Source organism: Halichoerus grypus, chromosome 10 (assembly GCF_964656455.1).
Source record: "Halichoerus grypus chromosome 10, mHalGry1.hap1.1, whole genome shotgun sequence".
NCBI classification, from domain to species: Eukaryota; Metazoa; Chordata; class Mammalia; order Carnivora; family Phocidae; genus Halichoerus; species Halichoerus grypus.
This window is the reverse complement of record NC_135721.1, coordinates 46,609,660-46,681,748: the sequence shown is the minus strand read 5'-3', so window position 1 is coordinate 46,681,748 and position 72,089 is coordinate 46,609,660. Positions and strand designations below refer to the sequence as shown.

The following is a 72,089-nucleotide window of genomic DNA, read 5'->3' as shown; positions in this document are numbered from 1 at the left end:
AAACAGGATGGTGTGCTACATTGTGTTGGGGGTGGGCAGCGATGTATATAATTTAAACTTGATTTCAAAAATAGTAATAACATTACTAGAACCTAAATATGCTATTTAAAGGAATGTATGTATGGGACGGGAAGAACGAAATCAAAGGGCCAGAGCATGTTTGTCCAAGGGAAAATTTCACTTTCTGACACTAGCATTTATCTTGAAACTCCGAGGTTTCTTTCTTTTTAATGGATTCTATGGGGAAACCCAGTGGCAACTTTAGCAAAACAACAGCTTGAGTCTGCAGTTTTGTAATGATGGGAGAATCTCCTCATGGGAGAGGGCAAACTCTACAGCGGATCCTTGTCTCTCTTGGGAAATTTCTTTCCCTGATGTCGATTTCAGGGGGATGCGTATTTCCCTTTCCCTGTTCTGCAAAGTGTGGGCATAAATAATTCCCTTAATTCCTATTTAAACAGCAGGGAAGATCATGGCTTAATATTTATAGCAGTCTTTACTTACGGTGGGGGAATGATGAAACAAGAGATTCAACATGGATAGCAACATGCAATAAGAAATTCAGGCTGTCTCCTGAGTTTTTCTCACCACATCCCTGAAAGGGCTGCTGTCCTGCTTGGCTATGAGGTGCCCCTCCCCTTGGCTCCCAGACCTCCTCTGTGGGTTAGCAGTAGCTCTTTCTTGCATGCCTTCTGGGTGTACCTTCAAACCTGCCCGACTTCGAGAAGTGCTGGGCTTAGACAGCAACAGCAAGACACATGGAGAAATAGAAGTCCCATCTCTTTCTGTCCCAAATGTGCTTCACAGATTCTGGTTTCCTCTCCCAGGCTTTGTCCTTTCCTAGACTGACACTCCCTGAAGGGAAACTCCACCACCTCCCCAACCACCTGCAGCAGTGTTGTCATATGTGGTTAAAAAAAAATCATATGCGAGTTACCACAATTTAACATTTTCCCAAGATACGAAGAGTAACAAGGATTTGCTTGTAACCATGCCTGAAAAGTACTGTAGACACTCAATTATTATTTTATTTTTTTAAACAGAGATATAGTTAATATACCATAAAACCCACTCTTTTAAAGTGTATGATTCAGTATTTTTTAGTATATTCAAATTGTTGCACAATCATCACTGCCATCTAATTCCAGAGCATTTTCTTCACCCTAGAAAGGAACTCATTAATATATGCATTCAGTCACGCTCCCTGTCCCCCACCCCCGCAACCACTAGTCTACCTTCTGTCTTCGCAGATTTACCTATCCTGCACATTTCATATAAATGGATTTTGGAGGAGGTCACTGAGAGGGCGTGACCGCCGGTTGACCCTGGAGCTGAACCCGGGCAAGGGGAGGCTCCTAACCCCTCCCGGGCCCTTGGAATATACGTTCCGCCTACTCTTCCTGCCCTGGAGCCCACTCACCTTGATAGAGTGAAGTGCTGTTGAGAGGGGCTTCTGGACTGCCAGTTGACTAGGGAGCAGGACCGGGCAATGGGGGGCTTCTCACCCCTTCCTTTGTCCTTGGAATGGGCACTCTGCTTGGCTTCCGCACAGAAGAAGCTGCCCCAAGGATACAGCCCTGGGATAGTAGAGTATTGTTGCGACCCTGTCAAGGGTATACAGGGCTTCATCCTGTTGAGGCCCCTCTGTAACCTTTAAAGATTCTCCTGGGCACATGGACAGATCTACTCATCTTGCGGCCGCTCAAGACAAGCTTTGAAAGTAAGTTCCCTTGCTTGGGAAATGGCCACCTTCCAATCAGGAGTGGCTTGTTCTTTCTTTGGTCTCTCCTTGCCCTGTGTCAGTGTTCTGGGGCTGGTTTGAGATTTCACCGCTTCTGTGGATGGAATCATACAATCAGTATGTGTCCTTTTGTGTCTGGCTTCTTTCATGTGGCATAATATTTTCATCCATGATATAGTGTGTTTCAGGGTTTTTTTTTTCTGAATAATATTCCATTGTATGGCTGTACATTTGTGTATACATTTTGAAAAATCCGTTCATCCCCTGATGGACATTTGGGTTGTTTACACTTGTTTGCTATTATGGATAATGTTGCCGTGAGCATGCATGTGTCAGTTTTTGTGTGCACATTCGTTTTCAATTCTCTTGAGTGTGTATCTGTTCTGATGAGTGGAATTCTTGGGTCATATCCTAACTCTATGCACAACTTTTTGAGGAACTGCTAAATTGTTTTCCAATGTGGCTGTACCATTTGACGTTCCTACCAGCAGCATCTGAGGGTTCTGATTTCTCTACATTCTTACCAACTCTTGTTATTGTCCATCTTTTTGATTATAGGCATGCTAGTGGATATGAAGTGGCATCTTATTGTAGTTTTGATTTGCATTTGCAAGTAACGGGATGTTGAGCTTCTTTTCATATGTTTATTGGCCATTTTTATACCTTCTTTGGAGAGATGTCTATTCAGATCCTTTGCCAATTTTTAAATTGGGTTATTTGTTTTTAAATTTCTGAGTTGTAATAATTCTTTATATATTCTGGTTACTAGACCTTTATCAGATACATGACTGGCAAATATTTCTCTCGTTCTGTGCGTTGTCATTTCACTTTCTTGATAGTGCCTTTTGAAGCACAAGATCTTAATTTTGATGAAGTCCCATTTCTCTACTTTTTTTCCTTTGGTTGCTTGTGTTTTAGGTGTCATATGTAAGAAACTACTGCCTAATCCCAGGTCACAAAGATTTACATTTATGTTTCCTTCTAAGAGTTTTTAAAAACTAAGGAATGGTTTCTCTTGGACAAAGAAAGAGAGGAAGAAATTTCCATACAGAGGAATGGCAGGTAAAAGTCACAGAATTGTGAGTGGCTTTGATGATTTTTATTAGGCTGAGGTAGCTGGGGCATAGCATACAATTTTCTCACGTAGTGTTTAATTTTTGTACAAACTGGCATTTTTACCTACTTTCAGCAATATGTGTTTTTTATTTTATAATGTGTTTTAAGAGGCCTGGACAGACTGCTTTTCTTGAACACAAAGTGTTAATATATTAGCTTAATGTTGCCTGCACCCCGGTTAGTTTTACCACATACGTTGCCAATAATAATGAGGGAGAAAAAACCCAGAGGAAGAGTTCATTTAATTTTTATTGATCGTCTTATATCTCAAGAATTTCATCAAGCAAAGTGACAACATACATAGAAAGTCTGTGCTGAGAGTCTTAGCTGAGTGAACAAGAATGAATCAGCATAGTAAATAAAACGTTCTTTTTTTTTCTTCTTCTTCTTGGCCTGCTACCTCAAGGTCATTGTTAAAAAACACAAGTACTCTGGAGTCGTGGTTTTTAAACCTGGCTGCACAGTAGAAACATCTGGGGAGATTTTTGAAGATACAGATCCTTAAGCCCCATTCCAGGTCTAGTGAATCAGAATGTCAAGTTTTTTGTTTTTTGTTTTTTTAAAAACATATCTGGTGGTTCTCATACTCAGCCAGGTTTGGGGGCCATTGATTGCCTTGCTCCACAACTGTCCAGCTTATGTCGATGGTGCTTCAAGCCAAGTCAATCAATCCAAATAAGAATAAATGAATATTATTTTCTAGAAAAATACTACACTGTGTCAGAAATATTTTCTTAATCAATTAGCAAAGGTGCAGGAGAAGGGAATTTAGAGAGTTAATGAAGCAAGTCCATTTCATTCACTTGGCTGCAAAGCAAGGAAGCCACAATCACAATGTTATCTACAGAAATCAGTCTCTCAGAAGTCCATAAATTTATGATGATTGCAGTTAATGATCATAACTCAATAATGAAATCAGCCATAACACTGAGACTCTTTACAAGATTAAGAAAACATGCATTTGTTTGGACTCTGAGCATATTATATTTTATTGAATAGGCTGAAGTCAATGGATGAGTAATCAGGAATCAGTTCTATTTTTCTCCCATTACTGCCTTCAGACATTCTCTGATAAATTTCCCTTCTCTACCCCCTGGACAGAAACTCTGGTAGGAGTCTTAACTTTTCAATCACCATTAAAGGCATGAAAAAGTCCAGTTCACATACAGTTCAGATTCTCTCTTCTCAGCTTGGTCTGACCTGTGATGTAGGGGACTTCGTGGGGTGGAGGCAGGGGGAGTGTAGGGAGGGAAGTTTGGTCAGTTTTATCCTTAATTACCAATGGTTCCTGCTTCTAGCTTCTCTAAGGTAGGGGTAGGGGGTCAGGGAACTCTAGGTAAATTGATAAATGTTTTAATCTTGTAGCTATTTATTATAAAATATTTCAGAAAAAAGGCATGAAGAAAATTTCAGCACCTATGTACCAGCTTAAGAAATAACAACATTACCATCATAGGCCCACACACCCTCTTTTGAAACCCTTGGGGTAAGATGTGTTTTAAAATTCAGATTATTTAAAAAAAAATAAAATTCAGATTATTTCAAATTTTGGAAACACTAATACTGTCTAAATACCACATATAATATAACACTTCCAGTGAGGTCTGGGCTGTACCCCTAGTTAAATATTAATATTTCCACAACCTAAATGTTTGGCCATTTAGCCAAAGTGGGATAACTTCAGACTATAAATTCTCGTGTCAGTTCAGGTCAGGTTTGTGTGTGTGTGTGTGTTTTCTCCAAATGAGTTTGGGGTTTTGCAATTGCAGTAAAGGCTCTGGATCTATAAAATGAAAGCACTCTATGTATTCCTCTCTGATCCCCTTTCCCTTCATTGCAACTGGAGATGTCTCTCACCCTGAACTAGAAGTTTCTAATTCTCCGGCATTCCTTTACAACTTCACTATATATGTTTGTCTCCTACATATTGTTTTGTGTTTCAATAATTGGAGAGGCAAGTTTTCACATGACATGTGTTATTATTATCTGGCACTTGTCCCCTATCATGCGCAGTGTCCAAATGCAGGCTCTTTAGTTTGTTTTGCTTCTCTCCCCCATCCTTCCCAGTGTTATTGAGATATAATTGCTATGTAACATTGCATTAGTTTTAGGTGTACAACATAATGATTTGATATATGTATATATTGAAAAATGATTACTACACTAAGTTTAGTTAGCATCTATCACCTGACATAGTTACACATTTTTTTTTCTTGTGATGAGAACTTTCAAGGTTTACTGTCTTAGCAATTTTCAGATATCAGTGCAGTATTGTTAACTATAGTCACCATGCTGTACATTACATCCTCAGAACTTGTTTATGTTATAACTGAAAGTGTGTACCTTTTGACCACCTTCACTCATTTCCCCCACCCCTCTCCCCTTACGGCTGACAGCCACCAATCTGTTTTCTGTGCCCATGAGTTTGGTTTTTTAGTTTCCACACATGAGATCATACAACATTTGTCTCTCTCTCTCTGACTCATTTCACTTAGCTTCATGCCCTCAAGGTTCTTCAGTTTTGTGGGGCACGTTTGTCGGTGCTCTTCAGGTAACCTCCTTGAGGAATTTACCAATGCGTTCTTCTATTTCAAGGGAGATGCTTTCTCTGATCTCATGCACCCTCACCTTCTTACCCCTGATCTGGATCATTCTAGAGACATGATGTGGTTTTCTTATTTTTAACGATTCCCGGGGGTTAAAATGGCAACGCTCTTCTTCAGCTTATACTGGTAGTGGCTTATTTACTCACCAATATTTACTGAGTGTGACAAGTCAGTTGTTTCCTGGTTGGATGGCTGGAGAAGAGGATAGATATTTGGCTAAACTTAAAATTATCCAGATAATATTCAAAACAACAAATGTATGATCTCATGATTTTTATTATTTTATTTTATTTTTAAAGATTTTATTTATTTATTTGAGAGAAAGCAAAAGTGAGAGAGATCACAAGTGAGAGAGATCACAGAAGGAGAGGGAGAAGCATACTTGCTGCTGAGTGGAGAGTTCCGTGCCGGGCTCGATCCCAGGACCCTGGGATCATGACCTGAGCCAAAGGCAGTCGCTTAACCTACTGAGCCACCCAGGTGCCCCTCTTACATAATTTCTATATCATGTTTATTGATGTTGATTTACATAGAGCAAAATTTATCCTTTAAAAAATGTAGAGTTCTATGAATCTTGGCAGATGAGAATCACGTAACCACCACCATCAAGAAATAGAAATGCCCATCATCTTAAAAAGTTCACTCGTGTCCATGAATAGTTAATCCCTTCCTACACTCCCAGGCTCTGCCAACCACTGATTTTATTTCTGTCCCTGTAGTTTGTCTTTTCTAGAATGTCATATGAAGAAAATTATACGCTATTTAGCCTTTGTGTCTGTCTTTTTTCATTTAGCATAATGCTTTTGAGATTCATCCATGTTGATGATGTATCCTACTTTTTGTTGTTGAGTTGTTGCTGAGTAATAGGATTGTACTGTATTTATTCATTTACCGGGGATGGACATTTGAGTTATATCTGGTTTGGGGCAATTGTGAATAAAGATTCTATAAATAGTGGTGTATATGTCTTTGTGTGAACATATACTTTTTCATTCTTCTTGAGTAGTACTTAGTAGTATTAGAATTCTAATTGCTTCACATCTTCACCAGTACTTGGTGTTATGAATTTAAAAAATTTTAGCCATTCCTGTAGATTTGTAGTGCTATTTCATTGAGGCTTTAATTTACATTTCTCTAATGTCTACTAGTGTGAAAAACTTTCTTTGGTGACATGTTCAATTTTTTTGTATGTTTAAAAAAATTGAGCTTTTTTTACTTTCATATTTTTGGTGGCCACCTCTTTTCCCCATCCTCTGCTAAAAGTGAAATGGTTCTTCTATTGCATCTGTCCTTGGAAGGACCCTTTGGAAGTTAGTTTACTTGGTTGCCTTACAATTTCAGCTTTCTAATAAGCTCAAGAGGAGTTATGACTTTGTAGACTATTGGATTTTTCTCACTCTGAGGGCAGGAGTGTTGTACTGTTGTGGCTTTGTATATCCAAAGTAGGAGTAGCACCCTCTCATGTCATATTTGCTTTAAATAACCAGGTTGGTTCTAAAACCTAACATTATGGTAAGGTACTCCAAAATACATAACAAGATATATATTTTTTTAATTTAGCAGGTGTCTTCAGACTGTCAGTCCGTGTGTTTTAACAGTAAAAAATGGTACCTGTGACACGATGTTTACAAAAGTAATGGTTGATTTTGTCAATGAAAAAGTTTAAGCATACCTCTTTATGTCAAATTCTGTTTTTAAATAGACTCTCAGGGCCACAAACTCAAATATCAACATAAATGAATAAAATGGGCAAGGTGTAAGAGATTAGGGAGTAGTAGAAAGCATGCCAGGTTATAGAGTTCATGTTCCAAGTAAAGGTACTTAAATTATTAAAAAAAAAAATATCGTAGGGCAACAAAACATGCATGTTGGTCAAATGTGCCTTATTTTTTTTTTTTTTAAAGATTTTATTTATTTATTTGACAGAGAGAGACACAGCAAGAGAGGGAACACAAGCAGGGGGAGTGGGAGAGGGAGAAGCAGGCTTCCCGCAGAGCGGGGAGCCTGATGCGGGGTTCGATCCCAGGACCCTGGGATCATGACCTGAGCCGAAGGCAGATGCTTAATGACTGAGCCACCCAGGCGCCCCTCAAATGTGCCTTATTAGCCATCCATCTTCTACTTCAGATCTAGACAATATGTTTTAAAAGGAATTCAAAGTTCTTTTGCCTCTTTGGATTCATTGAACCATTTATTTTTGTTTTCCTATATTAATACAGCACTGAGGTATTTCCAGATTCTACTAATGAGGAGCAATCTCTTTTATTTATTTATGTAGTCATTTAATACATGTTGAGCTGCTAACTACAACATTAAAGCTTAGAAATTAAACTACAAAAATAGGAAAATAATTGAGATGGAAAAGCTGTTGCAGAACTTCTTGTAAGGAAATGGGAGAAAATATCTTGATGGGTCAGGTATGAAAGAGAGAATATTCTCTTGACACCTCTGGGCATATGTAGTTCTCAACCTTGAGCTATCATATATACAGTGTTGTAAGTCTCTTCTATCTTTCAGTAAATAGGACCTCTGATAGATTTCTAATAGACCACTTTATGTCCTCTGATGAGTAAAACTATCTCTTTTCTATATTTTGTCCCCATTAAGGCTTATCCATGAGAAGGGAGCCAGGAATGTGGCACATAGGCCATGGAGAAAGTAGAAAGCCTAAGATTCACTCATTCTGGCTTTGAGGAGGGGGAAATTGGAGGGAGAGAGGCAGCTATAGAATTAAAGTCAATTTTTAATTTTCTGATTAGGGGCTTACAACTTGGCAAAAGACAACTTTAGAAAAGTTCAGAAAGTTATAAAAACATTTCTATTTAGCATAGGTAGAAGCTGTAAGCCTCCATGAAAAGCCGGGCTCACAGACATTTCCACCATGATGCTGGACAGTAATGCATAATCTTTGGTGGGAAGTGGCTGACAGTCTTGGTGGCTCATCAGAGCATGACATTAAGATGAGGAGACCACCATGTGCAGGAGCTTTGAGACTGAAGGCAAATATTCAGTCATAGACTTCCAGCCTGATTACTAGATGGGTCCAGTTGTCTTTCCGTGGTCACTTATAGAAAGAGTGGCAGTCCATGAACCTGGCAGCAGAGATTAGGCTGGAAATAGGACATTCAGTACATCTGAGAGTTCCTTTGTTCACCATTCTTCTCTCTGCCATAAGGGCTTCTTATACTTCCCTCTTTTAGTCAGACACCATCTTGGAGAAGTGAAATGGGAAGGGTAAAATCTGAAGTGCTTAACATTTTCAGAGGTACAAAATAGGACTGAATTTCAGATTATATTAGTAAAGACAAAAATGGGTGTATCTGGGTTGGAGGGAAGAGTGGTGGGGGGAGAGAGAAAAAGAGAGAGAGAGGAAGAGAGAAGGTGGGGGGAAAGGTGTGCATTAAAATCTTCTTTTTTTCCAGGGAAGATAAGTAAAAAGAGATACACTGTTACTTACTTATTTTTTATTAAAATGTACAAATGCTGAAAGCTCACCAGATACAGTTTGGAAAATATAGTGTGGCACAGATTAGCAAGTTATCAGATATTCATCTCTCTACTTCCTAGCTAATGGAAACCTTATTTTGTCTGCTTTTTGTTTTTAGCTTTCAACAACCTAAAGGACTCATATAACACACACACATACACACATGCATGTATATATGCATACATACATACACATTCATGAAAGATTGCAGGTGAAGCATACAAAGCAGCAGGGACAAGAAGGCACAAATTTACATTAGAGAGGTCCAGAATATCCATATACACACAGATTCTAGAATCCTCTCTCAGTCTCAAGGTTGTACTTCATCTCTACCTCACAAACCACTAAAATATTATGATTGCAGGGAAGTCACAGTCTCATTCAAATAGGAATCTTTTATACTCCTCTGGTTACATAGCTGAAACCAGGCTATGTGAACATGTTCAATAGTAGAAACCGAGACGGTATAACAGAAGCCTGGTACAAACCACCCACCTGTACATTTTCTATACAAGATATTGGCAAGCTGTCACAGACTTCTCTCTCATTATGTTTTTTTTTTAAAGATTTTATTTATTTATTTGATATATAGAGAGATAGCAATAGCAGGAACACAAGCAGGGGGAGTGGGAGAGGGAGAAGCAGGCTTCCCGCCAAGCAAGGAGCCCAATGTGAGGCTCGATCCCAGGACCCCGGGATCATGACCTGAGCCGAAGGCAGACGTTTAACGACTGAGCCACCCAGGCACCCCTCTCATTATGTTTTTGAAAAATCCATTAGCACAAAGTTATATTAATCTCTATTCTATTCTATTCTATTCTTTCTATCCCAGCCCATCCATCTTATCTCATCCCATTATCCCATCCATCCTATCCATCCCGTCTATCCCATCCATCCATTCATACCATCTATCCCATCCATACCATCCACCCATCTAGCCCATCCATCCATCCATCTCATCTATCCCATCCATCCATCCCATCTATCCCATCCATCCATCCATCCATCCATCCCATCTATCCCATCCATCCCATCCATTCCATCCATCTATCCATCCCATCCATCCCATCCATCCATCCATCCCATCCATCCCTTCACAGTTTATTCTGGTTTGGCCAGGAATCAGTAGCATGGCTCCAGGCATTACTGGAAATGAACATAGGGTTTTTATAGACCAGTTGAGAGTTACAATGCAACTACACACTGTGGATTAGTATTTTTCATCAGGTTTGGACAATTCGTTATCTCTTCACATGTTGCTTTTTTGCTCAATTTATCTCTTCTCTTTTCTGAGACTTCAGTTCTGCATGTTAGACCTTTTCACCATGTTCCATATATTTCTTTGTTTTCTGTATTTTTTCTTTCTACACTTTAGCCTGGAGATTGTGTGTGTGTGTGTGTGTGTGTGTGTGTATGTATATCATAATATCTTACATATGTAATTATACATATATACATATATATGCTATGAAGTGGCTATTTTCTCATTCACGTTTCCTTTCGTCTTTTTCTCTGGTGGATTTTATCTGCTGTGATACCCATCTATTAAGTTCTCAATTTCTTTTTGTACTTAGAGAACTTTAATTTAATTTTCAGTATAAATACTTGGTCTTGTCAACTTTTCTCCATTATTGAACATATTAATCACAGTTAGTTTTAAATACCTATCTGTTATGCTGATAATTGAGTCATCTATGAATCTGTTTCTATTGTCTATTTTTTCTTTCTGTCCTTGTAATTTTTGGTTGAATGTCATACATTGTGTAGAGGCTCCAGATGATAATATTTTCCTGCAGCAAAGTCACCTTTCCCTCCCAAAGGCAGACAGACAGGGGGCAGATTATACTAATCTAATAAGGCAATGAGCTAACTCAAGGCTGAGTTGCAGTTCTTGCAAGTCTCCATTTATTGCCAGTTTGCTTCTGTTCTTATTCTCTAGTCCTCCAGAAATTTCAGTTGAACTTCTCCTTAGTGGGTTCTGAACTCCAATTTTTATCTCCTCAGCTCTGGGATGTAACTTCTGAAAAATTTTTCTCTGCTCTTCAACAGCTTTCTTCTTACCCTCTTTCCTGTTCATTTTAAGAATTCTGCCAATGTTGGAAGAGAAAACCACCAAGCGTCAGGTTGACTGCTCAGAGATTACTCTTTCATGAAGATCTTGGCCTCTGAAGTCTTGGTCGTCTTGTCAGCCATGACTCTGGTTTTGCTCTTTAGTTCTGTGGAATTAACAAAAAAGTATTGGAAGATTCTATGCCTTATAGCCACAGACCTATTCTTGGATTCTCCTCTCTCTCTTTTTTTTTTTCTACTAAGAATCCGAAAAGCCTAAAGGGGTGGTGGACTCATAGAATGTCCCACATTCTCTATAGTCTTCTTGTTTTGTGTGATTTTTGACTTTTTATGGCCTGATTGTCTCAATAGCTCTTTGATACCTTCAAACAGATTTATTTATTTTTTTACCTTTTAGAATTTTATCTAGCTTTTCTCAAAGGAACATAAGTTTGCCTTAAGGAACTCCATTACAGCCAGAAATAGAAATCAATTCAATATTTTCTTTAATTTTTTTTCTCACTTACCAGCAGGATGTTGGAATTTGGGTGGGAAAAATAAAGAAATTGCTAGGTTGAATTTAGACTAAGTAAAGAAATTCTATGTTTTCCCTGTAGTAAAGTTGTGGTGTTATTTGAACTTACAATGCACTAAACGTAATTGTTATAATGTGGTATGTGCAAATTTCTCATAATAAAGGTGTTACATACTATGCAAGAATTGGACAACACATAAAATTTTAAAGAAGAAAAACATTCCACAGAGCACCTCTATCAGAATTATCTACTGTTACCATGTTAGTGTATATCCCTATATTTTTGCTTTTTTAAAAAAATTTTATTTATTTATTTGACAGAGAGAGAGAGTGAGAGAGCACAAGTAGGGGGAATGGTAGAGGGAGAGGGGGAAGCAGGCTCCCAGTCAGCAGAGAACCTGATGCAGGGCTGGATCACAGGACCAGGATCATGATTTGAGCTGAAGGCAGATGCTTAACGGACTGAGCCCCCCAGGCACCCCTATTCTTTTTGCTTTGTGTGATGGTCTTACATTGTTGAAATTATATCCTATATAATTAGTAGCTTTCAATGAGAAAGGATATGAAATGTTTCTGGGTAAATGTTATTGGTAATTTTCCAGTTAAAAATATCCATAATGAATCAGACACTCATTAACAACTTTTAAATAGGCAGAAATACTTATTCGAATACTTTTATTAAAAAAATAACCCCTGTTCTGCATCTTTTATTTCAATAACTGTTAGCAAGTACTCAGTGATTAAGCACAGCCAGAATGTGCCTCAACTGTGGAGTGATGGCTGAGGCCAGAGAAAACTATTGTCTAATATTTGTAAAGGAGAAAAACACAACTACCTAGGACAGCAATGTAATCATTTCACCCTTGATTAAAAATTAAGTAAGTGAATATGTGCTAAAGAATTATTTAAATAAACAGTCTTCAAATTTAGTTTAGATTTAGAGATGCCAATGATATATATTTTCTAAATAATTAGAGAAAATATAAGCAAAATTAAATAAATGAAAGATAAGAAATAGCAAAAAAGTGTTAAAGATGTCAGAAGTGGGACCAAATATAATGTAACAATAGGTAAAAATAGGAAAAGCTTATCTATTAAAATAAAATCTCTTCACACAAAAAACAAAATCTATCTATATCTTCCTCTTAGAAGAGAATATATTTACAACAAAATGACACAGACTGTTTATAATAAATGCTTGCCAAAAGTAAGTTTGGTAAATGCAAGCAAAAACATTCAAACATGTAAGATAAGTTTTGGAGAAAAAGTGTTAAATGGGATAGTGAATATTATTTTATAATAAAGAGTAAAAATCATAATAAATGAAGTATCATGAGCCTTTATTTCCCAGGTAAGATCACACTGAAACAGAAAAAGCAAAAAATGTGCATACAAGGATAATTTGACAGAAATACAATAACTGGGGATATACTAAAACCTCTCTCTGAGTCATTGCCAAATAAAATAGATAAAAATTAATCTGGATTACAGAATATAAATAACATTGAATGCTAGAACACAATGCAATAATGCCTTTGAATTATTTTTCATATATAATTGTCTACCTATCCAAACTACCAGTCAAATGGTAAAATAAGGTCATTTTCAGGTATTCAAACACTGAACACATTTCCCTTTCAGGCTCTTTTTTTGTTTTTGTTTTTTTTTTCTATTATGAAGATCCTGATGTATGTGCTTCAACAAAATGACAGGGAAATCCCATGGAGTTGACTTCATAAATACATCTAACTATGGACTCTATAAAGAGAAAATATATTTTTTGAGTTCCTATGTCACATGTAGAAAAAAAAAAACCCTATTTTTGAGTCACAAAGTAAGTCTCAGTAAAATTCCCAAATCAGAAATCTTAAAAATCACATTCTCTGAGCATAAAATAATAGAATTACAATAACTATGGAAGTGTCAGCTGAAGAATTTTAACACTTTTGAAATTTAAGATATAAACAAACTTTTCATAAGTAATTCTCAGTCCAAAGAGAAAATCAAAACTTTATTTATAGACTATCTAGAAATAAATGACACAAATAATACATGTAGTCTTAAATGCCTTTATTATTAGAGAGAATATAGACAAATAAACCAGGCTTTTTACTAAAAAAGTTATAAAAATGGCAATAAAATAACTTCAGGTAAAGTAAGGAAAAAACTTGATTTAAACTAAAGATAGCTAGAAAATGGAATAAAACAAACAAAAAATATTTACATGAATTTCATGGAAAACATCTAATAAAAATGTAAACATCTGATAGAGCTAATTAAAGATGGGGGATAAATGTACACTAGAAATATAAAACAGGAATATCATTTACAAAAATAGTGGAATTTCAAAAGCTGTAACACAGGGTGCTATAGTAAGACATTCAAAATTGTTGAAGGAATGAAAGATTTTCAAAGGTAAATATTAATAAAATCAAATCAAAAGCATAAAATCTAAATATAGAAATGAAAGAGTGAAGAAATTGTCAATGTATCTAGCTCCATAAAAGGCATTAACCTAAATGATGTAACAGGCAATTTATAGCAAACATTCAAAGAAAAGTTATTTCTCATGGTATTTAAAAGTGAGTCAGAAATCGGAGGGGGAGACGAACCACGAGAGACGATGGACTCTGAAAAACAAACTGAGGGTTCTAGAGGGGAGGGAAGTGGGAGGATGGGTTAGCCCGGTGATGGGTATTAAAGAAGGCACGTTCTGCATGGAGCACTGGGTGTTATGCACAAACAATGAATCATGGAACACTACATCTAAAACTAATGATGTAATGTATGGTGATTAACATAACAATATAAAAATAAAAAAAAAATAAAAGTGTTCCCAGAGATTTCAGGCTTTTTCTTTCTACTACTCAGTAGGTTTCAACTACTTAATTGAACACATGCGTTTGTGTCTGCTCTCTCTCCAAATTCCAACACAATGATATTAAGGGACAATAATGAAAACAAAAAGAGAAAACCTATGAGGGTAAAGGGAATGGGAGAAAGGACAGTAGTGGAAGGGATGAGAAATGTCAACTTGTATTTAGAAGATGGCTACAGAGGGGAAACTGTCTTGGCAGAGCAGAGGAAAGCTGAAATCTCAAGACTTGGCAAAAACGAATGAAGAGATTTTCCCTGCAGAACATTGGAAAGACGCAGCATCCGGCAAGGCAGTAGAAAGTTTAGTGCTGAATACCCACTGATTGGTTGCAAGTCCATAGAGTAATTACAGTGATTGCATGCCCATATAACAGCCAATAGCGACTCACTTACTATCAGATTACTTCTTCAAGACAATAAATCTTGTTCTAAGAACACATAGATATAGAGGCACTCTGGACTCAGGAACACTGGGGATGGTGAAGAACTGGAGATAGATACTGTACTAAAAACAGGACAGGTGTGCATTGGTGAGTTCTTCCACCTCCCCCTCCTTTGTTCTCATCCTCTTTATCCCTCCCATGTCTCCAGGATATACACAGTCAGGGTCAAAGCTGCTCTTTGCTCTTCACACTGGAGATTGGAGGATTATCCTTTGGAGACACTGCACAGCCCCAGAGAAAAGGCCTGAGAGTTTCTCGGTGAAAAATCTGGAATGTTACCTCATTGTATCATAGTGACCACCACTTAATAAGCCTGCCTGTGCCTACAGAAGCTTCAATCACTGTTATCGGCTCTCTCATAGATGAAGAGACAGCCAAAGAATACCAGGTATCTGGGGAGGGCTTTTAACATTAAAGACAGAGAACAAAATAAACAAACAAACAAAAGCTCAAATAGGCAAAATGACCTTGGAGGAAATAAAGAGCAAATCAAGGAGCAGAAGAAAAATATGCTGCCCTCTCAAAATATAAAACAGTCATTAATATGCACAGAGAGGTAGGAGAAAAAATATTACATGATAAAACATTGTATTCATGAACAAATGGCAGATGTTCTATGAAAGGGACCATGAGAAGGTAGGAGCTTTTAAAAATTCCAAATAGAGTAACCCCATCAATTTATTTGCGTGGTTGAAAGACAAAGCAACGGACTTTCTTAGAAATTAGAACACAAAGACAAAGAGGTTGACAATAGGATGGGAAAGATAAAATTTGTGAATTGATGCATAAAGTCCAACATCCAAATAATAGGTAGTTTAAGAAGAGATAACTGAGAAAACAGAGAAGAGGAAACTATTGAAGAAATAATGTGAGGAAAATTCCCAGAAGTGAAGGATCCAAATCTTCAGATAGTAAGGACCCATATGTCCAGTTCAGTGAATGAAAAAAAGCACATCCTGAGCTACATCATTGTGACATTTTAGAACACCAGTTGTAAAGAGCAAAATCTGAGGCTCCTATGAAAAGAAAAACAATCATCTATAAATACATGGTTATCAGATGACACTGGAATTTTCAAAAATATAACTGGATGCTAGAAGACTGTCTAGAAAAATGATGGGGAAAAAACAAGACAGAAGACACAAGATAAGAAATACTGCACAAGTCACAGGATCCACAGATGACAACCGTTCACCAGGTCTGCAAAGAAATACGTCATGGGTCTGGATTTAAGCATTGGGAAAAATTATTGGTAGATCAATGGGTACATTTTAAAAAAATTAGTGAAAAGCACAGATAAAACTACACAAATGAAAAAATAAAACAGTTATTGCTACCAGGAAAGACTGTAATAGAAAATAAACATGACCATAGACCTCTGTCTCAGTTATAAATCATATACAACCATAAACTATTTATGTAACCAAGTAATTTTCCATAATTATGTTGAGAGTTTAGGGTAAGGGAAAGTTGGAGGGTGTGTAAAGCATAATTCCCATAGCTGGATGTTTATAAATAATGTCCCTATTTGGTAGGTCAAGAAACAACAGGATAAACAATTATATAGAAAGGTGGAGATAAATAGAAAAAATAGCTAAGAAAGTTGAAAGTAGGCATGCGACTAAGGTGTAGCAAAATGGTTGGTTAGAGGACTGCTTTATTTTATTAGAAGACTTTCAGTAGTTTATCTATATTTTAATTACATTCATGCATTATTTTATAAAGATAAAAAAATAACTTGAAAGGGGCTCCTGGGTGGCTCAGTCGGTTAAACGTCTGACTCTTGATTTTGGCTCAGGTCATGATCTCAGGGTCCTGGGACCGAGCCCTGCTTCAGGCTCTGTGCTCATTGAGGAGGGGAGTCTGCTTGAGATTCTCTCCCTCTCTATCCCTCTGCCCCTTCCCCGCTTAAGCTCCCTCCGCCCCCATCTCTCTCTAAAATAAATAAATAAATCTTAAAAAAAAAAAAAACTTAAAAGAGGGAAATGAATATAAACTGTCTTAGAGCATTGAAAATGGTGGAGAACTTCCTAACTCTTTTTATGATGGTAATCTATCAGTTAAAGACTTAAAGATAATACAAAATAAAAACTGCACATAAATCTCAGTTATAGATCTCAGAGTCCTAAGTAAAATATTAAGAAATAAAATTCATAAAGTAATAATAAACAATGACCAAGCTGAGTTTAGTCCAGGAGGCAAAGAAGTACTAGCCTCATGAAAAACAATATACACAGGCTCTTCCTAATAGACACTGGATAAAATTTAACACTATTGTTGATTAAAAGGAAAACCTTGGTATACCAGGAAAAGAATATTGCATTGATATGCCAAGAACATCTGAAATAATCACTCAACGTCATCCTTAACCATGACAACCTAGAAGCAGTACCTAAAATTAGGTAAAGATAACTATAATTATCTTATTGTTCTGGACATTTTGAGCAAAACAAGAAGGCAAAGAAAGACAAAAAAGTATAAATATTGAGAAGATAGCAAATTATTTTATCTGCAAATGATATGTTGGAATACCTGGAAAACACATGAAAATAAATTGTAAGGCTGTTAGAATTTCTAAGAGAGTTTATTAACATGGTTTGTTATAAAACAAATATACAAAGTTAATAACATTTTATACCAATGATAACTAGTTAAAAATGATAATTAATGTAAAAATAATCCTGATTACATAGCAAAATTTAAAGATACTTAAGAATAAACTTAAAATAAACATGGAGGAATTATTTAAAGAGATCTACCAAATTTTTCTGGAGGGTTGGAAATGGTGGTATACTATAACAAAAACAACAAAATAACAGTGACTTAAATCAGCAGTTCTCATACGAGGATTCTGGAGTAGATAAAGGTGAAGCATACTGTCTTACTTTCCTAGGGCTAGTGTAGCAAATTACCACATTTAGGAGTATAACTTACAGAACAGAAATGGAAAGAGATTGAATAATTCATATCTGGACGATTTCCAAATATTCATCTGTTTTACACTTGACTGTTATTATACAGTCATCTTGATTTGTTTCTTTGAAATGATACCTCAATGCAAGTTTTTAATCTCTCCAGTTCAATGCTTTGTTATTATGCTTCCTGAGAATAAGGGTACCTCTACCTGTTGGTCAAATCCAGGGAATGGGTCAAGTCCAAGATTTTCCCTGGGGAAAAGGGAAGCCTCCTCCTGAGGGGAGCCTGAGAGGAGTGTAAATTAGACTTTGTGCCTGTCCTTTCACCTTTTGAGCCCAAACACCTAGAAAGGGTCTCCCTTGACCATTTATCCTTCTTAAAGTTGTGTTTGTTTTCACTTGGGTTTTATTTTATATAAACGTATAGGGTATTGGAGGAGGGCAGGGAGGTGCTGGGGAAGGAAAGCGAAAGGAGCTCTATTGCTTAAGAAGACCCTCTCTTCATTCTTTCGTGCTTGTTCTGCTCCAAAATACACTCCTTCTAGGCAGAATGTGTAGATAAAGGACAATTTTGCTTGATATTCCTAGGTAATGGAGGTTATTGGGACTTCTGGACTAGTTATAGAATATGCATAAAAGCTTCATACTATCTCCGGTATCAGATCTCGGTGCCAAACTTCTCCCTAGCTTTGCCTCCCTGGGTGACTGTCCAGCTGCCCGAGTCTTGAAGCCACTTGATTTTGGCAGGAGTGTGCGATTCCCCCTCAACCCACTCCCCTTCCAAGAAATAAAAATAACACCAGGGCGTTATTTGGCTGTCGCCAGTTCACGGTACCCCAGGGAAGAGCCTGCCTGTGATGTCGCATTCATTTCTGAACACTGGCATTGTACTTTGAAATTCCCAAACAAAATGCACAGAGAAACACTTGATGAATAACAATGAAACCGGCAGCATTTATTTCTGTGCGTGGCAGTCTCAGTTACATTATTTTTAAAAACCTCTTTGCCAAAATCGGTTTAGGTTTCAAGACACGTTTCACCCTTCGTCAAATATAAAGGTCACTCCGTGAACAAAGGGGCGACTGTGTGTTCTTGGTGATCACAGATGAAGCTGGAAAGGCAGCCTCTTTCAAACAAAATGAGGTAGTAAGTGGAAAATGAAGGTGGCAGAATTCTATAGAGCAGCGCTCAGCAACAAGGGATGCTGGCATTTTTTTCTTGACATAAACACAATAACACATGGAGAAAAGCCTATCAGATGAGAGTGACCCAGGTGCTGTATAAACAGATTTTCAGACAGGCAGTTGGAGCCCCTTGGTATCTTTAGTGTTTCCCACTCCCTGCTACTTTATCCTTTGTCAGATTCAATGCAGCCTTCAAGGGCACTGGAGGCAGAAGAAAGAGAAAAATGTCGGGGGAAGGAAAAAGGGGAGGGGGAGAAAACAGTTTCCTCTCCTAGTCTTTGTTACAGAATAAAAGCACACAACATGTAAAAATCATTTACTCTCTATCCAACAGCGCCAACATGTTTGACACTGGTTTGCTGAGAGCTTATAGAGAAACTGTGTTACATTTTATTCACATAAGGGTTTTGAATTATATAAGACTTCTTTGAGATGCGCTGTTGGGGATGATCTCAATAGTCAAGCTTGGGGCAAAAAAAATATACCCACCAACTCTTAAATGTTCATATGAATCCTGAAGTGGAAAGAAGAGAAGAAATGGTAAGAACAAAAATATTTGCTTACTCTCAGGCAGCGATGTAATACACTTATGTCAAAAAGAAAATAAAAGTTAAGCTTTGAAAAGGACATATAAATGTCCAACTTTTTCCCAATGCTCCACCCTCCCACCTGTGCGCACACACACACACACTTTAGGCTAAGGGAAATGGTATCTGACTATAATAACCACACACAGCAGAATTCTAGAGAGTCTGTCCTTCTGCAGATATATTTTGAAATATTTTTTCATGGAAAATACACACATATGTTTTATTTATTTATTTTTAAATTTATTATTATTATTTTAAGTTTTTATTTTAATTTCAGTTAGTGAACATACAGTGTTCTATTCAAGTGTAAAATATAGTACACGCATGTTTTTCTTTATTTTCAGAGAGAACGATAGGGTGCGTGCCTGCTTGAGCAGGGTGGGAGGGGCAGAGAGCGAGGGAGAGAGAGAATCTTAAGCAGGCTCCAGGCCCAGTGCCCAGGCAGAAATGGGGGCTTGATCTCGATCCTGAGATTGTTACCTGAGTCAAAAGAAGAGTCAGAGCTTTAACCGACTGAGCCACGCAGGTGCCCCCACACATGTGTTTTTAATTCACAAATACATATATTTGATTGCAGCAAAATTAGAAAACACAGATGAAAGGAAAAATAAATACAAACATATCTAGCTCTGCTTCTTAAGAGATAAGCATGGTTAAAATGTTTCTGTATTTTTATTATTTTATTCTATGCACATATATATGCATAATACATGTATTCAAATATCGACAATGAAAATAGTTATTTTATTTATGCTATTTTGCAATCTGTTTTATAAACTATGTTGCATCATTTTTAATATTTGCATAGTATTTCAAAATGTGAATGGACCATAATATGTATAAGAAATACTCTATTTTGGATGTTCAATTGGTTTCTAATTTTTTTGTCATCGTTAAATGCAACAAATACCTTTATTTTCTTATGATAAATTCCTAGAAGTTAATTGCTGGGTGAAAAATCATATCTAATTGTTGCTGACCTGTTTACCTATACATTCATAAGATTTAAAAATTTACCTTTATATTGAAAGTTTTATCAGAGTATATATTTGTTATTGACCTCATTTTCTTCTTTTGGAAATCCTAATATGTACACACATATGCACATATATGTATATTAACATATATGAAGTCAGTAGAAGAAAAGCAATAATTATATAAGTATATTTATATTTATAATATAAACATACACATTAACACTGGATATCTTTCTTCCTTCCTCCCTCCCTCCCTCCATTTCCTTCCTTCCCTTCCTTTCCTTCCTTCCTTCCTTTCTTTTCTTTTCTCTTCTTTTCTTTCCTTTTCTTTCTAGAAAAATGTAATTTTATTCAGTGTGCCTATCTCTAGATCTGTTTCTGTCTCTAACTCTATCTCCAATAGGAAAAAAACAATAAGCTGTAAGAAAGACATCTGATAAAAATTGAATTTCAAGGATATATTGAAAAATCCTATGAATGTATAAGTAAAAGAAAACAGGTCACCAGTGATCACATATTTTTTTGCCCATCAAATTAATAAAAATTATTATTGTTGAGTCAGAGAAACAAGTATTTATGTATGTATGTATGTGCATGTGTATATATATATATGTATATCTATATAGTCTTTCTGGATATTTTATAATTTCCGCCATTGTTTTCAGTCTCTAAAATGTCATAATAGCACTTTTCTTCCAAATTCTCAGAGAATTTCTTGCACTTATCTTCTAATTTGCTGAGCCAGTTCCTATAATATTCAATCTTCTGTTCACTGGCTCTTCCAAAATATTAAATTCTGCATTTATGTTATTCATTTCCAAGCAGTCCTAATTGATATCCAATTTTCCGGGCTCCATGGGTGCTTTTCTTGTTCCATAGATAGAAATTTCTTTGGAATGTGTCTGAGAATATGAATGAGACATTTTCTAAAATTTTCTCCTGTTTCTTGCAGCTCTGTTTATGAAGGAAAACATTCTAATTTCTAAAATTGATCATTTTCTTTGGAACTGTTGAATCTTATTGTATATCCAGTAATTTTCTTTTCCTTTTGCTCATTCCGACACAATTTAGTATTTGGTTTTCAGTTTGATTACATCAAGCGTTGTGTGGGATGCACTTTGAGGAGTGCAGGTCCGGGCAAGGGAGACAGGTGATACTTAGAGGTAGCTCAGCTAGCCTTAGCCAGATCACATGACCTGGTTAGGAAGAGGAGAGAGGGTGATTGACATGCAGATGGTGGTGGTGGTGACAGGGAACATCGCCTCTGTGTTGACTGATTACATTTGTGGGTGTCCTGGCCACTGGAATTAAGTTAGCTGATCCAGTGCTCACAATTCTCTAATCAGAATGGCAGTCCATGCTGGTGAGGACTCAGCATTGGTGGCCCTTTTGCATTACCTACTTCTGCTTTCTGGGCAAGTTGTAGTCAGACATATCAAGGATGGATCCTGAACCTCACGTTGTTTTGGGGACCTGTAACTAACTCTTAGATGTTAAAAATACCCTTACAGTTAAAAAATACATACACTTTTAATTTTGGAATATCTTTACATTTACAAAGGTTGTAAAAATGGTAATGAGTTCCTGTATACTCTTCACTTAGCTGCCCTGAGTAACAGTTTACATAACCAAGGTACATTTGTCACAGCCAAGAAATTGACATTGGTATAAAATTCTTTTAATAAAATTACAGATTTTATTTGGATTTCATCAGTTTTCCCACTAATGTCCTTTTTCTCTTGCAGGATCTAATCTAGAATATCACATGGCATTTAGCTATAATTGAGTCTGACTACCTAGCAGAGGCCACCAAACATTTTCTGCCTTTCACTCCCTTATGAGAAATCATCTGAGCTTGATTTCCAAGTAGAAGTCTTCTGAAACGAATTGTGGTTTGATCATCCCTTTTTATCACTTCAGTCCTGCTTCTTTATTTTTGTAGAAATCTTTAAATTTCTTGAGAGTATATGGGCTTTTTTCTAGTTTCCAAGGATAACACAGATTATTTTCTGTTTCTATTTCTCTCTTTTTCTGTTTTATTTCTTTGAGGATGTTAAACTCAGGACCCATACCATCATCTTAAGCCAGAGGCACGAAACATGTCTCTCAAACACCATTTTCATTTGTGAGCACAGAATTAGCAATTTTGTAATATATACAAGGCATCCTGTGCTCTGGAATCTGGAATGGAATCACTAGGTAACTTATTTCTTTTCATATCCAAATGTACTGAGCTCAAATGAAAAATCATTCTAACAGAGCCAGAACTACTGCAAAGTCTATCCTGAAGGAAGAATTCTGAGGCTTCAAACCAAAGCCCACTTTTGTGGGCCCAAATCTTCCAAGGCCCGGTCCTTGAAGGCACACATAGAATTCCTAGTATTTGATCACAGTTCACCTATTCGTTTATCATGTTGTAATATTCATGGCTGCTTCAAATCTGATATCAAATACCTGCCTCCAGCATTCATGTGGCTAAGTCCTGGTATTAAATCCCTCCTGGTGGTTGTGATTCATGGAATTGGAGCAGATGTATGGCCCCACCATATGTTGTTTTCACTATGCTTTTAGATAGGCAGCTAATGTGCTCATTGATTTTCTCATACACTCTCAGTGGATGGAATGTCCATCTTGAAATTTGGTATGCACATTCTATCACATGCATCTGAACAGAAGCCTAGCAGAAACACAGGTACAGAATCATTATGCTTTTTTTGGGTTAGTCCTGCCCTAGGTGGGATTACCTATTAGCTTTCTACTCTGCTGTGGTTACGGGGCTTTGTCCTCATTTTCTGTTTCTTTCTCCTCTCTGGAAATGCATCCTCTGACTTGCTACAACCCTTTAGACAAGTTCTCTTTATATTAAAGTCCATTAAATTGTAAATACATTAGATTCCCCAATCTGTTTTTTTCCTGCAAGAAAGACTAATATGGTTTACAAATGAGAATTAATGTACAAATGAATCCCAGGGTATACCCGGAACAGGGGTGCTGTCAGGCGATCATGAATGAATTTTTAATAAACCTGGCAGTGTCTCAGGATTGATTCAGTTGGTGTTCATGTTCGTGCAGCATCCAGCAAACATCATAGTACAAAATAGCAGTCCATAAAAATAAAAGAAAACCCAGCCTTTCCCCAAAGAACACATAAAGTTTCCAAGGACACAAAGAACCATCCAAAATAGCCTGGAAGAAAATATTAACTTAAGGGAATTGCCAGAATCCTGCTCTCACTCTTCTTTCAGATGGGCCAAGAGTTGTATAAACCATCCTCTCCTTTGGAACCTTGCATTTACATTCTACTGTTTTTTTTTTTTTTCTCTCTCTCTTTGCTGGTGGCATTTCTTACCCTTCTGTCATCTGATGTTCTGTCATTGACCCCATTTCTCCTTTGGAAATATTCTTAGAGAATTTTTGAGCGTTTCCCATTCAATTCTTTTTTTAAGCAAACTGCATTTAGTGGAGCTAAGTGGTTCCTGGACATGGTGTTTTTTTCTGCCCATGTTTTGGGATGAAGCATTATTTTTTTTCTGGGTCTCTGGTCCTTTGAAAAAAAGAAATCCTGTATTTCAGAAACATAGACCAATTTCCTCTTTAGAGGTTTTCAGGAATCAAAATGGTCTGCAAAGAGTAATGCCAGAGACCACCCTGAGGATTCCTTGAAATGATTTCTCTTTGGAATTAGCCAACAGATCAGATGAAAGACAGGAGTTATTGGAGATGCTAAGTGTCTATAGATAAATTACCACCATGACTCCAATTTCTTAGAGGGCTTTGGGGAAATCCCCCCCCCCAAAAACCCATATCTCAATTTAACACTCTTGCAAATACTTTGAAAGATAAAATGGTAAATACTATAAAATGTAACTTTGATAGATTCAAGATGGCTGCAAATTCTTTGCTACCCTTTCCATCTGAGAAGAGGAGTCAGATTCTCTTCTCCTGGAATGTGGGCTGGCCTTAGTGATTTGCTTATCTATAGAACATGACAGAGATGCTATTTTGGGATTTCTGAGGCTGGGTCTTAAGAAGCCTTGCAATTCTGCCCAGGAAGCCAGGTGTCTTCTATGAAATGTCACCCTCCTGAGACCACCAGGCTTTGAGAAACGGGGAGGCCAGGGAAGGATGAGACCCCATGTGGAGACAGAGTGGCTGAGGAGCTCTGAGACTCCAGACATGTGAGTGAAAAAGCCAGCGATTGGGCATGTAACTTCCAGCCCTGGTCACCCCAGTTAATGCCACATGGATAAGATGTGAACGCCCAGATGAACCATTCCTGAATTCCTGAACTGAAAAATTGTCACCAAAATAAAATGGCTTTGTTAAACCATTATCTGCAAGTTTTGTCACAGTTATCTATAGACAATAAACTGAAACAGTAACCAAATCAAATAAAAACCCAAGCAAGCTATGAGTAGATATCTAAGACACTGAACTAAACAGATTAGTTGGACAATTTGTACAAATCCATGTGTTTTTTTTTAATGCTATCACCCAGATCACTAAGGATGCAAAAAGCTGAGCCTGGAAATCTTGTCCTTCAGAGATCACGGGTGCGGCTTCAATGCACACCTGAGGTGGTATGCTGAGCCAACATATCTGTACTCCAGGTCCAAATGCACATTACATTTAGATGTTACCCAAGATTGCAGTGAATAATTCCTAGCCAAGCTTTGCATAATCCCAGAAACATTGGCCAAGGAAAATCAAACACCAAAATTGCGGTCCAGCCATTATTAAACATTTCTTAATCAAATTCATGGCAGTTTCTGTGCACATAGTCATATGGTTAGCGTGCTGTGCTGACATCCTAATGTCTAAGGGATTCTAAGGTAGCTGCATGCTTTCCCTGATAACATGTATTTACTGACAAAAAAATTCTCTGCTTCTTAATGAATATCAACAAGGAAATCCCTTGAAAGGACAAAAAAAAAAAAAAAAAAAAGAGGAATTCTTTAAATATTACCCAGTGTAAAACTCCCAGTTTAATTGCACGATTTCTTCTATTGTTTCATATGTTTCTCTACAACATAGAGCAGTGCCGATTTTAAACAGTCACTAAAAATGTATGTAACAATTAGCCTTCGATTTCCAACATGCAATTTCAGCTTTTATGTGCTTTAAAGGAGCATCCTCCTCCTTCTGGCTTTTTGATAGCATTTAGCTACTGCCTTGACCAGGTAGGAAGGAAACACCCACTTACTGGGCAAACAGGTCAAAGAAAGTAGATTGCTATTTTTTGCTCTATACTAAGCACAGAGAAAATCCCAGGAAATAGGTAGGTCTCAAAGCACCTATTATGCTCTGACAATTTACTTTAGTTATGGCTTTGGGAAATTTAGATTCCTCTTCCTCCCCAATCCCCCCAGTTTAGATCTCTGCTAGGCAACCTCCAGTTCAGCCTTCACACTCTTGCTCTTGCAGTTCAGGGATTTATGTCACTTGAGGATTTGTTTGATCCTCTTTTGACATTTGCAAGAAGGCTTTTTTTCTTTTTTTCTTTGTCCTTTTGGGTAGGTGAAGGAAAGATCACTTATAACAAATGATGATTATGGATTAAATTGTAGACATTTGAAAGTCTACTGATGCCATACTATCTTTTGGAGGAAATGTGTATTGGGACTAATAGAACAAGGGGTGTTCTGAATGCCAGTTAAGGACATGCCTTGCTTCATGGCTCATGTGTGTGTGTGTGTGTGTGTGTGTGTGTGTTTGTTCTACTTATCTATTGCTGCAAAACAAACTGCTCCCAAAATTTAGTGAAGTAAACCAAGGCATTTTATTATGCTCATTAATTCGTGTGTCAGAAATGTGGGCAGTTCTGAAGGGAGATGGTTTGTCTCTGCTCCATGATGAGCTGGGGAGATGCAAGCAGCTGGAGGTGGCTGAGATAGCTCAGTGGAGGCCACAGACTGGACCTCAGTTTCTACTTCATGTCTGCTAAGACTGGAATGCCCAAGATGGCTTCCTCACCTACATTACTGACACCTGTGCTGGGACAGCTGGACGTCACTCTTTCTTCATATGGCTTCTTCATGTAGTTACATGGACTTCCTTGCACCATGATTGGCCTTCTTATATGATTGCTGGCTTCCCTGAGAGCAAGCAATCAAAAAACCAGATGGAAGCTGCAAAGCTTTTAATGACCTTGGCTTAGAAGGCCCAAAATATCACTCTCATAGCATTCTTTCAGTCAATGAAGTAACTAAGGCCAGTCAGATAAAAGAGAAGGAGAATTAGATTCTATCTCTATGGAAACAATTTGTAGCAAACAATTTGTGCTCTTTAAAAATCTGCCATGATGGGTACATTGTAAAGGCATGCACCAGTTGCTTTGGGAGCTGAGGCATGACAACATGGGTCACTGTAGAGGAGGGGGATGATGAGGATGGCCTCCTCTTCCTTTGGCCCCTAGGCTGGAGTGGGAGGCATTCCTCAGATGCTGCAGTAATTGGACATGGAAGGTATCACAACACCAACCTGATGAGACAGCAGCGTGAACAGTTGAGGATGAACTAGTGGGCAGAGCCAGTCTCTCAGGTTCTCTGGACTTAACACTGTATGGGCAGGGAATCTTGAGGGAGGAAAGAAAAAAAGTTCACATTTTAGTAACTTTGAGGCTAGAGATTGAAAAAGTATTTTACATAGGCACATGAAGTTATTTGATAAACCAAGGTGGTGAGGAAAGATGGATGGTCATCATTATTTGAATCCCTGTGTGGTGGTTATTGGTCACACATCTGTATGACCAGTCATTACGTTACATTAAATAAACAAATATTTATTCTCATGAAGATCCAACTCCTAACAATGTTTTATATTTAAGAAGTCACCAAGTTTTCTTTTTGTTGAATATTTAGCAAAACATAATGGACTCAGAAAAACCCATAGAAAAGAGAACATTAAATGCTATCTATATGTTTGAATGTCTGTGTGTATGTGTGTGCACTATGGTAACATGTACATATTTATTTATTTATTGTGACACATACATGTTTAAAACACTAACGGCAATACCAGTGTGGACACAGAATAAAAATTCTCAGAAGTTTTTATAAATGCTCATTTTTCTTTAACTTTTTTTTTTACAAATAATCTATTTTTATCAAGATTAAAATAATGTAGAAGGATATACATACAAAATGATGTAGAAAGATATATAGTAACTGATTTCCTACTATCTCCTCTATCCTCCTCTATCCTCCTCTATCCCCAAATTCCCAAGTTTGTTATGAACATTTCTAGACATTTTCTGGAAATCATTTCTCTCAATCCCATGCTTCCTTTATCGGTTTAAGGAGACATCAAAGTCCTTACACAAATGAACCGTTGAAATAACCCTGGAGCACAGATTTTTATATTCAGCCAAACACAATCATAAAATTTATTTTTAGTCTTCTTTCAAAGGACAGATTTCTTCACTTGAAAATTTTCTAACCCCATTTTTAAACAGAAAATTATGTGGACATTTAGAGAAAAATTTATATTTGCAAAATTCTTGATATTAACCATTCTCAGAAGATTTAGTTTTCACTCTGTTTGCCTTTCACATAGGTCATGTACAACTTTTTGTAATTTCTTCCTCCTTCAAGTCCAGGGATGCTTCCTTCATAATTTAAAGATAATCCTTAAATCAATCACAAGCAGAGTCAGGATTCTACAGAGAAGTAAAGAGTGCATGGATCTGGTAGAATTTTTTTTTTTGGCCACTTGACTTTGTAAATTGCATGAGTCAAATCAAATTTCTAAATTGGATACTGCCTTTTTTATGTGGTGTCATTTAATTTTACAGTAATCAACTCATCATTTCTCTGTGGTTAATCCCTTATGTTAAACCACCATCTTTATGAGGAAATAGGTCTCAGTGGTAACTCACAAGATCCCACTGAAGGAGTAGTATCTGTCTCACTCATTATGACCAAAGGGATCATTTCTTTCCATTTGGCTTCATGAAATTTGCTGGTATAATTCTCTTCATCCGTTTGTCTGTGTCTTGATCCTCTCACTCACCGCGAGCCTCCCACCCTGGAGCCCTCACTGGGACTTACATTTCCTTTCTCTAAAGACATAAAGAAAAGCATTACCCAGTCTGAGAGCCATTTCAGTGTTTTTTAGCTCTGTTGTTTCCAGATTTGAAGTCTGTGCTCTTCTATCACCAATTCTAGGTCAAGTGGGCTGAATTTGAGTACTTTCTCAGGAATCAGTCTCCTAAGGGATGGGTTTCAGGGTACTCCCATTGTGTTGTGATGCCAAGTTGCTAGTTCTGATTTAGAAGTGGCACTTGAACTCAGAATTAGTAAAATATAGCTCAGAGGAGAAATCATTTTACTCAACTGTAAGTCTACATTGATCCTGATGATGTCCCTAAGACTCTGATTCCCATAATGCTTACAGACTTCCTTGACTTTATCACATCCATTACATATTATTTGTTCATCGAGCATGGAAGATCATCTTAAGCCTGCTTGTTGCATAATAGCTTAGTAGAGAATTTCCTTGACTTAAATCTATGGTCCTGGAGCAAAAATGCAACCATTCTTCCACTACCTGCTCTTGGGGTTAGCAGTTGCCCAAAGTGTCATTGTCAACCTACAAACTCAAGCTCATATAAGAATATTAGTAAATAGAATTGACTGATTCTATAATAATTTTCCTATTGGCCTAATGGATGCCAGGAACTATTATAGCTTATAGATTACTGTAAGGATAGTCTAAGAATGCTGCATCCTTATGGGCCAGTTGGGGAGATTTTTAAGGAGTTAAATACATGTAATGGGCAAAGATGAGAGCCTGGAACATAATAAGAACTCAAGAAATATTAACTATTATTGATGCTACCATCATATTCTCGGATTGGTGCCAAAGGTGGATGCTAATTATCTTCTTCCTTTTTTGTAGCCATCCAAATTTGATTTCCTATGCAAATACTGAAATATAGTTCTCAACAGGAGCAAACCCCAGCAAGCAGAACCAGACTCCAAGTCAAATTTGAACTCTGTTCTTTGTTAACACTGGCTGTATGAGAATACATAAAAATCCTGGCAGAATACACAGTGGTCTGGGTAAATGATTAATTATGAAATAATATTTCTGTGTGGAAATGATACACAAGAAATACTAAAGAAAAAAATTAAATGTCAGTCAGTCTGAAGACCTTAAAAACTTCCTCCTACTCTGAATATCTTTATGTATTTGACAAAAACAGAGATTGAGTATTCACAGAATTGAAGAAAAATATTAGAGCTGCCAAATGGAATTTCATGACATATTTGTGAATACAGTTGAGTTAGCAAACTGTGATTCAAAAATATTTTATGGATATGTTATTAAGAGAAGACTTTGAGGGTTAGAAGTTGAAATTTTACTTAAAATTTAGATAATTGGATATGGACATTTATTGCCCCCTCCTCCAATAATGTGTTAGAATATACACAATATTGTACCAAAAAATAATATGTACATAAAGTACATGCACATCATCTAATTTCACTTCTTGAAGATCTTTCAAAGACTTTGTGTTTATCAGGCAAAACCATGGATCTGTTACCCAACATGGCCTGGACAAGCTCTCAGCTGCTTATGTCAATAAACACTGCTATAAATGACATCTCTAAAGCAATTCTGAATCCTGGGGCTCAAAGGGCAGAGAGCTTTGGAACATTTTCCAAACTGGAAGCTGGGTATTGCTTCACAAGGTATGCCTTCTTAATGAGAGTGTTCAACCTAGGCTTTTATGAAAATTGTTCCAATTAATAGTCTTATATGATGGATATGGGATTGTGGTTATGAATTTCCATTCCAGTTCACTTTGTGCAAGAGCAATCATCCTTAAAGGCTCATAATTTCTTTTAATCGGTTATTTCATTACCAGGCAAGGGTACAGAGAGCAAAACTAATTTTCCTCTCTTTTATTTAACCCTCTTGATTTGGGAGTAAGTGCTTATGATGTAGGCCTAAAAAGCAATCATTATTCCTGCTTCTAAAATTAATTTGCTGAACAATGGAGAACAAATGATTTCTTCTTCGGTACCTCAGTTTCCCTTTTGGAAAAATGGGTTGCTGACAACTACATTTCAAAAATAAAAAAAAAATTGAGACATTAAATTGAACAGGCTCTTCCCCTATAGGTTCACTTTTCTACTCACCAAGGAGTATCTATCTCCTCAAACTTTTAACACCTATTTCCTACTCTCACATTCAGCTGAAAACCTTGCCTCGAACTTTATGGAGAAAGTAGGAGTCATAAGAAACAAACTCTTGTGTCTTCCCACCAGGAACCCTACAAATCTTCCTAAGTTTACTTCCATCTTCTCTTTGCCCCCTACTCTTACTGAAAGCAAATTCTTCATCTTTTTCTGTACTGGATCATTTAATTTGCAACTTCCAAACTGCTAAATTCAACTGATATGTTTTTATCCTCATCTTGCTCCATCTCTCCAGGAATAGAATAGAATTAACCATGCTCTTCATCTTAACACACACTCTTCTCTTGTCTTCTATGACACCTTTGCCTTCTGGTTTCTTTCTACTTCATTGACATTCCTTTTCAGGCTCCATTATTAGCTCCTCTTTCTCCACCTGACCATAGGTGGGAGTATTTGGAAGTTCCATCCTGGTTTTAATTCCTTAGTTATATTTCCTCATCAGGTGATCTTTTTCTTTTCCTTGCATTTATTAGCAGTATTTATGTTGAGAAATTAAGTCATCAGCAGGAATTCTAAGTTTACACATTCAATTTCCTGCTTTTCATCTTAACTTGGATGTCTTAGAGGTATCCTTAAGTGACTAGGAACATTAAACTCTAAATATTAACCAGGAAAATTAAACTCTTGCCTCCCATCTCAATGAATCCTATAATTTTGTAACTTCCCCTCTTCTCTCTATTGTTCAAACCCAAACCTAGGTATCTTACTTGAATGTAAGCCTTCAGTAAATCCATACCACTCTCTTGCTGAAAGTTTTTCATTGACTTCCATTGCAGCTAAATTAAACCCAAACTTTTTAAAGTGCTCTCCATGGGTCAACATGATTTAGCTCTTCAGCTGAATCTCAGCTTCCCAGAAACCAAAGTTCTCTTCCCAGCTCCAGTCATGCTGGTCTATTTTCACTTCCTGGATCGTGCTAAATTCTTTCCTACCTCAGGACTCTGGCATGTTCTCTTCTGTTGGTTTAGAATCCCTTCCATCATTCCTAGTGTAATTAGTTTTTTTTCTCTTACTTTGGATCTCAGCTTAAATCTCCTCAATAGGGTGTTTATAGCCACCATATCTGAAGTAAAATGTACTCCCTGTCCTCACTCCATTATTCTCCAACTCAGCATTTCCTTTTTTCTTCATGGGAGTTACGATGACTTTTATAATTATTTATTGGTCCCTTAACCTATTTTGGGTATCGTTTCCCCTCTAGTATCTCTGTCCCTGAAGCAGGAACACATTTTTCTTCTTGCTGTTTCCCAAGTGCCTGGCTTATTTCCTGAGCATAGTAGTCACTCTATAAATATTCATTAATGAATGAATTAAATAATGAATGAGGAAAGAGGCCTACATAAAGTTAATATAAGGGTCAAATGAAATTATGTAGGCCAAATCACCTTTAAATATATGAAAGTGTTAAAGCAAGGCATTTTTAATTCCATTTTTTTTCTGTGGTGAGTGATAGGCCTAGGGTGATTTCCATCCTCCTATCTTCCACGCCACCTTTTTGCCCTCATTCATAAATCTCCACAAATTCTATCCCAGGCAGGAAGCCTGAACAGACCAGGTGGGTTGGGAGAAAATTCTCACCTCCCTCACATATTTATGCCTAGCAACTGTCTTTCCCATATGTCCAATTATGTCTACAAGACAAGAAAAGTGAAAATTATGTGGAAAGAACCCAAGAACCTTAATTAACTCTGAAGGATGAATGTTAATTCTTTTCATTTGTGTAGGGATGTCAGTGCGTGTGCTGTACGTTGGTTTGCAGCATGGGGTTGGGGTAGGGTTGAGCTTCATGACTTTTAAGTCTCCAACCACCCTATGATCTTGGTTCTTTTAGCATTATGTGGGATGTAGTCTTAGCCACAGGACAGGCTTAAATGTTTAATAACGAAGGGCTTTTCTTCCTTGTTCAATAGGATTATTTAAACTGAGGTATCTTGCTTGTGGGGTCCCTTCAGTTCACCGACGGGTTAAAATCCTTGCATCAATGTTCCTTGCTCCTACAAGGTAAAGCCTATACCCTTGGCATATCACACACAAGGTCCCTTGTGAACTTGAACCTCACTTTCTATCTATAATCTATTTCTTTTTTTAAGCCTCTTTTCTGTCCATCTCAAACTCCTCTGGATACTTTGCAAAACTTACAGTTTATTGGCTATAAACCTCATGCTCTCTCATGCCTCCTCCACTTTGTTTATTCCGTGCCTTCTTCCTGAGAGCTTTTAGCCTTTTTGCCCCTCCACTTTGGAAAGCATCTATTTATCCTCAAGAATCAGTGAAAATTTTACTTCCTCTATCAAGCTTTATTTAACCTCACTAGAAAGAGTTGGGCACTCTTTCTTCTGAGGTGTCATATCTTCAGAATATTCCTTTGGAATATCCGTATCCATATTCATATTCACAACCCCCAGGGTACCACTCACATCTTATTCTATGTGAATTATACTGTTTAGAGTACACAGTACATAGTCTTGGCCAGATGTGATGAATCTCCATATGATATTTTAATGTTTTTCTATACATGTTATATGTATCTCTTCACATCACAGCTGTCAGCCCTAATTCTTTTTCTTACACCCTCTATATTTACCAGTTTTTCTTATCATTGTAAGAGGAAGTATTGTTTCCTTTGCCTCATGTTTTAAAAAATTTTTTATTTAAATTCAATTTAATCAACATATACTGTATTATTAGTTTCAGATGTAGAATTTAGCGATTCATTCATCACATAGAACACCCAGTGCTCATTACTTCAAGTGCTCTCCTTAATGACCATCACCCAGTTACCCCATCCCGCCACCCACCTCCCCTCTAGCAACCCTCAGTTTGTTTCCTAGGGTTAAGAGTCTCTTATCATTTGCCTTCCTTTCTGTTTTCATCTTATCCTTTGCCTCATGTTTAAACATGGTGGAATTTCTAGAGCAACATACCTGGCCTCTCTACTCATTCCCACTTACATCTCTCAATTGGTTATAAATTTGGTGGTAGAAGACAACTGCTGCTTATAGGTCTTCACTCAAATCTCAAGACTAATCCACAGATTAGTTTTTCTCTGAAACACAAACATTGCTTTATTGGATAAAGCCTCATGGATAAGATTTAAGACAGTCAGAGTTAAAATGTGGTAATTTGGCTAATAAAAATGTTTCAGTTTTGTATATTGGAAACTTTTAAACCTTTTTAGTGAAGCTTATTCCGCAGTGGTCCAATTCTGTTGCTTTTTCTCACTGAAATGTCATCTATAATTTTAAGCAGTGAGCCAAGATTTAAAATAGAGTAAAGCAAGTCTAAGTCTTGTGATCAAGGTTTGGAGTGCATTTGTACTTTATTGGAAATCATGTCACTTCTAATAAAAAGCAGAGTCCCCTTATAAACTCAGAAATCAATAGTTCTTTTTGGTTTCTGCTTATTTGAAAATCCTATCTATTTATTTTTTATTTTTTAAAGATTTTATTTATTTGATAGAGAGAGACAGCGAGAGAGGGAACACAAGCAGGAGGAGTGGGAGAGGGAGAAGCAGGCTTCCTACGGAGCAGGGAGCCTGACGTGGGGCTCGATCCCAGGACCCCGGGATCATGACCTGAGCCGAAGGCAGATGCTCAACGACTGAACCACGCAGGCGCCCCGAAAATCCTATCTATTAACAATTGTTCTTCTGCTAGGTTTTGAATATTAAAAAGCTAAAGAGGACAGATACTTCCCTTACATAATTTGTTTGAGTTTAGTATTGCCAGTGGCTAGAGGGCAGTGATAATGAAGCCAAAATCACAGGTTTGATGTGAAAATCCACCAGTAACTTTGCTCTGGTATATGGCCTCAATTACACTGTTAACCCTGGTTGACTTATGATTGTGAACCAATTATCCCAATAAACATTAGAGGGAATAAGAATACATGGATGCTAAATCCACTACCACTAACGTGAAAACAACTCATGGCTTGGCTTAACATAATTTACTCCATTTGTCAACAGATTAGGTGAACTTTACCAATTTTATGGCATTAAGTGTAATTTTTATGTTGATAATGCTCCAATTTATGTTTCCTCTTTTGACTCCAATTCTGAGTCATATGCTTGTTGATATCTTCATTTAGTATCTCTTTAGCATCTCAAATTTATAATGACCAACAAATCAAAACAAATAAAACCATCAAAAAACCTCCAAAAAAGCAACAAACCCTGTTGCTTTCGTTTCCTGCCCAACCTATTTTTTTTTCTCAAGTCTTCTTGATCCCAGTTAATGTCTTTACCACCTACCCACTTGCTCAAGCTCTCAACCTAGAAGTCATTCTCAATTTCTCTCTCAATATCATCCCTCAAACCCATCCATCAACTGGTTCTATCATCATATTCCCAGTTATACCAACCCACTTCTGCCTCTCCGTTGCTATCAGCCTAGCCTAAACTACCTATGGAGCAGGGAGCCTGACGTGGGGCTGGATCCCAGGACCCCGGGATCATGACCTGAGCCGAAGGCGGATGCTCAACGACTGAACCACCCAGGCGCCCCGAAAATCCTATCTATTAACAGTTGTTCTCCTGGTAAACTTCCAACTAGCTGTCTGCTTCCACTTTGTCTCTATTTAATTTATTCACTTCAAGCCAGTCAGTTACCTTTAAAAATGGAAACCTAATTACAGAACTCTCTAGTCACTTCCCTTTGCACTTAGGATAAAATTCAAACTCCTCTGCATTGCCAATAAATGCCTAACTAAGGTGGTCTTTGCCTACTTTTGCAACCTCACCTCAATTTATCATTCTCTCTTCCTTGCTCAACCCATTCTAGACACATTGACCTCTTTCTTTTCCTCAAACTCACCGAGTCTTCTCCATCACAGGCCGTGCATCTGCTGCTTCTTTTTCTTTAACTGCTCTTTTCCCAGATTTGATTTCCCCATGTTTGTTTTCTCATCCTTCAGGGCCAAATTCAATGTCACTTCCTATCTGAGATGTTCCTTTGAAGATCAGATCCATAGTAGCTCTCCTATTTCTCAGTCACTTGCGATTACATCACTGTTTTGTGGTCTTTGCTAAGACTTATTCTGATCTGAGTTTATTTTGTTTATTTCTTTTTTTTTTTTAAGATTTTATTTATTTGTTCAACAGAGAGAGAGAAAGCGCACAAGCAGAGGGGAGAGGCAGAGGGAGAGGGAGAAGCAGGCTCCTTGCTGAGCAGGGAGCCCACCATGGAGCTCAGCTCGATCCCAGGACCCCTGAGGGGAAGTCAGACACTTAACTGACTGAGCCATCCAGGTCCCCCCCTTTTTTTAAATTTCTTTACTTGTTTATTTTCTAACTCTTTTAATGAGAGGGGGAACTCTATGAGAATACAGACTTTATCTGCCCTGGTCATGCCTCTGTTATATATCCAGTATGCAGAGTAATGTCTTAAAGCTAATGGGCCTTCAATGAATATTTTTTGAAAAAATGAAAGTTGGTTTGCTGTAGGAAGATTATGGATCATCAGTGACAAATATTGTTCCCCATTTGACAGTCTGGTACATTCCTTAATTAATAGTTCTCTTTACATCTTCAACTGTTTAAAAATTTGAGGCTTCAGATTGAGTCTTCTGAATAAGAATGATGAAAAAATTAATATTTTTGAGAAGGTAGAAGGTCCAAAGTGAGCTAAAAGTAGCTCATGATGAATTCCATGAGAAATATAAGATGAAGCAAATATAATTGGAAATCAGTAATAATAAATATTGTCATAAAATTGTAAGGGACACGCAGAAGATAGGAGATCAGAAAAAAAATTGGAAAAGCTTAAAGAGAGATGCTGTGAGTTTGAGTTAGGTGAGATTGAATAGGAAAAGGATGAGTTACTTGTAGATTATGTTCACTTGTCAGTTTTGTGTGGTGGAGAAAAAAGTTTGTGGTTATTCTCCTTTGCAGAGGGCTATAAAAAGCAGATAAAAGTGTCACTTCCTCTGGGAAACCACTGCCTTTGGTGGTGTTTCCTTTCTCTAATTTCTTTGGAATATTTGTCTAAAGCATGTATTTTCCTATTCTCATTATCTGTTTGGTGCTTTATAATCCCCAGAGAACCCTGAGGGCAGAAACTATAACTTATACTTATCCGCAAGTTCAATGTTAAGCACGTGGTAGATGCTCAGGCCGTACACATTTTCTGTGGTGGTTACAAGCATAGGCTTGGTATCAGGACATCTGTGTTCTACTCGTGGTCCTGCCCCAATCAGTAATGCAGTCCTTCTAAGATTTCTATTGTGTCAATTTTTACATACAAGTTTGGACTACTTGGTTAGTTATAGAATCCCCCTTTGTTCCAGTGAATTCGTAAGCAGAGGCTTGCATCTAAAACAGAAATTGGCCGAGTTTGGCTGCAGAAGCTCCCAGTGTGCCACAGAGCACTATGAAATTGAAGGTCTTCAAATTTCTTCATGGTCTGAAAATAAGAATTCTATGGGTAGCAGGACATCAAGTGAACTTTTCCCATTATCTGAAAATTACAGCTAAGGCATTGTGTGGTCAGGGATTAACCTTGCCCGAAGAAAGATTTGGCCTTTCTCCCCAGCTCCTTGGAAGTAACCTCTAAGCCCTTGGTGTATCCTGCCTGAAAAGAGTGTCTTTATTTACCTGAGAGCGGTGAGCCATGTCAGATAGTCAATGCTAACAATCTGATTTATAATGGAAGCTTGACCTCTGGAAGGGTTGGAGACTAAGATCAGCTATGTGTATATAATCAACCTTAATAAAATCTTTGGACACCAAGGCTCAGGTAAGCTTCCCTGGGTGGTACTACTCTGTGCATGTTGCCACACATCATTCCTGGGAGAAGTAAGCATTCCAGAAATTGGAAGCTCATGCTTAGAACTCCCCTAGACCCTGCTCTAGGCACCTTTTCCCATTGTTGATCTTAACGTATATCCTTTTGCTATAACAAGCCATAAACATGACTATAACAGGTTTGTTCAGTTCTGTGAGTCCTTCTAGTGAATTATTAAACCTGAAGTTTGGGGACCTCTTCTACTCTAGGCACAAAGCCCCCAGTAAAAGGCGCTAGTACTGCCCTACCAAGCTGCCAGACTCTTCCTCTGTGGGACTTACTTAGAGGTGAGATATAAGTTCAGCACCATTAAGTACCATCCCGCCACCCCTCCCCAGTCCACATAAGAAGTCTGAGAAGCAGGTGGTGTGGGGGTGTGGGAGTGAGCAGACATTGGCCTTACATAGAGTGCGGTGTCATGGTGAGAGACTTTTCCACCCCTTGAAGCAAGCAAAGAGAGTTCTAAGAAAATCAATCATAAAGGTTGAGGGTGCTGCCAGATACAGAGATTGGCAACTGCTCCCAACCAGATGCTTTTGTATGGATGGTTTATAGCCCGCTCAGTGCTGTCTTGGCCATAGTAGGTGGGAAGGCTCTTGAGAGAGCCTGACATGAGTCTCCTGAAAACCTGGGGATACATGTGATCATAAAGATTGATGCTGATGTCTACTTCTGACCTAAATGTCTTGGAAGGAAAGATCTCTGAGTATCTCAAAGAGCGGGACTTGAACAGATGGTTGTGCACTGTGCCCAGCCCCTGTGGCTCTCAGAGGGTGGTGTAGAGGATCTCAGCACTTCCAGTGGGTCATGTGAAAGAAGCTGGAACTTAGAGAAGGGGCTTGACACACGGGACGGTCTGCATGGCTGCTCAGGGGAGCACTGGTAGTCTCAATCCCAGCGCAGATTTGTGGGTGAGTACCTCTGGCAGGATTGGGGGATGATGTAACTGTCCTCCTCTAAAAACATCCCCAAGGAAGGAGGAAACTGGGTGATACTGGATGTCATTCACAAGAAAAACATCCACATCCATTCGGGGCCCCCACATCACCTTGGGTTACCAGCAGTAGATGTGACGAGAGGGAAGCCAGCACCATCCTGCACTGTCCTATGTGACACAAGACCAGTCCGTTCTCTCCTATTTCTTTCTGCTCACTTCCCCTTTCTGTTTCTTAGCAAGGGAGTGAAAGGGTGCCATGAACAGTCACATCCTCCTCCCCACCTCAGCCACATGCCTACCCTGCACTAGAGGACAGGAAGCATTTTGGAACAAATAGGAGGCTAAAGTTTTAAAATGAATTGAACATGTTCAATAACTGAATATAATTGGAAATGTATGGAATCCAAGACATCATAAAAAAATAGAAAAGGGGATCTAGCATAGAGTCAGAGAAATTTATGACTTAAATAAAATTTATATTTATATCCCCCCAAATGGAGACTTCTAACCAAATCAGGAGTATTTTCCCTTCCCTCCTTTTCACCTCCCTCCCACCCTCCCTCCCCCTACCTCTCTCTCTCTTTTATCTATCTTTAGTTATCTATTTATCTATCTTCTATCTATCATCTCTCTCTCATCTCTCGTCTGTCTGTCTCATGGCATCCCTGCTTCTGAAAACTGATAGTCAGAGGTGGCAAACCACATACCATACAAGAATTTCCATTTCCACTAGTGATTGAATGACAGAAACTTTGCTTTCCATTTATGATTTTTTCTGTAGACATTTGTTGAAGAACAAAAGGAAAAATGACCATATACTATTCTCATTATATCGCTTTTTAAAAGACATCCTTAAAGTTCAAGGCAACACATGATTCTTCGGCTGTGTTAGCCTCCAGTAGCCCCATTGTTAGGTTTGCAAGGTAGCTCTGACTTCAGGATGGCTGTTTTTCAGCATTGCTTCAACATGGCGTTCAGTATGAAAGCTTTCCAAGTGTGTCCTCTTAATGAGACAGCCCAGACAGGCGGCCAAGGCCATGGGTAAAGAACTCTTTGTCTGGATGAAAATGGTATCTGTGAGGTGTTGTGTAATGTCATGATCCACATGGAATTAAGGCCATGAAAGATTACACACACCTTAGGAGGTACTTTTCCTGCTACCTTAAAATATTACACTTTATGTAAGAAAGATCCTGAACTTTTTAACAAGCTTCACTCATTAATGACTCAGGTTGCATTGATATCCCAGGTCTCTTTAACCCCTAAATTACATTTGTCAAATAGAAACAACTTAGCCTTTTAGGGTCTCAGTTTCCTAATTTTTTAAAAAAATAAATGCTGGGATTAGGTCAGATGATCTATCAGAACTTTCAAATTCTAAAGTCTGTGATTATTTGAAACAGCTAGTTATGGGAGCAGCAGGGACGCTTCACTTCGGGACCAGCTGCATGATGAGCCTGTTATACCAATAGGACACCAGCGTAGCAGCAACAGAGTCCAAAAGACTCACAGGCTGGGTGGTTTCCTTGTAGATTTTGGTCATCAATTCTCAAACAAGAAATCACAGAAAACTCGTCTCATCGTCTTCACAGTTGGAGAGAATTATTGTACTACCCAAATTAGGCCAAGGACTGAGCCACAGTGGGGACTGAACTGCCTCCTTAAAAGCTGCAGTCTCTCCAAGTCAGGGTAAAGGGCATCATCAAGGGAAACCTGCGTCAAGGCTAATGAGGACCTTACTGAAAGCAGCCATGGGAATACTTCAGAAAAACTGCCTTCCTGCCAGTGCCCGAATCTAAACTCCACCGTTCTCCAGGAAAATAGACTTTACTTGTGCCTCCTCCCTGCTGCCAGCCCACTAACTTAATTCAGAGGGAAGCAGAGCTGGTGCTGGCTGTGCCTGTCCCACCCACCTGTCCCCTTTCACCTTCAGGGCAGCATGGCGGGACTCGCTGCAGACCAATAGAGAGAAGCACGGAACTCCGTGCGTGCCCTGAACAGCTCCTTGCTGACCACTGACTTCAGGCGCAGGTCGCTGTTGTTTGGTTGGTTGTGTTTCCTCAGTGATTCCACACTAGACTGGAAACTCCATGATGGTAGCCAGTGTATTACATTTTTGTCCCCCCCCCCCGCCACTATATACACTTAGTGTCTAGCACTGCCCCTGAATCATCACTGAAACCTAAGAAGTATTTGTTGGGTGAATGAATGGTCTTCTCTAGATTCTCAGGAAGTATTTTATTAACCTGGGAGGTCTTCTCCGTATCATTTTTTTTTTTCATTGAACGAGTATTGATTGAGCACTCTTGCAGGCCCGGCACTGGTTTGCATGTTGTGTACATAGCAATAAACAAAACTGACAAATCCATGTCCTGCTCGTATTCTAGTGGTGAGAAAGTTCTTTTTCAACAGATAAAAATTGGATACGGTTAAGGCATAAACGGGATGTTTTTGATATGGTGAAATGATTGCCACAGTCAAGCTAATTAACATATCTGCTACCTCACATGGTTGCCGTGTGTGTGTTTGTGGTGAGAACATTTGAGATTGACTCTCAGCGAATTTCAAGTGTGTAACACCTGTGGAAATGGGGCAGAAGGGCATTCTAGTCATGAGCTAAGAGAAGAATGTGGGGGAAAGGTTAAATACCATTGCAGTGCATTGGGTAATCTGTTAGTTACTTGAGAATATGCATGATGGGGAGTTGTGGGCATCAGGACTTTGAGAGTTAGGGTGGGAGCAGACCACGGGGACTCTCTGCCAGGCTAAGGAGCACAACCTTTATACTGTGGGTGGTCAGTAGTAGCACAAAGTCAGTAACAGTGTAGGCAGAAGAGGGGCCCTCATCAGTAGTGTATTGAAAAAGATTTACTTTGGGATATTGCACAGGATGGACCAAGGTTGGAGAATTTGAGGGCAGGAAATATATCAAAGAGGACACTGCAGACACTTGATGTGACAGTGACCGAGAACTAACCCAAGGCAATGGGACTGCAAAGGAGAAGATAGACAGGAGAGCTATTATGAAGAAAGCTGGCTGCATTGGGTGATGGAGAAGGAGACATTCTAGGTGGAAGGCAATTTGGATTCAGCATGAAGTGCTGGTTAAAGGGACTGGCTGATAAGCCAGGATTAGGAATTCCTGAGATAAGATTAGATAAACCTAAATTCAGGTTTAGAGATGTTGAGTTTGATGTGCCATAGACATCCAAAAATATTGATAGCTAGGAGGTAGTTAAAAATGTAGATCTGGAGGTAAAAAAAAAAAAAGAGGCTACATACATGGTTAAAAGGGTCAGGGAAGTGACATAAATAAATGATAAAGGATGGAAATATATAACATAGAAATGCATGAACTAGAGATTTTTTTAATACAGAAAATGAAAACTACAAATAGAACAACATAATTATTTATGATCTTTCATAATTTGTTACTTCTTTGATTTGGAACTCAAACCCTTATAGCTTATTTTAACTGAACGAAGATATGAATGTTAGCCTTGCATTTAAAAAAAATTTTTTTTTTATTTGAAAGAGAGAGAATGAGAGAGAGAGAGCACATGAGAGGGGAGAGGGTCAGAGGGAGAAGCAGACTCCCTGCTGAGCAGGGAGCCCGATGCAGGACTCGATCCTGGGACTCCAGGATCATGACCTGAGCCGAAGGCAGTCGCTTAACCAACTGAGCCACCCAGGTGCCCCTACTCTTGCATTTTAAAAATAAACATTTATTTATTTATCTGAGAGAGAGAGAGAGAGCAGGAGTGAGCGAGGGGAGGGGCAGTGGGAGAGAATCTTCAAGCAGACTCCCCACTGAGTGCAGAGCCTGACTTGGGGCTGGATCTCACGACCCGAGATCACGACCTGACCCAAAACAAGAGTCTGACTCTCAACCCACTGAGGCACCCAGGTGCCCTTAGTCTTGCATTTTGAATTTCAGTGTTCAATAGTATTCAACCATAATGTTTTTAAGTGGGGGCAGTGTTTACATTTTATTCATTTTCATAATTTGAAAATAACTGATATAGGTAATTCTGAATATGGATAGTATTTTAGCACAGTTGTTTTTGTATTTAGTACAACTTTATCTGAGGTACATGTGGAATTCTTATATTTTAATATCGTCGTATTTGGTTTCTAGTCCTTGGTTGCACTCTACTTTAGTATCTTCTGTTTGGTTCTTCCTTCAAAGAGGAAGGCTAACTGCAAAATGTTTGGTCATTTTTATAAAACGTAAAGTCAGATGATAGTTTTTGGAATTCAGTCCTCAATTCCACAAGTTCAAGAGTGTAGTTGAGGCAATACTTTCATTCCTAGAAACCAGTTTCAGGGTAGGAAGGTGACCTAGTTATTATTCCTTGCCCAAGGCCTTCCCAATGCCACGATTTTTCTAGAAGTGAATGGAATCATACATTTTTGTATAAGTACGTATGAACACCATTCAAAGAAATATTCAGGGTTTAGGTGGGTTGTGAATGTCTACCCAAAAGAGCAAACCTGATCCAGTTTTGACTGGTAAACTAGTCTGGGGGTTTTTCTTGGATAACACAAAGCAAGTAAAGTTTTTTTGAATAGTTTAAAAAATATCCTCAGCTCCGTATCACCACTAACCCAGCTCCTTTCCAACAGACAGTGTCTAATTCATCAAGCCAACTACTGGGTTGTCTGAGATTCACACAGTCTGTGTAGTAATGGCTACTTTGACAATGAATTTCATTTTTAACTTTTAGCACAGAGATCTCTCTGGTGAATGATGCAATGTTCTATAACCTAGGAACATGTTGCTATCTTGAATTAAACTTTATAGCACTGACCATTATAGGCCCACTGTCTGTAGTCTTGACTACTAATTTTGAATTTGTCCAACATGACCATTTTCCTAACATACACAAAAAATCATTTCCTGATGTTATTCCTATCATGGGCATTCTGCCCAAAAGTCCTTTGGTCACATCAAAATTCCTTTTGACATCATGAATAAATATAGCTAACTGTGTGGTGTTATTTATATCTGTGCTTTCATCAGCTGCAATAGAAAATGCCACAAAAGATTTAACTTTTTCATGCACTGTGTCCTATAAATGCTTAGCCAAATCTACAATACATTGAGCTATAATATTTCTGGCTGGACGTATTTTTGCAATTGATTATTTCTGCTTAATGCACATAATTTGAGGCATTCCCTAGACACTTTTTCTTTTTTTTAATAAGCTCACCACCTGCAAGAGGTTTTAAAGCCTGAGGAAATTTTCACTTATTACATAGTGGCATTGTACTATAGCAATGCTTATTTTACTTACCTTGAAAAGTTTAGAAATTTCAGTTCTTTCTTTGAAGTTCATTGATTTTTCATCACTCACCTTTTCTGTATACTGATCATAGTTTGCATTATGGTTTGCCTAATCGTAACATACTAAGTCATATTCTCCTAACACCCACTTTCTTTGCTCAGTGAATACATTATATACCTATTTTTCTTGAAATATTCCCATTGGCTTGTCTCTCCTTGCCCATTTTATTTTATTTATTTATTTATTTTTAAAGATTTTATTTATTTATTTGAGAGAGAGAGAGTGAGAGAGAGAGCCCAAGAGGGGGTAGGGTCAGAGGGAGAAGCAGACTCCCTGCTGAGCAGGGAGCCCGACGTGGGACTCAATCCCAGGACTCCAGGATCATGACCTGAGCTGAAGGCAGTCGCTTAACCAACTGAGCCACCCAGGCACCCTCTCCTTGCCCATTTTAGATAGTGACATGAGTATCAAGAAAAGCTGTTTACTATGCAAACCAACAGAATGGCTAGTAATGATAATGCATCATTGCATAATGATGAATAGCCACTTCATTCTGTCCTGCTTCTGGCTCAATAGGGACTAGTAGGGACTGTGGTAAACTAGATCTGGAATTCCCATATACAGGGGATTCCAAGCTTATATAATATACGTTGTTATCTTTCAGTTATTGATTTCTTCATTATTTGCATTTTGGTTAGAGAATGTCAGCCATGTGATACCAATCCTTTAAAATGTAATGAGACTTACTTTATGTGTGGTGCAAATATTTGGGAAGTTTTTGTAAGTATTCTGTATGTGCTTTAAAATGATATGTGCTTCAAAATATCCTGCAGGTATGGGGGCAGCATTCTATGTAAGCTCATATGTCAAGCTTGCTAATGTACAAGTTTCCATGTGCTACTGATTCTTGTCTGCTTGATCTATTGGTTCCAGAATGATGTGTTAAAATCTCTCATCTCACTGTGAACTTGTCTATTTCTGCTTATGGTTCTGTCAGTTTTTGCTTTATATCTTCTGTTTTGATACTGTGTAATTAGGTGCATATATTTAAAACTAACCAATTAAAAGTCTTATCACAACCTTCCCTTATTTCTTGCAATGCTTTGTACCTAATACTTGCTTTGTTTCTCATTAGTATACCCGTACCAGTTTGTTTTGGGTAGTATTTGCAGACATATCTTTGACTTTCAACATTCCTGTGACTTTATATATTAGATCTATCCCTTGTAAATGGCATATAGTGGGATAAATATAAAACCTGGTGCTTGTTGCTCATACTGGGAATTCACATTGCTATTTTATAATGATGAATTTGAGATTGTGCTCTCTCTCCCTCTCTCTCAATTTTTACTTTTTAATTTGAAGTGATTTCAGAATCATAGAAAAGTTTCAAGAACGTACAACACTGCATACCCTTCACTCAGATTCTACTTTTCTTAACATTTGACCACATTTGCTTTATCATTCTCTCTCTCTGTCTGTCTAGCTTTCTCTGTATTTTCTGTATCATTTAAGAATAAGACACAGATATGATGCCCCATTAACTTTAAATTGTTGAATGTATATTTTTCTAAAACAAGGCTACTCTCGTACATAACAGCAGTAAATTTGTCAGAATCAGGAAATTAACATTGGTACAGTACGACCACCTTACCCTCAACCTCCATTCAAATTTCTTTCCACTATCCCAGTGTTGTCACTTATAGCAACAATCAAAGAAAGAATCAAACAAACATATTTGACCTGCTTCTTTTTTTTCCTCTTTTCTTTCCGGTCCAGCATTGAATCTGGGATCCTGTATGGGATTTAGTTGTCAAGTTGCCTTAGTCTCCTTCACTTTGGAACAATTTCTCAGTCCTTCCTTGGCTTTCATGACTTAATACTTTTAAACTGTAGAGCCCAGTTAATTTCATGACATATTTGTTAAATATTTCCTCATGATCCAATTCAGGTTTTGTGGTTTTGGCAGAAATATCACAGACTTGTTACTCTATTCAAATCCAAGGTTGATTTGTCTCATGGCAGCTGATGTTCATTTTTATCACTTGGCTAAAAGGGTGTCTGCCAGATGTCATCACTGTAAGGTCAATTTAAATTTACTTATTAAGTACCACAATTAATACATATTTCTTGGAGAGCTACTTCCAGATTATGAAAATATCAAACTTCACCCACTGGTTTTAGCATCCATTGATGGGTCTGCTTCTTAATTTGTTATTTTCTTGAAGGCTGAGGAGTAGGAAAAAAATGGAACAATTAGGATCTAAGTGAATTTCTTGTTTTTCTCTTTGATAAATGGATGGGTATAGAGTTTGTTGTTCTCTCGAATATGGTTTCATCCTGTGGACCACCTACCTTTGGAGTCACTTCAGACATTTGTTAACTCTGCCCCACCTGAGATCTACTGAATCAGAATCTGAATGTTGAGAGATGGAGATTGTAATTTTTCACAGGTTCCTAGATGGTTTCTAATTATAGAGAAAACTCTAATAAGAGAGTCAAGTGACCCTTGGTTTAAGAATTTGCCTAATGCTAGCAAATTGTGTACAACAGATATAGAGGTTGCATTTAATGCAGTAGGTTAAAGAATATTGCATCGGATATGCCATTGAGACAGGATGAATTTATTCCATTTAGGATGCTCACGTTCTGTCCCCAAATAGATGAATGTGCAGCAGACCATTTAAGCAGAAAGCTGTTCTTCTCTACATAATCCAACAAATGAAGTGGAAAAAAAAAAAAAGAAAAAAAGAAAGAAAGATACTTTCTCTGTAGTTCTAAGGTCTCCACCCACAGTCTAAACTTTGTATTTTGCTTGGTGACTATCAAAGCACATGGCATTTCAGTCCTATCTGGTTTATTCAAGCCTCCCATCTTCAGCTCCTTATTTCCTCTGCTTTCTAGTAGCAAACACACTATTATCCATCGAGTTGCTAGGTTCTTTGTCTCTTGAAAACCTCAGCTGCTGTGCATCATGAAAGAAAATTCTATTTTTGTGTATAACACCTTTTCAGTGGCTGTTTTACCTTGGAAAATTTATCTGAGCCGCAGTCCCAGACCTGTTACTTCTGGCCACCTTTATTAAGTTGCTGGTATGAATTGGCATCCCATGAACTTTTCACAATTATAGTCCTATTTCAAATCTCCCCCCAAGTGCCATAACTTTGCCCAAGTGGATTTATTAAGTACTCTTTAATCAGCTCAAACCTAAATCTCGTGAGTAAAATGCAGTCTGGGCTTCCTCAGTTAATATTAATACCTTTTTCATGCAAGCTTTTCTGTAATTCAACCATAGGATATTTCTTTGCAAGGAAATTGCCTACCAAAAATGGTCACTCATAGTTATTCCTGGTTTTAAGTGGATTGGAGGGGTTTTCAATTTATTTAATATGACAGACACATAGTTTAGAATTATTTTTCACTTGAAGACTATTCTTCATAATTCTGAATAGAAATGTTGTCATCTTAAATCAAAACATAAAAGATGGAGGTATAAGGGAAACCACCTGCGAATAAGAACTTTGAACACAGGAAAAAAAACCCAACAACCCTGCCATTTCTTGAGTCTTAAAGAACAGAATGATGAAACAGTAAAAGTAGTTTGGTTAAAACATTTGTATGCAGTCCTGAGTATTTATTAATACATTAACAGGTTATCTTTTATTCATTCCTTTACTGCTTACCAAAAACTGATTTTACATACACATCATGTTATTTTGACAAGCTGATTTTTACAGATGTAAACGGGTGCTCTGGAAGGCTAAATAACCTTTGCTAATATTAGAAACAGCCACGCCAGTCTAACTTTAAAATTATGCCTCTCCTTTTCCACCATCTTGTTCATTATGATTCCCATCACATTAGGTACAGAAATTATGGTCCTTGGTGAAGTCAAATATTGGCATAAATCTGAACCCATTAGGTTAAAGTGACAGAAAATTTAAATTTTCTTAATTTCAAACAAAAAAGAGTTATTGCTAGATTTTCCTTTGCCTCAAAAACAAAAGATGATTTTTTGCAAATGAAACATTTTTTTCCCCATTTCTTGCAGAGGAGATTGTGATTAGGAAATTATATTTCTTAGAAGGATTTGTAAGCTTAAAAACTCCATGGGCTTCAAGTTGTACTGACAAACTTAAGTGCTTATTGGTTTTTTCCTACGAATAAGAGCAATGCTAGCAAAACCAAATAAATAAAGTAAAAAGGTTTTCAATGTCCCATTATTTGGAGGCATTGGCAGTTTGTACACCCTGGCGGTATATTTGAGCAGGCATATGTGTGCCTTCCACCTGTGCACCCAGATACCTGTTTTCTCCCCTCCCTTCCTGGCCCCTTCTGTCGCCTTCCCTCCCATTCACTTTTCTTCTGTCTCTCGCTCTGTGTTCTATTTCTAGTTTTTTCACTTGACACTTAGAAATCAATACCCACCTATAGTCAGTGTGCATTGTGCCCACTCCAAATTCCTCCATCTCCTTTCAAGATGCATATATATTTAGTCACTTTGCCAGGCCTTGGCAAATGAAAAATAATCATGTTTCAGTTTCAACAAAAATTCTGATTCACTCGACATTTAATTTACTAATTACGTTGGAACTTTCCAAGATAAACTAAAAAAAAAAAAAAAAAATCACCTTTTCACTTTGAGGATTGAAATCCTCTCAAACAAAATACATTTGTATTATTGAGAAAGAAGCTATAATATGAAAGAAAAACCAGTTTTTAGTTGTTCATTCTTGTATTTTATTTTTGTAATATGTGCTTTGCTTTCTCAATTTGTAAAAGCAATTCAATATATTATTTAAAATTATAAAAAAGTTTATTGAATAAAATAAAAATTTACCTGCCATTCTATGAATGTGAAAATTATACTTTTATTTAAGGTTTATTTCCTTCTAGTTAGTTCCCAGGGACCTCTCAGAGTTGTCATCTAAAAAAATCAAGGGATTCTTCCTTGTTGCCCTTCCTCAACTCAATTGGATTGTGTCTCCTATTATATGGTATCATAATTCTCTGTGCTTCTCATTCATAGCACATAAACACTTTAGGTGTAGTGGATTATTTATTATCCACCTCCACTTGAGGCACAGACTCTGTCTTAGTTCTTTGCTTTGATGGCCCAGCTCTTAGCAAAAGGAACAAATTAATACAAACATACAAAATTTTGAATGATACTGTATTAGTTTTATAACCTGTTTAAAAATTAACATGTGCAATTTCCCTTGTTATTATTTTCTGAAACTATATATATATGTGTGTCTGTGTTTTATGTGTATCTGTATGTATAACTATAGGTAGATATAAATGTAGATATTTTCCATTTTATGTATTCAAACATAGTAACTTTTTCCTTGATAGATTCTACCTACATTGTTACACGTTGTAAAGACTTATATATATGTTTACCAATATTTTCCCCAATATTTTATGGGTTTTTTATTTATATTTAAACATTAACTCTCCTAGAATTGTTTTTTTTTTCTTTTAACTTCTTGTTATGAAAATGTAGAAAATAATGTAAGGAGCTCTTATGTGCATTATAATGAGATTTGCACTTACAAATTTAGGGTCAATCCTGTTTCATTTATATCCCTCCCCACTCCTTTCTTCTTGATTATTTTGAGGTGAATCCCAGATGTCATCTCATTCTTCTGTAAATATTTCTTTAGGTATCTTGAGAAGGCCTCTTCAAAAGGATATAACCACAATACTATTGCGGTAACTAAAACAATGAACATTTATTCCTTAGAGTATTAATTTTTTATGTACTGAATGAAGTAGTGGGTCTCTACCATTTTCCCTCTGGGTTCTTATTGTCTGTCTCATAAGCAATTTTTGAACAATCCATGGTTTTCAGTGTAGTTCTTTCTTCTTGAGGAACCTCGGCAGAGGGGACCGCCTTTCTTTGTCTTTCTGTCTGTCTGGCCCCTGGGGCTCATGTAGTTGGCTATACTAGTTCTCCACCTTCTTCCTGCTGATTCCTGCAGTCTTTCAGTTGGCAAGGATAGTGTGACAAATCTGGGGCCTTCAAGCTTCTTTTGGATGCTGCTCATAAGGTGTTACCTACTAGACAGCATGGAGTTGAATTCCAAGTTGAGCCACGCCTTCCCCTCTCACTGTCAATGTTCTTCTCAGTGCACAGCCTTCCAAACTGGGAACGTTTGATTTGGATCTTGCAGTGTCCTTGGCAGCTTGTTCCATACTGCAGAGCTTTCTCAGGAGGAGGAGCTCCAGTGTGCATCTCACTGATTGTCTTCAATGTTTCCTCTGCATGTATTTTTCAGAGTTTTCTGTTTGGGGCTGCATTTTTTCTTTCCTTCTATATCAGATGTAGACTTTTGCCCGGATGAATGTTCTGCTGTCCATTTATTTTAATAGAAACTTGGCATGGGGGGCTGGATATCTGAAACTACATGATGTTACGGGAAGCCCCCTATGAACTTTTTTGGGAGAAAATACCTTAAGGATTATTTCTGAAGAGGCAAAAGCTGGTAATTGTCCAATAATTCAAGAAGCTTGAAGCCTTTACTTATCATGTTAAGAAACACATTTGGCAACTTGGTAATAACAGCTAAAATAGCACTCTGAGATCGGGTAATGACTTACATTAATAAATGAAATGCCAGCTCTTTTCAACATAAAATATTGACTTCTTTTTTTTGTTGTTGTTCTTGTTCTGTCCCATAAAACCGTTTTTCATCTGGCCTTGGATTCAGATTCTTTGCAAGTCAAGGTACATCCATATACTCTGGCCTCTGACTCCACAGAGGCGACTGTGACTTGTGAGAAAGAGAACACACTTAGAATCGGAAAGACTTGGTTTTATTTTCTCATCCTCTCTGTCCTAGAGCATGTCACTTCACATCCTTCAAGTTTGGGGTCATTAACTGTAAGATGGCTTAATAATTGTTTCACTCACAGGATGGTGGTGAAGATGAAGAGATGGAATAAATATAAAAGTTTGAAACATATACTAATATTAGTTCCTCTTATGAGGGCGTGTTTTGCAAATTAAGATGGTTGGTGATAGCTGGTCCTCATTGTAAGATGTAAGATCCATGGAAAGGAGAATTTGAATGTCCACTAATCTTTTTCTTTTTTTTTTTTTTAAGATTTTATTTATTTATTTGACACAGAGAGAGAGAGAGAGAGAGTACAAGCAGGGGGAGCGGCAGGCAGAGGGAGAGGGAGAAGCAGGCTTCCCGCTGAGCAGGGACCCAACATGGGGCCTGATTCCAGGACCCTGGGATCATGACCTGAGCTGAAGGCAGACGCTTAATTACTGAGCCACCCAGGTGCCCCTCCACTAATCTTTTTCTGTGGGAACCACTGGCCTACTTAGTTTTGGAACTCACTTGCCGTTCACAAACTCTTTGATTCTATAACCTAGAGGAATTGTAAAGCTAGCGCGATTCTTGTGCGGTTTTCTCAGGTTAGTTGTTCGTTGCTACAGCACTGTCTTTCTGAGGCGTGAAGCAGACTATTTAGTACGCTGGGCTCCCTGGGAAAGCGACTGAGGAGAGATTTGCATGCAACGTATAGAGGCTGCTTTTAGGCAACAGGCTTGAGCATTGGAAATCTGAGTGAGGGAAAAGGGCCCACAGCAACGGACAATGGACAGAGAGAATGCAAACAGGGAATGCAGACAGGCTCATGAAGCAACCTACCTCCAAATAACCCTAGGCTCTAACTGATCAGTTACAACCAGGCACAGTTCCTAAGATTACCAAAGAAGGGAAAACGCCATACTCCCTCACTCTGCCCTATCACTGTGGCCCCTCCTTACTGCCTTGTCGCCCACAGTCTCTCCTCTGCTGTCCTGCCCACCGCTCCCTGAGTATTCAATAAACTTCTCTCTCTTTTGTTCTGTCTTGGGTGAATTCTTTCACCACCTACATCACTGGCCCCCACCCAGTTGGGACGCCCCACAGAATGTTTATTGGAGAGTGCTTGTTGTGACAATGTCCTGAGGGGTGGAGGAAGTAGTTTGGGTGGGGGAGATGTTCAGCTGAGATGTTCAGCCTCACAACAGAGGCTTCAGTCAATCCCACCAGGAACCTTGGAATTTGTGTGGCCCTTCTGAATTGTTCTGCCCTAAAGCAAGGGAGCTTGACCTCAGTATTTTCCCCCTTCACCACCAAGGGCTGCCTTAGGGGAGAGGGCATGACCTTAGTGGAGGTGGTGCTCTTTGGCCAAGGGCTGAGCTCTTGAGTTGTCAGCCATTAATACTCCCAGCAGCTGGGGGCTTGAATACCTCCAACCTGAAAGAAGATCTGTCTGTACAATGAACATCGTTCACTACAACTGTCTTTATCTTGGAAACACTAGTCTGCTACTGGGAGTCTCAATTTATCTTCACAAATTGCATTTTCATTTGTTTTCTGTAGCTAAATCCCCTAGCATCTAGCATTTATATAAGCTCGGGCAAAATAAATTCACATGTCTGAGCCTTAGTTTCCACATATAAAGTATATTATTCTCACTGTTTTTTTGTGAGGATTAAGTGAGATTCCATTCATGTTATAGATAAGGCAAGTTGCAAATCAAGTGCATCATGGTATCTTGTGGGAATGAAAGTCTTGAGACATGACTTTTGGGTTCTGGGACATGAGAAATTATAATGTCTGGTTATAAAACATTCTAATCTGATTGCTAGGTCAGAATGGTAGAAAGGCTCCTTTTTGTTTGGGTTTGAATAACTTCAAAGGAATGCCCAGCTTCCAGAGGACACATTTTAGGAATTAGACTGGATTTGGAATTTGAGTAAAAGAAAAAAATCACTGCGTGGCTTAAACAATGGCTTGGTGTAATTGATACTCCTATTCCTGCTTTTTGATCAGCAATGAGAAGTAGAGGGGGTGCCAGAAATCTAGGGGGCAAGATGGGTATTATTATTTATACTGCTTCAACTCAGTCTCTGATTATGGTAAACCCTTTGAATTCTTTGAAGGAAGATTAGTGGCTGTTAAAGATCAACACCTACATAAGAACCTCCTCTTAAGAGTTCAAAGTACCGGGGCACCTGGATGGCTCAGTCGTTAAGCGTCTGACTTCGGCTCAGGTCATGATTCCAGGGTCCTGGGATCGAGCCCCGCATCGGGCTCCCTGCTCATCGGGGAGTCTGCTTCTCCCTCTCCCACTCCTCCTGCTTATGTTGTCTCTCTGTCAAATAAATAAAATCTTCAAAAAAAAAAAAGAGTTCAAAGTACCAAATGGCCACACCACCTCTATGCATTGTAGTCATCTTGTCTCAACTGGAAGACATGAAAGCAATTCTTTTTTTTTTTTTTTAAAAAGATTTTATTTATTTATTTGAGAGAGAGAATGAGATAGAGAGAGCATGAGAGGGGGGAGGGTCAGAGGGAGAAGCAGACTCCCTGCTGAACAGGGAGCCCGATGCGGGACTCGATCCCGGGACTCCAGGATCATGACCTGAGCGAAGGCAGTCGCTTAAGCAACTGAGTCACCCAGGTGCCCGACATGAAAGCAATTCTTGATTGTTGCTTTTATTTTTATTTTTTTAAAAAGATTTTATTTATTTATTTATTTATTTATTTGAGAGAGCGAGCACGACCCAGCAGGGGGAGGGACAGAAGGAGAGGGAGAAGGAAAGACTCTCAAGCAGACTCTGCGCTGAGTGCAGAGCCCGACTTGGGGCTCAATCCCACAACCTTGAGATCATGACCTGTGCTGAAACCAAGAGTCAGAAGCTTAACCGACTGAGCCACCCAGGTGCCCTGATTGTTGCTTTTAGATCTTGACCTTAAGTTATAACACAATCTCATGTGTATGGGTTGTGCTAATATCCTGTGATAAAAAAAAGCAACTAGCTTATACTGAATTAAGTAGTTTTCTAGAAGAACTTTTTTTGAATGGGAAGGTTATCCAAGAGGAGTTCTCTTAACTGGGCTGAAGGATCTTATAAATCCATTCAATTATATTTATAGGCCTTAATTCCTCCTCTCTGAGGTCATAAGGGCCAAGGTCAGCCACATCCCTGGGTGCTACCAACAGATGGCCTTGTACCTTCAGCACTGGCCAGCTACTGGCATTGAAAATACCAAAGTTTTCTATTGTTTTTTGGGGGGCTAAATAGAGTTCTTTGTTATAATGTAAATACCCTCGAGATAAGAGTACAAAAAATGCTTTTCCATTAATAACCATGGTATAAATCTGTTAATTTTTTTCAATCAGAAAACTAGCTTGCAGCAAGTTTTAAAAATAGAGAAAAAACATAGAGGAGAGCAAAATACAAGCTGCTTGAGCCTCCCCTTTCTAAAATATAATTTTGAAACGTTCAAAAATTCGTGTATCATTGTGAAAAGAACATTGTATTAGAATTTAGAGGCCTGAGTTCTAGAAGAATCTCTGTGAATTTTGGCAAAAGTACTTATTCTTTCCATGTCTATATTTCTTGTGTTAAAATTCAGGACTTTGGACTAGACCAGGACTCAGCAAATTTTTCCTGTAAAGGCCAGATAGTAAATATTTTAGGCTTTGGGGGCCAGACTGTCCCTGACGCAACTACCCAACTCCTGTAGCTAGAAGGTAGTGGTAGATAATAGGTAAATGAATGGGTGTGGCTGTGTTCCAGTAAAACTGTGTTTACGAAAACCTGCAACTGGCTGGATTTGACCCAGGGTCTGTGCACTAGACAACAGTTTCTAAACTTGAGGGATTATTAGAATTCCTGAACGTATCAGGTATTTGTCGCCTGGCATCACATATATTGTGAATAGAGTCCCAGCCAAAAATCTCAGTTGCATACAACAAAAAAGTTTTTATTTATCATGTACCTGTGACTCCACTGAGTTGGTCCTGCTGGGCTTGCTGACGTGTGTCCAGCTCAGCTGGGGTTAGCTCTGCCTCCTGCTGCAGATATGTGGGTCGGTTGGGACCTTCTGGGATGGTTCTCTTCCATATATAATCATTCTGCAGTTATTCTAAAGCTACCACCGAAGCTTTCTCTGTATCATTGGTGCAGACACAAGAGTGCAGTGTGAATGAACATGGGAGGCTTCTTAAAGGCCTAGGTTTGAAATTGGCACAATGACAATGTTACTTCTGTCCACATGTCATGGTCCAAAGCAAGTCATAGGGACCGGCGCAAGTGAAAGGGTGGAGAAGTATAGTCTACCCGTGATGAGGTCATGGCAGGAGTGTGGATAGAGGGTCATTCGACCCATCAAACTGGGGATTTTATTTTTATTTTTTTTTACATCACATTTTTGGGCCCCATGCCAGAGGTTCTGAATCAGCCGGTCCCCAGCTGAGTTTAGAAATATGTAGGCGCTTAGCCATCTTGATGATCAGTCATTGCAGAGAACCACTCCATTAGAAAGCATTAGATGCTTTCTCAGGCCACTTGCAACTCCATTTCATTTGATTCTATGAAATGAAGAATTTCTATTTTTTTTTTTTTAAAGTGCACTTTGTTCTCAAAAAGTTTTAAAATTTGATAGCCAGGGTCTGCAGCTGCTTGGTATTTCGGGGTCACAAAGCAGGCTGACCACGTCCTTGATGGAAACTCTGTTCGCCCCCACACAGAGCTCTGACCTGCTTTTTTCTCACCCGCTCCTCCACCTCCTCCCCAGAACCCTCCTGGTGGGGCCGGCTCATCAGGCACTCGTGGAGGCAAGATGGTGATAGCCATCAGTCGGCACAGCTGGACTAAAACCAACTCATTTCACACTGCAGTGGCTGGTAATCAAACGGTACTACATGCTTTATTAATTTGTAATCACCCTTCCCCCCCGCCCTTCCCTTTTCTTTTCCTCATAGGTCACTTAAAAATTCCTTGATTGTGCAACAGTGGGGAATAATCTTTCTCTAAAAGAGGTGGCACTTTCATTATACAAGTGCTAAACTCAGCATCTTGGGGGCATTTCTCATGAATATTAAATGCTGCATTTTAAAATTTATATTTGGGGTGATTTTTCTTTCCTCGTTTGAAAGAAGCTTTTAATTGTGGCATAATGGCTGGCCTGTCACCATCAGTATCTGTGGGTCAATAGTGTATTAGCAGGTAGCAGTGTTAGGTCTCTGTTAAGTCACGGCTGTGGTTAGCAGGAACATGGATGCCCGGAGAAGCTCTTCCGTGAAAGCTGATGTCAGCATGTCATTGCCAACCACAGAAGAATTATATTCATCATTTGGCTCGCTAAAATAACATGAATTTCTTTTAAAAGTCCATACATTTAAATTGCCAGCATATGATTTATGCAACACCAGAATTTGTCAGCTGGTTTAAGCCTACAGAGACTTATGTAGGCAGTGGGTGGGAAGAAAATGCACGATGCAGAACGCAGAAGTACTTTTTTTATGTTAGATATTACTCATTTTTATTAATACATTACATTTATATAGAAACGTTCTTTCACTTACCATGAAGCTTCTTAAAAAACGTATTTAATGAATTCTACTAATATAACCCAGAGTAGTTGGGCATCACCCCCTACAGGTGGCTAGAGGTAGGACATTTATTGTGTTGATGCTATTTTTTTTTTAAGTGACAAGTAAAACGATATTCATATCGTCTACAGTATTTCTTTCAGTTGGTTTGTGAATGGTTCCACTTTGGGGAAAAAGAATCCACAAAAGACCCAAACTGTCAGGAATCATTTAAAAGACAAGAAGCAAGTAATAGAGGGCAGTGATCTTACAAGGGTCAGCAGACTTTTTTTTTTTTTTTTTTACAAAGGGCCAAGGTGTAATATTTTCACCTTTGTGGGCTCTATGATCTCTGTTGCACTATTCAGCCCTGCCACTGTAGCATGAAAGCGGCCGCAGACAACACATAAACAAATGATGATGGCTATGGTTTTGTTTCGGGAGGCACATTAATACTCAGAGACTTGAGTTTGTATTTGCCAGCAATTTATTTAACACAGGTTCACTGTAGGAATTTCATAGGCCAATAGCATATTGGAAAATGTTTCTTTTTTTTTTTTTTTTTAAAGATTTTATTTATTTATTTGACAGAGAGAGTGAGAGAGTACAAGCAGGGAGGAGTAGTAGAGGGAGAGAGAGAAGCAGGCCTCCCGCTGAGCAGGGAGCCCGATGCGGGGCTCGATCCCAGGACTCTGAGATCATGACCTGAGCCGAAGGCAGACGCTTAACCATCTGAGCCACCCAGGCGCCCCGGAAAATGTTTCTTTATAAGCAAAAAGAAATAACAAACTCCAAACCAATGACAGATTAATCACACTATTGTTCCTGGCAAAGGAAGATGAAAGGAGTAAAGTCTAAAGTCTAAAGGAGTAAAGTTGAGGTGTAGCATTATGTGAGGCGGTCCTCGGGAGAGATGGCTTGGCCGGCCCAGAGCTGATGTCTAGCTGCCATTGCAAAAGTACAAGTCCCCTGTTACCAGAGCACGTTGCTAGGGAACGATGGCACTGGTGTTGACAGGCAAGAGGATCTTTCTTGGGGCTGCTTTTTGGCTTTCATTACTGCCCATAAAAGAGTTGCCTTTACCTCAGCGGGATCTAATTGTCCCAAGGTTCAGAGAGCTATTTAGATCAGCAAAGTGTCACCCTGCTCAGATGGAACACTCTTGGGTACTCCTCACACACTCTCAGTATTTATAGTCAAATGTCCCCTTGCCATAGTTGCTTCTTCATATGTTTTTATTGATAAGCCCCAGCCAGGCCCCTCAGCAGCTGAGCTGAGACTTATCAATGACAACAGATGAGATGACAATATCCTGTCACACTTACTTCACTCTTAATCAAAACAACTTGACTCTTAAGAACAATTTCATTTTTTGTCATACACAAGTGGATTTGAAATCATATCAAACCAATATACAACAGCTACAGTCCAATAAAATTTTATTTACAAAAATAGGCAGTGAGAAACACCAATTAAAAGACAGAGATTACCGGAGACCCAATCATATATTGTCTATAAGAAACCTACTTTAAATATAAATACACAGATGAATGAAAAGTTAACGGGCTAGAGAAAGATATATTGAGCTAACACTAATCAAAAGAAAATGGGAATAGCGATATTAATTTCAAACAAAGCAGAGTTCAGAACAAGAAATATTATCAGGGATTAGGAGGGCCATTACATAATTATAAAGAGGCCAGTTCTCCAAGAATACATAATAATCCTTAATGCATACATGTCTAACAATAGAGCATCAAAATATATGATGCAGAAACTGACAGAACAGTAAGGAGCGGTCGACAGGTCCACTATTATAGTTGGAGACTTCAACACCCCTCTATCAGTAATTGACAGATCCAGGCGGCAGAAATTCAGTAAGGACATAGTTGAACTGAACAGCACCATCAATCAGCTAGATCTAATTGACACTTACAGATTATTTTGTCCAACAACAGCAAAATACACATTTTTTTCTCAAGTTCGCTTGGAACATTCACCATGATAGACCCCATCCTGGGCCATGAAACACACTTTAACACATTTAAAAGAATAGAAATCATACAAAGTATGTTCTCAGACCATAGTGGAATTATATTAGAAATCAAAAACAGATAGTTGGAAAATGCCAAAATATTTGGAGATTAAACCACACACTTCTAAATAATGGGTCAAAGAAATCTCAAGAGAAATTTAAAAATATTTTGAATTAAATTAAAATGAAAATACAGTTTCTTAAAATTTGTGAGATGCAGTAAAAGCATTTATTCCTCCAAAATATTGAATGCCAAGCATTTTCTTCTGTTGCACTGGGTATCTACAGTTCTCTAGAAGACATCTTCATATTCCTTTCTCTTCTAGATAATCCCTTCTTGCATTAATTTTCTATAAATTACTATAGCCTTGGTGGCTTAAAATAACACAATTTATTACAGTTCTGGAGGCCGGAACTCCAAAATCAGTTTCACTAGACTGAAATCAGGGTATCAGCAGGGTTGACTGCTCTGGAGACTCTGAGGGGAGGACCTGTTTCCTTGCCTTTTTCATTTCTAGTGGCTGCCTATATTTCTTGGTGTGTGGCCCCTTCTTCCATCTTCAAAGCACATGATCCACTCCCTGCCTCTGTCATCACATTGCCTTCTCCTCTGACTCTGGTTGCTCCTGCATTCCTCTTACAAGGATACTTGGGATGTCATTTAAGGCCCATCCAGATAATCCAGGGTATCTCCCCATTTCAAGATCCTTAACTCAATCACATCTGCAAAGTCCATTCACCATGGATGGTAACATTCACAGGCTCTGGACATTAAGATGTGAACACTTCTGGGGGACATTATTCAGCCTCCCCCACTATTCATCTTCCACATCTTGGTTTCTATGTCTTTTCCCCAGAGGGGAAGACTTGACCTTCCAATCTCTAGGTGCTCCCTCACATTGCCTCCTTCAGCAAACCCTCTCTTTTTATTTCATCTCAAATACTTTTTGGTTTAACACCTGCCTCCTTCACCAGACTTTAAGCCAAAAGAGGTCAGAGAACATGTCTGTTTTCTTTATCATTGTTGAATAAATGAGCTGGTGATGTAGGGATGCATTTTTGCGTTTGCCACCAAAGGGCACAACTTGGTTTCCTTAAGCAACTTGAATTTATGATAATGACATTTGAAGTAACATTTTCTTTTTTTTATTGTTCATTTTTCCCAGTGTGCTTTCTTTCACAATAGGCTGAGGGAAAGCATTTTTAGGAGGTTTTTCTTTCTGGCAAGAGAAAAAAACCCAAAACACCCCAAACTAAAAGCCCTGTAAGCATATAAGTTAGTTATCAAGTGTTTTCACATTTACTGTGCTCTGTCCTCTTCTCAAAAAAAAAAAGAAACTATAATATCTGCACAACAATCCTTACCAATTATGGGTTTTTTGCATTTGCATTTTTATGGAAGTACATTTAACATACAATAAAATGTGTAAGTATTAAGTATTTACCATTCACATTTTAATTAACAACTGAATGCTTGAAAGCTAGGTCTTTGGCAGGTCTGTAAAAACAAAAATAAATGACCTTCAATTTTTAATTACTTTTTTATGGCTTTAAGCATTATACCTGTTTATGGTAAAAAATATGGAATAGAAAGAACCCAAATAGGAAAACAAAAATTGTGAAGAATGTCACTACCCAGCAATCATTAGTTTTAATCCTGAGTGGTCAGGCATCATTCTTGGTCCCTTCTATGAGCTCTCTCCTCACTATTCTCAGGCAGGTCTATCCAGTCCCAGGTGTAAATACTGTTTATATGTCAGTGATCCTCAAATCTATTATCTCCTGTCTTTTACCTCTCCCTGGCCTATGGAGCACTTGACATCTCTGCTTGAATGTCCAGTGAACATCTCAAATGTAACATTGGCTGAAATAGAACCCTTGACTTTTGCTCCTTCTCATTGTCCTTCCCAGTAATGTATCACCATGCACTTATTGTCTCAGTCCAAAAATTTAGGTTGTGTCAATGAAAAGTGATGATGCCAAAAGATCACAAAAGTAACTTAAATTAGTGCAGAACTCTTTTTAAACTAGTTAGAATTTAACACCCAGGGAAATAGCTAAATTATACAGAAGAAGTTAGTGTCTGGTAAAGGTCAGAGGGTAGAGGGAAAGAGGGTTTTGTAGTGATGGTGAATATGTCAAGTAGCTAAACATTTGAGAAAGGTGTAGGTTCTCCAGCTCTCTGTCTCCTTCTCTTTTTTTGTCTCCCACTCTTCCAAGTTTAAATTCTCCAAAACTGTGAAACTGAATGATTCTACCAATTGTTACTCAGTATAGGGCATCTTTTGAGAAGAGCATTCACACCAGCCTTTATAGGGACAAGCCAGTCTAGATCTTTGGGCTTTGGGTCAAATATCTCTAAGCTGGGCCTACTCCATGGGTATGTGACATGTGTAGTCACATGCGGTCCCATGCTTAGAAGGGCCCCAGGCTTAGAAGGGCTCCATGCTTGGTTTAATGCTCTGCTTTCACTACCTGGAAATTCTTAATAATTTTTGAACAAGGGACTTTGCACTGAGTGCCACAAATTATGTAGTTAGTCATATTTTACTGAGAATGGTCAACAGGGGTTTAGGGATCTAGAGAGGGGCTGTGGTGTACAGGGGATCTCAGGCTTCCAGAAAAGCATAGTGTGACTTGAAGTTATCTTGCTTGGATTCCCAGAACACTAGTACAAAAGTAGAAACAGTAAATTAAAAATTATTAAATCTGTCCATAAAATTTATAATCACTCTGCTAGTAAAAATAACTAGCAATACAGTTAAAAGACAAATGAAGGGGTGCCTGGTTGGTGCAGTCTGTTGAGCGTCTGACTCTTGCTTTTGGTTCATGATTCCACCACCTATGAGATCATGACCTGAGCTGAAATCACCAGTCAACGCTTAACTGACTGAGACACCCAAGTGCCCCCAGTAATAACTATTTTCTTAAAATATACATATTCTAGCAGTGCTACTTCTGGATATTTGTCTTAAGAAAATAATTACTTTTATATGCAATGATATAACTGTAAAGCTGTTTTGAAACATTATATTTGTGAAAAATTGATCTTACATGTACAAAATAATATAAGTAATATATTTTACATCATATATATGCATATATATGTATATACACACAGTATACACAGTATGTAGAAGAATACATATTAAAATTTAAATAGTGGTTGGTGAGGTCATGAGTGATTTTAAAATTTGCATTTAAAAATTAGAAGTAGACATTATATAAGCAATTGTAAAAGCTATTTCTGGAAAATGTAAGCAGTGACAAGTGGAAGGATATTTTTATCAAGGAAAAGGAAGCAATTTCCTCCAAGGCCCAGTGCCAACTTTTCCTAAGTAATTCACCTCCAGGAATAAGTCCCATCCACTGCAGCATTCCTGGTCTTCAAGGACCTTCAGATTCCTTCAGTGCATGGGAGAGAACCACAAATCATGCCGTAAGTCTCAAAAATGTGATCAATAATTCAGTAATTTTACTTCTAGGACTTACTCTAAGCCAATGATTTAAAAATGCACAGAATGATTCACACGTAAGAAGGTATATTATTCCATGATTTATGATGAAAAATGGGAAATTTCCTGAAAGTCTAACAAGAGCATATCACTAAATAAATTATGGCACATTCCAATGCCATTATTTAACTTCCCATATCCAAAGAGTATTTTAGAATATGGACATGAACCCGTTAGCTTTTGTGAAAAGAAAGGAAACCTCATGTAAAATGGAGTCGGGCAGCCTTGAAGGGGCGCTCTCATGCAGAACCACTCCTTGCAGCCTGCAAAACCAGCAGGAAGAAGGAACATAAGAATTATTTCGACAAGGGAAGACATTTTTCACACAAGAATTTTATCTTCTGCCTGTAATGGAAGGAAGGAAGACCCCTCCCTAGCCCGGCAACAATGCGCTAACCACTGCTTGCAGCCAATGAGAAACCATTACAACTCAAATTCTTCTTCCCTAGTAAAATTTGTTCAAAGCAACCCTCCCCAATTTCCTTAAAACCTAAAAAAAGCTAACCTTCCATTTGTCTCTTTGGACCTGCCTATGATTCACCATAGCTTGCTTGTCCCACCTTGCCATTCCTCTGCTTTTCCTAATAAACTCATTTTTACTTAAATAAAATTTCTCTTAGCTCTGTTTCAGGTTAATACCTTTCTGAATTTATTTTACAAACATTTAAGCCTGTTAAGGATATCTTGCTAGGTTCTTCTGGTCGGTCGAATATTGGCCCTCCAAAGATGTCCACATCCTAATCCCTGGAACCTGTCAATATGTTATTTTACATGGCCTAAGGACTTTGTAGTTAAGGATCTTGAAATGGGAAGACTATCCTGGATTATCTGGGTGAGCTAATGTAATCGCAGGGGTCCTTTTTAATGGAGCAAGTTTCCCCACTGTATTCATAGAGAGATGTTGTTGGCCTTGAAGATGGAGGAAGGGGCCACAAGCCAAGGAAATATGGGTGGCTTCTAGACTCTGGAGAAAACAAGCAAATGTATTTTCCCCTAGAGTTTCTTCAAGGGAACACAAACTTGCTGAACTTTGGTTTTAGCCTGTGTTGGGACTTCTGACCTACAGAACTGTAAGATGAATTAATGTTGTTTCAAACCACTATGTTTGCAGTAATTTGTCACAGCAGTACAGAAAACTAATACAGTTCCTCTTTTGAGAGAGAGAGAGAGAGAGGGAGAAAGAGATTATCTCTAGATTGGAAAAATACTTCCTGAGTTTGGAGAAGATGCAGAAGTTATGAGAAGAGGGAGGTCTTGGGTCTGAGAGAAAAAGATGGCAAGATTCTGAGGGGAAGTATGGCACCATGAGTCTAGATATATGGGAGTGAAGAACAGTATGGAAGCAGCAGAAGGCTACCAGACTTGAAGGGGCCATGCAGCAAAGAACAAGGTGATGTCACAAGGTGATGCTAATTTTTTATCCATTGCTTCTTTCGTCCAACACCTTGATATTGCGTAAACTCAGGAACTCATCTAATCCTAGAGAAGGAATGAAGAGGGGGGCCTGAAGAGACTGAGGACAAAGACAAAAGTTTCTTGCCAAACCAGTGAGAAGGGGGTGCAAATTATATGTTGAGTAAAAAAAATTAAGGAAGTTACATTTTTTTCACAGCTGAGTTTATAGCCTGACAAGGTAACACACAGAATCAGATCATCAGATCAGACTCATAAGAACCAGAACCAGAAATCTGACCTTGTATGAAACTTTGCTAATAACTTTAAGTCCATGGAAGATCAAGAAGACAAAGCAGAGAGAGGTCTGAGATATCAAGGGTGGCTCCCCAAGTACTTTCCCACATGGATCCTACTCTCTTTAGCTGGAATAAGGGGGTCACCATGAGAGGTTTTCTGGGTTTTTGACATAGTAGGCACTGTGTGAATTATGAAACATTGCCATTTTATACCCTTCCTATTATATAGTTAATGTGACATCTTTAAGGGAGCCATGACTCATAGATGTATTTATTGTCAGTAAATGGGTTTATTTTTTATAAGTGGTCCTTTAACCATAGGCATCCTGTTGAGAGTGTTGTTAGATAAGGTCTCTTTCTCTTTCTCCTAGGAAGTATTATTAGTCTAATTACCCAGTGGTCCAGTGGAAAAGGATCTTAGGTATATTTTTTTCTTTTATTTATCTTTTTTCTTGACCTTGGGGGCATCCCCCCAGTAAAGAGAATGAATGGATCATAAGCTGGTGGCTTTAACTCCTTTCTTTCATCTGATAATTTATAGCAACTATAGTAACTATTATTATCAGCATATCCCTAAAAAGAAAAGGGCTTTAGAAAATAGTAGTCAAGCTGGAAGACAAAAGATAATGTGGAACATACTTTTTAAGTACAATCCTCAATTTTTAAGGTGTCCTCAATTTCCATACCAGTTGTTGAAGTTAGGACAGTGTACAAAGCTTTAATATTTGTGACCAATTTAAAGTCAGGGGGAAACCTGGGATTGATCTTGTTGTATCACTGATCTGTAGAATTGCATCATGAATTCCTTGATAGCATAGATTCGAAGTGTCAGATGGAGCGGAAACCTTGCTTATAGTCCAGTCTCCCACCAGAGTTGTGTGGAAGATGAGATGGAAAAATAGGTCATCACTACATCTTCTGTGTCCCAGGACATTCCTGTGAGGTTTTGGGGAGGGAAAGTTATGGAACAAGGCAGAGTAGGGGCAGTAAATTCTGTGGCATAGGTTTAGTCTTTTTTTATTGATAGATGTGAACTCCTTTAGAGACAGCAACTGGTAGCTCTTAAACAATTTTCTTGACTTTAGGAATAAAGAGATGTGGTTGAAGCCAGAGTAATGGATTATCCCCTTATCCTCCCCGGTTCAACACACACACACACACACACACACACACACACACACACACACAGACATTCAATTTTTTCCTCACTCTAGATTGTGGAAGAAGAGGGCTTGGGTTGGGCTTCATGCCAGAGATTCTTTCCTGGGTCAGTGGGAGAGGAGCAAAGCTCCAACAGGCTTCTAAATAAAGTACTGGGGACCATCACTTTAGGGCTTCTTTAATACTATCAGTTTCTACTATGTGGCAGACATATTCCTTGAACTCCATCTTCCATCTCTCTTGCTGCTGAGGACCAGAATAGTTTATGCCCAAACTGATGGTAACTACAAGATCACCTAAAGTATTTTCCATTCCAGAATATGGACTGAGAAAAAAATACATATATCTGTTCTATTTCTTATTTATTTGTAGTGTCTTTCTTTTTTAAATACAAATCTATAGTCTTCAAGCTACTATTGGTAAAATAGGTTTTTCCAGTGAGTCTGAGACTTTAAGCTCCATTTAACTGCATTGTTTCTATGCATTTTGAGTTCTCAACCAGCACCAACCTGCCTAAGAACTTTTGGAACATAGCCCATTTGTAGCCTGGAAATGTAAATAAGTCCCAGTATAATTATCAGACTCACTTATTCATAGTGTCATTCCCTGAACTAATTTACATGTTCGTGTTGTTGGCAGCACACCCCCTTTAATGACCTGGATGCCCCCCATTAGATCGTCCTGTTTTACCCCAGCAGGCCATGACACCCTGAAACATTCAGCTTAGAATTAATAATCTACCATAGTAATTAGCAACCCAGTAGAAATGAAAAGATCACAGCTAAAGTCATAGCTATTTATTTAAGAGAAAATTATTAAGTAGGTGTTCAAGATTGTTTCTGTGTGCTCAACCTCAGGGAGTGTTCTTGTAAATTTCAAGTTTGCTCTCTCCAAAATAAAAAGACCAAACAGCAGCAATAAATATATTCTTTGGAGGGAAATATAGACATTCAATGTGGATGGTTGGCTTTATCAAAAAGTATTGTCTCAGTCATATGTGAAAAAACACACACACACGTGCACACCCATGTGCACGCACACACTCACATAGACCCACACAAATGCATATACACAAAGCGAAAGCCATGGCTGGTAGTGTTTTTCAACTGATGACTCTATTATATCACTGAAGGTTCTACGGCACATAAATCTACTCTAGAAAAATGGAAATTTACAGAAAAAGATGAGCAGTTTATAGATGAGTACAATCCTCATTCTTTGATTTATAGCTATAGAGTTGTGAAAAATACGGTGTTTAAATAGAAATAATTTTATCATTAGCGTGGGTGATGGTCAAAGAATGGTATTTCTTAGTCCAAAAAAAATTGCCAAGCATACTTCAATGCCACAGTTAATTGGAACCATGGTATTTGTTACTGTTCTGCTCACAATGAATATAATTCAAGTGTTTTCTTTTAGGAGGAGAATGTGCCCTGCAATGTATAACCTTATAGCTAGAACAGGAAACCACATAGTTTAAATCAGATTTATTAAACAATTAATTTCATTTTCTCAATGTACTAAAGTTTAAGAGAAGTCAGATACTTGGGACCTTTGCTAATCCAATTCTAACTGGTATTCCCCCCAGATTTTATTTCTATTCCCCTTGAAAAGCCTGTCTGTTCAGATGTATATAATGCTCCTTAGACTTCCTTGATCTTGTCTTTCTTGCTGTCCTAGCCACAGCCACCAGACTCTGAGCATGTCCACGCAATTCTGTCAGAGGCAAGGCTGGAGCAGCTCGCCTTATTAACACAAGTTTGAAAGTTTTTCTTATTGTCAATTTTAACAATATAATAGGATGAGAAAATGGAAGAGAGGGAGGGAAAAACAAAACAAAGCTTCAATCCAGAAGTCATCTATTACCTTTAGCCAAGAGATCAAGATTTATCCTGTGTTCTATGATGCAAGATGAGAAGCAAACCATATTTTGTTTTTTTCTAAATTATTTCCCTCAGAAGCAGATCTATGTCATGGTTTATTCTAAGGGCTTTACAAAATATTACTCACTTTTCTTGCTCATTCTCTCTTTTAATTTGTTCTATTTTGTGTTTTTAAGAAGAGATCCCCAAGACTGTTAGAATACTTGATAATTGCTGTTTGTCAGAAATAACCTACTCTTTAAGCTAGTGGATGGGGAGGAAAATAATAAGAAACATATACATGATGACTCTTTAAAACCTTTTGCCTGAAAGGACCAATCTTACAACAGGATATTATTACCCAACACAATGACAGTCTTTTCTGATCTGATTGCATAGAATTATTTCCTTCTGCTCTATTCAAAACCACCCATTGGCTAAAGAACTTCTTATCTTTTCACAGAATATGCTCTAGAGAAAGTACAGTTGATAAAAGAAGTTCTGTCTAATGGTTAAAGCTGAGAATTAAGTTAGAATGTCCTGGTGTAAGTTGGTCATACAGAGATTTTTATATTTCCTGCTCATCTTGGTTTAGTTATCACATCTGAAAAGTATTGCCAAGTCATGAAATAGGATTACTGATCTTACTATTAGTGAATTCTTTTTAATCTTCAGAGGAGTGTTTTTGCATGGGGATAATAATTTTCCCTCACATTTGATGGTGTTTTGCAATTCATTATCTATTTAGTTCTTTTATACTGTCTCTGTATTTATATCAATGTCTCTTGGCTTTCCAACATAAAAATCAAAATAAGTTACTATAGGGAGGGAATCATATTTATCATATACTTTGGTTGTATTTCCTCATGTAGGTGAGAGAAAAAAACTGTATAAATTGATAGTTATTTAATAAATACTTAACTGGGCTGGGCTGACCAACTGGGAATATGTTGTATCACCTAATAAACCTGTCATTCTCCCACATGCTGTAAAGTGAACAATCCTATAATACTTTTCACTAATTCACCACAGTGTATTCCCCCCTAACACCTTTTGCCTGAATTTTTTCAGTAGTCACTAAAACTTTCTTAATATAGATCTGGTACTTTTGGCATTGGGAAAACTTTTCGTTTCCTTCGAATGCAACCTCAGAATAAAGAAAGTTATTGGTGAAGTTGTTTCTCTAAAGAGAAGGCACCTCTGTGCCTTTAATGAACTCCATTTCTTCAATGATTTACTGGAAAAGGAGTATGGATGTGATATACTGGAAAAGACTCCTGAGATGAATTTTAAATGGGAACTTAGGAAAAGGAGACAACATACCCTTTTGTGTTTGCTTGTCTGTTGATGTTTTAGGAACAGAGCTGAATTAGTCATATCCCATATTTAATAGCACATGTTACAATTTGTCCTTTCAATGTTTTTCTGTTATCTTCTGTATTTAACACACTCCATCCCTATATGAAGACACCTAGTTTAATGTGTTTGATACATGTACTAGGATATTTATGCATCCTTGAAAAATATGTTGTGTTATTTAGCAAATATTTTAATTTTCTCTAAATAGTATTATATTATAATTTCATGCCTTTTTCACTATTTTCAATCAATATTCTGTCTCCTTTGCTGTATCATTGCTTAGATCTATGGTATAGTCTTATATAGTGTGCATCCATCACATTTTACTTATTCTTTCCCCAAATAATGGGCATCTAGGATGCTCTCAATTCCTTGCTACAACAAACAACACTCTGTAATATCCCTACATATGGCCTTTTTGGAATGTCTCTGACAGTTTTTTAGGGAATAGGCCTAGGAATGGAATCAGTGAGTCATATAATGTGATTCATATATTTATTAAATATTGAAACATCATCCTCCAGAACAACTCTACCAGCTTACATTTCCATGGGCAATGAAAGGAGACTTTTATTTCCCCATGTTTCTCTAGTACTTGGTGTATCTATTTCTGTGTAACAAATTCCTCAAAATTTTGTGACTTAAAACAAAAAGATTTATTGTCTCAGTTTTTGTGGGTTAGGAATATGAGTGGGTTCTTAGCTGGGTGACTCTGGGTCAAGGTCTGTTGTAAGGTTGCAGTGAAGTTTTGAGCTAGAGCTGTGGTCTCATCTGAAGACTCAAACTGGGGAGGAGTCACTCCAAGTTATTGCTGTGATTGTTGGTAGGATTTAGTTCTTCATGAAATTTTGAGCTGAGGGCCTCAATTCCTGACTGGCTGTTTGCTGGTGGCCTCCTTTAGTTCCTTGCCACAGGGACCACTTCCTAGGACAGCTCACAATATGGCAGCTGACTTCATAAGAGCAAGCATGTGAGAGAGGAAGAGAGAACAAATGACATAGAAGCCACAATCTTTTTTTTTTTTAATGATTTTATTTATTTATTTGACAGAGAGAGACACAGTGAGAGAGGGAACACAAGCAGGGGGAGAGGGAGAAGGAGAAGCAGGCTTCCTGCTGAGCAGGGAGCCTGATGTGGGGCTTGATCCCAGGACCCTGAGATCATGACCTGAGCCGAAGCAGACTCTTAACGACTGAGCCACCCAGGCGCCCCTAGAAGCCACAATCTTTACAATCTAATCTCCAAGGTGACATCCTCTCACTTTTGTCATATTATGTTAGAGGCAAGCCAGTAGGTTCACACTCTGTTTTCTGCCCCAGTTGAGTTGTTAGGAGGCAGTCATGCATAGCACTTAGGAAAGGGAGTTTTGGAGTTAGACATTCCTGTATCTGGATCCTGGTTCTGCCTTTACCTCATTATGTGATTCTACACAAATTGCTTACTTGCATAAATCTCAGTTTTCTGATCAGTACCGTGAGGATAATACTAGTGTCTATTTAAAGAAATTATTTTGAAAACTTAATAAAATGAAACATTAGAAATGCTTAGCATAATGTATATGGCACATATAAATTTTTTAACCAGTATGTCCTACCATTATTTTAATTAAAGAATGTCTTTCATATTGAGGTTTATATGGAGAGAATGCTGACAAAAATATGCTTTTTTAGGGTGTATATTCTGCAAAAATGGAAAGGATTGGAAATAAGATGACATTGGATGTTAACGAGAATATTCTCGAATATGAAAGAATCTGAGCCTATCTGGAGTATGGTCAAAATAGACATTTTTTCTGTAGGATATGAAATATTTTTAAATGTATCATTTGGAGGAGAAAATCAATAGATAGACAGGTATTGTTTTGGAAGGTGAGAATGCAGTGTGGGTTTCAGTTAGAGAAAACAGAATAAAAAAGAGTAAAAAAAGAAGGAAAACAAAACAGAGTGAGTAGGAAGTATGTAATAAGCTTGATTTCAAGAAGTTACACAATTGGCAGAAATAATTAATTTTTATGGGTAAGATGGTACTCTTGGTTACTTCGTATTATTCTGCTTATTCAAACTTCTCTAATACTAAAAAAACGGATGTGAATGAGGCCATCAACTTTTTGGCTGTTCATTGAAAAGGAGTGATAGAGGCTGCAATTCCGCATGGGGACATGGGAGGTGAAGTAACATCAAAAGCACTTCACACTTGTGTTTTAGAAGCAGTAAGAACCCAGTGCCGGGGCCAATGGAACTACTCTGACAAGGGATCTCTCCACATGTACTATGTACACAGGGCTCCCGTCAGTCAAATCTGATCAGTCATCTGCTTTCAACAGCAGTGCTGGCCGACTGGTGTTTTACTGCCATGCATTATTCATCTCAACATAAAGGATAAACTCAGCTCTGTTAACCAGTGCCCGAGGGCCCTCAGAGTCAAGAAGGGAATATATGGTTTTGGAATTGTGTTTCTTTATGGGAAGGGAAAAAGCAGACTTGCCATAAGCACCTGCCAATACAATTTGGTTAATAAAATATGTGTAGTCAAAGTGGTATTTAGAGGTTGCTTATTATGGTATGAGAAAAATTTCTAGAAAAGACCAGAGTAGGCACAATTAGTTTTTACTTCATTTCTATACAACTTTACTTGGATGAATTCTGTTTCTGGACAAAGTATATTCAGTTGAGCTGCCTAGTAAGTAGATAAGGAAACCATATAAAAATGCTGAAATATGTCAAAAATCTCAAAGCATCCTGTTTGAAATCTCAGCTTTTGACTGGCAATAAATTAAATAGTAAGGTAATTAAAATCTCTCAGAAGCATATGAAAACAAGTTTATGTGGTGAAAATGACAAAGATGATCAGTTAACACATATAAACACACAGTCATGCGCGCGTGCACGCACACACACATACACAGAAAACTAAAGAGAGAGAGGGAGGGAGGGGGAGTTAGAGGGAGAGACAGAGATGAAATGAGGGAGATGGATTTTTTTTAAACTGTAAAAATTTAACTCCCTTTATATTAAAGTTATAATATAAACCAGAATTTACTAAAATTTTCTTTTTTAAAAAAAACCCCCAGCTTTCTTGAGGTATAGTTGATATACAAAGAACTGCACATATTTAATGTGTACAATCTGATAAGTTTGGACATATGCGAACATCCATGATACCAGCACCAGAATCAAAGTAATAGACATATCCAATATCTCTCAGAGTGTTCTCATGTCCTCTGTTTTTTTCTTTTTTTTGTGTGTTTGGTAAGAACACTTAACATGAGATCTACCCTTTTAACAAATTTCAGTGTGCACATTACCATATTATAAACTGTAGGCATTATGTTGTACAGCCCATCTCTAGAAATTATTCATCTAGTATAACTGCAACTTTATACACATTGAATAATAAATCCTCATTTCTCCAACCCCCAAATCCCTGGAAATCACTATTGTATTATGCTTCTATGAGTTTGACTATTTTAGATAACTCATATAAATAGAATCATATAGTGTCCATCCTTTTGTCTTGGCTTATTTCAGTTAGCAGAATGTCCTCCAGGTTTATCCCTGTTGTCACAAATGGCAAGATTTCCTTCTTTTTTAAGGTTGAATTATATTCCATTGTATGTGTATACCTCATTGGCTTTATCCATGCATCTGTTAAGGGACTCTTGGGTTGTTTCCTTATCTTGGCTATTGTAAATAGTGCTATCATGAACATCGGAGTCCAGGTTATCTCTTTGAGACCCTTATTTCAATTCTTGTGGATATATGCACCAAAATGGGATGGCCAGATCACACGGCACTCTGTATTGATTTTTCATAGCTGCTGAGCCATTTTATATTCTCACCAATACTGTGCAAGGATTTCCATTTCTGCACAAACTTATCAACACTTACCTTTTTTTTTTTACATTAATATCTATCCTAATAGGTATGAGGTGATATCTCATTGTAGTTTTGATTTGCATTTTCTGGATAATTCATGATGTTGGGCATCTTTTCATATGCCTGCTGACCATTTGTACGTCTTCTTTGGAGAAATATCTGTTCAAGTCCTTTGCTCATTTTTTAATTGGGTTACTTATTATTATTATTATTTGCCATTGAATTGAAGGAGTTCTGTATATTTTTTGGAAATTAATACCTTATCAGATATATGGTTTACAAACACTTCCTTCTATTCTGTAGGTTGCCTTTTCATTCTTTGGCTTATTTATTTTGCTGTGTTGAGCTTTTCAGTTTGATGTAGTCCTATTTGTCTATTTTTGCTTTTGTTGCTTGTACTTTTGGTGTCATATCCAAGAAGTCATTGCCCTGACCAATGTCAAGAAGATTTTCCTCTATGTTTTCTTCTAGG

General features: G+C 38.0%; 1 long non-coding RNA gene across 1 annotated transcript; it reads right to left on the bottom strand.

Moving 5' to 3' along the window:
- Positions 1 to 19,996: 19,996 nt before the first annotated feature.
- Positions 19,997 to 54,567, bottom strand: LOC118540308 (uncharacterized). The gene is made up of 3 exons (XR_004919570.1): positions 54,526 to 54,567; positions 27,001 to 27,094; positions 19,997 to 20,023 (listed from the first exon to the last, which is right to left on the bottom strand). It is a non-coding gene; the product is annotated as an uncharacterized LOC118540308 (long non-coding RNA).
- Between the last annotated feature and the right edge of the window lie 17,522 nt (positions 54,568 to 72,089).